This window comes from Oncorhynchus mykiss, chromosome 4 (assembly GCF_013265735.2).
Source record: "Oncorhynchus mykiss isolate Arlee chromosome 4, USDA_OmykA_1.1, whole genome shotgun sequence".
Taxonomy (NCBI): domain Eukaryota; kingdom Metazoa; phylum Chordata; class Actinopteri; order Salmoniformes; family Salmonidae; genus Oncorhynchus; species Oncorhynchus mykiss.
Window position 1 is genome coordinate 45,851,474 of NC_048568.1, and position 72,089 is coordinate 45,923,562.

The 72,089-nt window shown below is 39.2% G+C and overlaps 1 protein-coding gene across 2 annotated transcripts; it reads right to left on the reverse strand.

Moving 5' to 3' along the window:
* Positions 1 to 9,235: 9,235 nt before the first annotated feature.
* On the reverse strand, positions 9,236 to 50,370 carry tfap2d (transcription factor AP-2 delta (activating enhancer binding protein 2 delta)). Of its 2 annotated transcripts, none has more exons than XM_036976453.1 (8): positions 50,235 to 50,370; positions 49,095 to 49,604; positions 46,447 to 46,507; positions 38,390 to 38,552; positions 36,843 to 36,961; positions 29,535 to 29,676; positions 28,003 to 28,116; positions 9,236 to 10,588 (listed from the first exon to the last, which is right to left on the reverse strand). In XM_036976453.1, the coding sequence occupies exons 1-8, from the start codon at positions 50,271 to 50,273 to the stop codon at positions 10,378 to 10,380; spliced, it is 1,359 nt and encodes a 452-aa protein (XP_036832348.1). In that variant the 5' UTR covers positions 50,274 to 50,370; the 3' UTR covers positions 9,236 to 10,377. The 2 variants fall into 2 exon arrangements, with proteins under 2 accessions (XP_036832348.1, XP_021456831.1); XM_021601156.2 differs by having other exon boundaries at positions 38,390 to 38,555.
* Positions 50,371 to 72,089: the final 21,719 nt, after the last annotated feature.

Below are 72,089 nucleotides of genomic sequence, written 5' to 3' on the forward strand. Positions count from 1 at the left end.
GCCTGTATTAGAAAATGGGTTTTAACAGACAGGAAAATGGATGGAGAAGAACATGGTTTTATTCATAATTTATTTTTACTCTATATATTTATGGTTTGTTTGGTTTTAGTTTGGCACTTCCTCTTTTAGGTTTTTCCTTTCCTTTAACAAAACAATAAAACCATTCAAATGCACAATATGGCGTGTATGTTCATATTTAACAACACATGGTTGAATGAATCTCTCACCACATCGACTTCTGCACTGCCACCCAGAAAAAGAGGCAACTTGGAGCTTACCTCAGTTTAATTTATGATCCTAGGAGGACATCTACGGGCCTTTTTAAGTACTACACCTATTATATTAGATCATCAGAAATGGGAGGGAAAACAGGAGATAGGCCTGTGCACCGTAAAACTAACTAGTTGAAACGAAACACAATTATATTCAAAACCTAACCCTAACCCTAACCCCTAACCCCTAACCCTAACCCTGACCCTGACCCTAACCCTAAATCTAAACCTAAACATGGCCAGACGCCTAGGTGTTGGGCATCGGGGGGCCTGGATACAGCCATCCCAGGCACCTTATCTACATCTACAAGAGAGAGCTCCACTACAAAAGACCCGACACAGCACACTTCAACCACAGCAGAAAATTAGAAAAACACCTCCCAGGAAGGAAACAATGGGTGTACTACAACCCCACAAGGGTAAACTTCATCCTATTATAGCCTCAGAGTTTTGTCCCACACAGACAAGGTGCAAAGACCAACAGAACAACAGTATAGCCCAGAACAACAGTATAACCCACCGCTCTCCTCCACCACAATGGAAGCCTATGGAGAATCGATAACACAGACACCCAACTTCAAAGGTAAGTATGGACCACTTTAACACCGCCAAACAGGTCCCCTTACAGGAGCACCTCCCTAGGAAGGTGGACATCTGCCCTAAACACCATTTGGACGATGGGAAGGCCCACACTCAATATAGAAATGAACCCACTACAACCAGAGCTAATTGCTCCCAACACCTCATACCAGGCAATGGGAGAGAGAGAAAAGACAGCTAACTACTCATCTTTATTCGCTTGCCATGACCACAAAACACCTCAGAAAGATCTCTACAGGGGCTGGCTCCAACCCCCCAAGTGTTCACCCTTGCTTCTGACACCTCCTGTACCTGCCACCATCAGAAAAGTATTATGGCACTTTTACCTTTTGTGACTAGGGCAGTATTTTCATTTTTGGAAAAATAACGTTCCCGTAGTAAACGGGATATTTTGTCAGGACAAGATGCTAGAATATGCATATAATTGACAGCTTAGGATAGAAAACACTCTAAAGTTTCCAAAACTGTAAAAATATTGTCTGTGAGTATAACAGAACTGATATTGCAGGCAAAAGCCTTAGAAAAATCCAAGCCGGAAGTGACTCATATTTTGAAAATCTGAGATGACAGTGTTGTTAACAAAAGGCTAAGCTTGTGTTTGAATATATTTATTTCATTTCATTTGCGATTTTCATGAATAGGAAAAGTTTCTAGGGGAATTTATGTCCGCTGCGTTATGCTAATGCGTTTGAGGCTATGATTACGCTCCCGGATACGGGATTGCTCGTTGCAAGAGGTTAATTTGATTAGTTTTCTGATTTCCGTGACCAAGTTACCTGCTGCTAGCTGGACAAAATGCTATGCTAGGCTATCGATAAACTTACACAAATGCTTGTCTAGCTTTGGCTGTAAAGCATATTTTGAAAATCTGAGATGACAGGGTGATTAACAAAAGGCTAAGCTGTGTCTCAATATATTTCACTTGTGATTTTCATGAATAGGAATATTTTCTAGGAATATTTATGTCCGTTGCGTTATGCTAATTAGTGTCAGTCAATGATTACGCTCCCGTAAGCGGTATGGGGAGTCACTAGAGGTTAAAACCAGAGAGGATGAGCCTACCGCCCCTTGATGCTAACACACAGGTCTATGGCAGAACAAAGGTGAAGACTACCATCTTTGGAGGACCAGTTGAGGGACTTCTACACCACCTAGGAACCTCATCAATGACTGTTTCTAATCCCACAGACTTTGTCTCTTACCTCCAACTCATCCTGGACCCAAAAAGAGAAAGGTAACCGGGCCCAATGCAATTGGAAACAAGGTTACAGGTCATCACCATCGTAATCCATGGAGCTAGCTCTCTATCCCAGACCACTTTACCTCCAGATAACATGGACATCCCATGCAGGCCACTACAGGTACTGCAATCTGATTGGACAACACGGCCATACCACTCACATGCACAAAGCATGCCATCATCATGCTCCAATGAGCATCATTGACACCTGCTGGACCACACCCCTTTCTTTATAAAAGAAGGACATCATCTCAGGCTCAGCACCATTTGGGTGAAGCACTTCAAGCAGAGAACTTCATCCAGATGCCAGCAATGAGCAAGAGACCCACTGTAGAAGACTCACCACACTACGGCTAGATCTACCAGACCTCCACTCCCAACGATCTGAGCTATTAGACCCTCGCCTTCACCAACTAGATCTCCCAGACCTCCACCCCAACAAACACTACACCTGCACCACACACACGTTTTTCCAGTCTGGAACGGGTAGCTCCCTAGTACCGTCTAGGTGCTCCTTTTGGCACACTTTTTACTTCCTTTATCTCCCTGCCAACTGAAGGAGACCCCCTCCGTTCAACACACCTGTCCACCAGAACATCACCGCTCTCCACGAGACCAACCCAGCCCAGACACTACTCTACTACTCTAGAGCTCAGAGGAACTCTACTACTCTAGAGCTCAGAGGAACTCTACTACTCTAGAGCTCAGAGGTACTCTACTACTCTAGAGCTCAGAGGTACTCTACTACTCTAGAGCTCAGAGGTACTCTACTACTCTAGAGCTCAGAGGTACTCTACAGCTCAGAATCTTGGTGCTACCTGGTGCTAACATGCATCCTTTGTCATGAATTTGTCCACATTCTGATTGTGTCCACATTTTTAGACAGTTGTAAAAAATTAAAAACCACATTGTGATCAGATCTTACTGATCACCTCCGGAGGTAGTCAGGGACCTATCTAGATATAAATCAAGTGTAAACATATCCAGATGGTCAAACCATTTAAATAATCGTTATACCAGCCTCTAACATATTTGATAGTAAGAACCATTGAGTCATGGAATCAATAATTGTCTTAAAATAACTAAATGCGGCCTCCCGGGTGGCACAGTGGTCTAAGGCACTGCATCGCAGTGCTAGCTGTGCCACCAGAGACTCTGGGTTTGAGCCCAGGCTCTCTCGCAGCCGGACGCGACCTGGAGGTCCATGGGGCGACGCACAATTGGCCTAGTGTCGTCCGGGTTATGGAGAGTTTGGCCGGTAGGGATATCCTTGTCTCATTATGCACTAACGACTCCTGTGGCGGGCTGGGTGCATTGTACGCTGACCAGGTCGCTAGGTGCACAGTGTTTCCTCCAACACATTGGTGCGGCTGGTTTCCGGGTTGGATGCACGCTGTGTTAAGAAGCAGTGCGGCTTGGTTGGGTTGTGTTTCGGAGGACGCATGGCTCTCAACCTTCGTCTCTCCCAAGCCCGTACTGGAGTTGTAGCGATGAGACAAGATAGTAACTACTAACAGTTGGATACCACGAAATTGGGGGTAAAATTTAAAAAACAAATTTTTAAACTAAATGCATATTATTTTTGAAAGAAAATCTGTCAATATGGTCACAATGCGGACACAGTGGACGGAGAAGAGACACATTTTAATACCATGTGCAGATCCGGAAAAACCATGACCAGATAATGTCAGAAGTGTCCTGAAAGAATAATCTCAGCTGAAGCTAAACACATACAAATAAATGATAAAGACCAACACATAGACACACAAACAAATAAAACAATAACACAGATATATACAGTACCAGTCAAAAGTTATGGACGCACCTACTAATTTCAGGGTTTTTCGTAATTGTTACTATTTTCTACATTGTAGCTTAATAGTGAAGACATTAAAACTATGAAATAACACATGGAATCATGTAATAACCAAAAAATGTTAAACAAATCAAAATATATTTTATATTTGAGATAATTAAAAGTAGCCACCCTTTACCTTGATGACAGCTTTGCACACTTTTGGCATGTTCTCAACCAGCTTCAAGAGTTGGTCACCTGGAATGCATTTCAAATAACAGGTGTGCCTTGTTAAAAGTGAATTTGTGGAGTTTCTTTCCTTCTTAATTAATGCTTTTGAACCAATCAGTTGTGTAGTGACAAGGTAGGGGTGTTATACAGAAGATAGCCCTATTTGGCAAAATACCAAGTCCATATTATGGCAAGAACAGCTCAAATAAGCAAAGAGAAAAGACAGTCAATCATTACTTTAAGACATGAATGTCAGTCAATGCGGAACATTGCAAAAACTCGCAAAAACCATCAAGCGCTATGATGAAACTGACTCTCATGAGGCCACAGGAAAGGAAGACCGAGAGTTGCCTCTGCTGCAGAGTATACATTCATTAGAGTTAACTACACTTCAGATTGCAGCACAAATAAATGCTTCACAGAGTTCAAGTAACAGACACATCTCAACATCAACTGTTCAGACGAGACTTTGTGAATCAGGCCTTCATGGTTGAATTGCTACAAAGAAACCACTACTAAAGGATACCTATAAAAAGAAGAGATTTGCTTGGTCAAAGAAACACGAGCAATGGACATTAGACAGGTGGAAATCTGCCCTTTGGTCTGATGAGTCCAAGTTTAAGATTTCTGGTTCCAACCACTATGTCTTTGTGAGATGCAGAGTAGGTGAACGGATGATCTCCACATGTTTGGTTCTCACCGTGAAGCATGGAGGAGGTGGTGTGATGGTGCTTTAATGATGACACTGTCTGTGATGTATTTAGAATTCACTGACACTGACACTTAGTCAGCATGGCTAACACAGCATTCTGCCGTGATACGCCATCCCATCTGGTTTTGCGCTTAGTGGGACAATCATTTGTTTTTCAACAGGACAATGACCCAACACACCTCCAGGCTGTGTAAGGGATATTTGACCAAGAAGGAGATTGATTGAGTGTTGCATCAGATGACCTAGCCTCCACAATCACCCAATCTCAACCCAATTGAGATGGTTTGGGATGAGTTGGACCGCAGGGAGGAAAAGCAGCCAACAAGTGCTCAGCATAAGTGGGAACTCCTTCAAAGCATTCCAGGTGAAGCTGGTGTAGAGAATGGCAAGAGTGTGCAAAGCTGTCATCATAGCAAACGGTGGCTATATTGAATAATGTAAAATATTTAGGACATTTCTGTTCTGTTTAATTCTGTCTTTTTATGGTCTCCACTCTTGTTCCCTGCAACTAATCTGGGCGTATGGTCACCAGAGATGGCTTGAGCTGACAAATTAGTTAAAGCCTGCATTACATAGACACAAATGTGTTTTACTAGGGATAGCTTCGCAGTAGAACAATCCCTCATTGTCTCAAAATCAACTGGGCAACTAATCCAGGGTGTGGTTAAAACAACATCTCTATACAGATAATGACAGCATGAACCCAGAGTTGCTCATGATGCTCCTTGGTCTGCATGATGTAAAAACAGCCAACAAGTGCTCAGTATATGTGGGAAATCCTTCAAGACTGTTGGAAAAGCATTCCTCATAAAGCTGGTTGAGAGAACACCAAGAGTGTGCAAAGTTGTCAAGGCAAAGGGTGGCTACTTTGAAGAATATCAAATATAAAATATATTTTGATTTGTTGAACACTTTTTTGGTTACTACATGATTACATATGTGTTATTTCATAGTTTTGATGTCTTCTACAATGTAGAAAATAGAAAAACCCTGGAATGAGTGGGTACTGTAAATACACTGAGTGTACAAAACATTAAGAACACCTGCTGTTTCCATGACATAGACTGTCCAAGTGAATACAGGTGAATACAGGTGAAAGCTATGATCTCTCATGACTGCACGGTCAGGCATGACTCCAACACCATCGTTAAGTTTGCAGATGACACAACAGTGGTAGGCCTGATCACCGACAATGACGAGACAGCCTATAGGGAGGAGGTGCAAGGACAACAACCTGTCCCTCAACGTAAACAATATTACAAGGAATATATGTGATGATACAGAATTGGGCTGTTTAATTCCAGTCCTGGAGGGGCAAACCACTTCTGGTTTTTGTCTGGTAATTGCACTCACCTGATGTCCCAGGTCTGAGTCAGTTCCTGATTAGAAGGAAAGGATGAAAACCAGAACTGTTTTGCCATAAATGGAATATACACTGTACAAACCATTAGGAACACCTGCTCTTTCCATTACATAGACTGACTAGGTGAATCCAGGTGAAAGCTATGATCCCTTATTGATGTCACTTGTTAAATCCACTTCAATCAGTATAGATGAAGGGGAGGAAACAGGTTAAAGAAGGATTTTTAAGCCTTGAGACAACTGAGACATTGATTGTGCATGTGTGCCATTCAGAGGGTGAATGGACAAGACAAAATATTTAAGTGCATTTGAATACGGTATGGTAGTAGGTGCCAGGCGCACGAGTTTGAGTGTATGAAGAACTGCAACACTGCTGGGTTTTTCAAGCTCAACAGTTTCCTGTGTGTATCAAGAATGGTCCACCACCAAAAGGACATCCAGCCAACTTGACACAACTGTGGGAAGCAATGGAGTCAACATGGGCCAGCATCTCTGTGGAATGCTTTAGAAACCTTGTAGAGTCCATACCTCGACGAATTGAGGCTGTTCTTAGGGAAAAGGGGTGTGGGGGAGATGCAACTCAATATTAGGAAGGTGTTCTTCATGTTTTGTACACTCAGTGTATATGATAATAGGGTTAAGGACATTCAAAGGTCATTTCTAATTGAGCCAACATCTACTGCGTTTACCTTGAATGCAACCTCCTCGAATGCTGTAACATTGCCTTCATAAACTGCATTGTCTACAAGTGTTGAATCCCGGCCTAGGTAATTCAATCATGTCAGCGTGGGGCTAATGCTAACCTTCTGTCTCACCATTAAGCTGGGGCTCTATTAACTAATTATAGGTACTGGGTTAGAGTTTGGGTTCAAATGGTTAAAATATGACTCTATTAACTCATTATAGATACTAGGTTAGGGTTAAAACACGAGTTGTACCTTTCTGACTTTATGGCATAACCAAACACAGAGGTTTCCAACATAAAACAAGGACTAAATACTGTATCTATTAGGTAGAATGCTGTCTATCTATCTATCTATCTATCTATCTATCTATCTATCTATCTATCTATCTATCTATCTATCTATCTATCTATCTATATATCTATCTATCTATCTATATATCTATCTATCTATCTATCTTGCCTTCAGAAAGTATTCAGACCCCTTGACTTTATCCAAATTTTGTTTCGTTACAGCCTTCTTCTAATATGGACTAAATAAATAAAAAATCCTCCACAATATACTCACAATACCCCATACTGGCAAAGTGAAAACAGTTTCTGAGAAATGTTGCTGATTTAAAAAAATAAATAAACAGAAATACCTTATTTACATAAGTATTCAGACCCTTTGCTATGAGACTTGAAATTGAGCTCAGGTATAGCCTGTTTCCATTGATTATCCTTGGGATATTTCTACAACTTGACTGGAGTTGACCTGTGGTAAATTCAATTGATTCAACATGATTTGGAAAAGCACACACCTGTAAATATAAGGTACCACAGTTGACAGTGCATGTCAGAGCAAAAACCAAGCCATGAGTTTGAAGGAATTGTCCGTAGAGATCTGAGACAGGATTGTGTCGAGGCACAGATCTGGGGAAGGGTACCAAAAACGTTCTGTAGCATTGAAGGTTCCCAAGAATATAGTGGCCTCCATCATTCTTAAATGGAAGAAGTTCGGAACCACTAAGACTGTTTCTAGAGTTGGCCTCCCGGCCAAACTGAGCAATCAGGGAGAAGGGCCTTGGTCAGGGAGGTGACAAAGAACCCGATGGTCACTCTGACAGAGCTCTAGAGTTTCTCTGTGGAGATGGAAGAACCTTCCAGAAGGACTACCATCTCCACAGCACTCCACCTATCAGGCCTTAATGGTAGATTGGCCAGCCACTCCTCAGTAAAAGGCACATGATTCTCTGGTCTGATGAAACCAAGATTGAACTCTTTGGCCTGAATGCCAAGCGTCACGTCTGGAGGAAACCTAGCACCATCCCTACGGTGAAGCATGGTGGTGGCAGCATCATGCTGTGGAGATGTTTTGCAGTGGCATGGACTGGGAGACTAGTCAGGATTGAGGAAAAGATGAACATAGGAAAGTATAGAGCAATCCTTGATGAAAACCTTCTCAAGAGTGCTCAGGACCTCAGACTGGAGCAAAGGTTTACCTTCCAACAGGACAACGACCCTAAGCACACAGCCAAGACAAGGCAAGAGTGGCTTCCGGACAGGTCTCTGAATGTCCTTGATTGGCCCAGCCAGAGCCTGAACTTGAAACCGATCAAACATCTCTGGAGAAACATGAAAATAGCTTTGCAGCAAATCTCTCCATCCAACCTGACAGAGCTTGAGAGGATCTGCAGAGAAGAATGGGAGAAACTTCCCAAATACAGGTGTGTCAAGCTTGTAGCGTCATACCCAAGAAGACTCAAGGCTGTAATTGCTGCCAAAGGTGAATCAACAAAGAACTGACTAAAGGGTCTGAATACTTTAAGTAAATGTCATTTCATTTTATTTATTTATTTTAATTAGCAAAAATCTTGCTATCTATCTTTCTCCTGGGGAACTGCTGTCAGGTCTTCATTCTTCATGTTTGTCCTTTTCAGAAGTTCTTCCGATGAGTATTCAATCAACTGTTTATATTCTAACAAAGGGATTCACATCCAGGATCTGTTATTATACGTGTCCAATCAACTGTTTATATTCTAACAAAGGGATTCACATCCAGGATCTGTTATTATACGTGTCCAATCAACTGTTTATATTCTAACAAAGGGATTCACATCCAGGATCTGTTATTATACGTGTCCAATCAACTGTTTATATTCTAACAAAGGGATTCACATCCAGGATCTGTTATTATACGTGTCCAATCAACTGTTTATATTCTAACAAAGGGATTCACATCCAGGATCTGTTATTATACGATACCACATGTTCTTGTATATTTTGTTGTATGCAATTATGTGCGTGTATGTATTGATTGGTTGATTGATTGACCCACACACTACACAGGAACTAGTAGGAAGGAACATGTATCAATAGTTTTTATTGAACACAGGTATTTTAGAAGGTATGGTTTTAACATACAGTATATGTAATTCAAAGCCTACAAGAAAAGTTATTTAAATATTTATATATATATCTATACAAATGTTTATGAAGGGTCAAAGAGCTTGTATCATAATTGTAGTTCTGGGGAGTGTACAAAGATAGACATGCACAACAAAATGTTTCCATGGCAACTGAATAGTCACCTTTACAAAATGGCAGAGTCTCAGAAATCTGGACTCACACACACGCACGCACACACAGGCACACACACAAGCACAGGCACATGAACACACACACACACTCTCACCAACATAGTGAACCCAGTCTCACACTCTCACCAACATAGTGAACCCAGTCTCACACTCTCCCCAACATAGTGAACCCAGTCTCACACTCTCCCCAACATAGTAAACCCAGTCTCACACTCTCACCAACATAGTGAACCCAGTCTCACACTCTCACCAACATAGTGAACCCAGTCTCACACTCTCCCCAACATAGTGAACCCAGTCTCACACTCTCACCAACATAGTGAACCCAGTCTCACACTCTCACCAACATAGTGAACCCAGTCTCACACTCTCACCAACATAGTGAACCCAGTCTCACACTCTCACCAACATAGTGAACCCAGTCTCACACTCTCCCCAACATAGTGAACCCAGTCTCACACTCTCACCAACATAGTGAACCCAGTCTCACACTCTCACCAACATAGTGAACCCAGTCTCACACTCTCACCAACATAGTGAACCCAGTCTCACACTCTCACCAACATAGTGAACCCAGTCTCACACTCTCACCAACATAGTGAACCCAGACCCCAGTCTCTTGGTTCTAAAACGGTAAACGTAATAATGGCATTAATTGCACTGTTCAGGTGGAGACTGGAGGGAGAACGTATTGTGTGTATGTGTGCATATGTGTGTACATGTGTACCCCGCTCCTCTCCCGTTGACTCCCAGATGGCGCTGACCAGAAGTCCCTGTCTCTACTTCCTGTTGTTCAGAATGAATAAATGTCTCTGTCAGTCTCCACAGAGATTAGCTCCTCCTCCCAGGGATAAAACCCTGACAAACACAGGCACATACACTGCACAGCACAGGGAAAGGGCTACTCTGTCTTTTCAGCTTTGCCGTCTTTATTGAGCAGCTCGCTGGTTTTCCGGACAGTTCCGGTCTTTTCAGTCTCCTGACCAGAGGTTTTCCCAGGGTTCCCGGCGGCAGAATGTTTATCCAGGAAGTTGAGCATCTCACTAAGAACGGTCTGGAAGGTGCTGAGAGCCGCGCACACTGCCGGAGTCCCGAATCCATGGGTGATCAGACTGGAGAACACAAACACATGAAGACATAAATATACACTACATATATAGATATAAATTATTTACATTATATATACACTATATACACATTATATATACACTATACAGTGTATTTTGAAAGTATTCAGACCACTTCCCATTTTCCACATTTTGTTACGTTACAACCTTATTCTGAAATTGATTAAATCATCTACACACAATAGCCCACAATGACAGAGCAAAAACACCTTCTTTTTTTTTTTTTTGGCAAATGTATTAAAAATCTAAAAAGTATCCAGACCCTTTGCTATGAGACTCAAAATTGAGCTCAGGTGCATCCTGTTTCCATTTATCATCCTTGAGATGTTTCTACAACTTGATTGGAGTTGACCTGTGGTAAATTCAATTGATTGGACACGTATAATAACAGATCCTGGATGTGAATCCCTTTGTTAGAATATAAACAGTTGATTGGACACGTATAATAACAGATCCTGGATGTGAATCCCTTTGTTAGAATATAAACAGTTGATTGGACACGTATAATAACAGATCCTGGATGTGAATCCCTTTGTTAGAATATAAACAGTTGATTGGACACGTATAATAACAGATCCTGGATGTGAATCCCTTTGTTAGAATATAAACAGTTGATTGAATACTCATCGGAAGAACTTCTGAAAAGGACAAACATGAAGAATGAAGACCTGACAGCAGTTCCCCAGGAGAAAGATAGATAGCAAGATTTTTGCTAATTAAAATAAATAAATAAAATGAAATGACATTTACTTAAAGTATTCAGACCCTTTAGTCAGTTCTTTGTTGATTCACCTTTGGCAGCAATTACAGCCTTGAGTCTTCTTGGGTATGACGCTACAAGCTTGACACACCTGTATTTGGGAAGTTTCTCCCATTCTTCTCTGCAGATCCTCTCAAGCTCTGTCAGGTTGGATGGAGAGAGTTGCTGCAAAGCTATTTTCATGTTTCTCCAGAGATGTTTGATCGGTTTCAAGTTCAGGCTCTAGCTGGGCCAATCAAGGACATTCAGAGACCTGTCCGGAAGCCACTCTTGCCTTGTCTTGGCTGTTTGCTTAGGGTCGTTGTCCTGTTGGAAGGTAAACCTTTGCTCCAGTCTGAGGTCCTGAGCACTCTTGAGAAGGTTTTCATTAAGGATTGCTCTATACTTTCCTATGTTCATCTTTTCCTCAATCCTGACTAGTCTCCCAGTCCATGCCACTGCAAAACATCTCCACAGCATGATGCTGCCACCACGATGCTTCACCGTAGGGATGGTGCTAGGTTTCCTCCAGACGTGACGCTTGGCATTCAGGCCAAAGAGTTCAATCTTGGTTTCATCAGACCAGAGAATCATGTGCCTTTTACTGAGGAGTGGCTGGCCAATCTACCATTAAGGCCTGATTGGTGGAGTGCTGTGGAGATGGTAGTCCTTCTGGAAGGTTCTTCCATCTCCACAGAGAAACTCTAGAGCTCTGTCAGAGTGACCATCGGGTTCTTTGTCACCTCCCTGACCAAGGCCCTTCTCCCTGATTGCTCAGTTTGGCCGGGAGGCCAACTCTAGAAACAGTCTTAGTGGTTCCGAACTTCTTCCATTTAAGAATGATGGAGGCCACTATATTCTTGGGAACCTTCAATGCTACAGAACGTTTTTGGTACCCTTCCCCAGATCTGTGCCTCGACACAATCCTGTCTCAGATCTCTACGGACAATTCCTTCAAACTCATGGCTTGGTTTTTGCTCTGACATGCACTGTCAACTGTGGTACCTTATATAGACAGTTGTGTGCCTTTCCAGATCATGTCTAATCAATTGAATTTTCCACACGTGGACTCCAATCAAGTTGTAGAGTTGTTAGGATCTGAATACTGATGTAATAAAGGTAATTGTGTTTTTTACTTTCAACACATTTGCAAAAATTTATTCTATCCTGTTTTCACTTTGCCATTATGGGGTACTGTGTGTAGATTGATGAGGATGTTTTTTTATTTAATCTATTTTAGAATAAGGCCTGAATAATTTCCGAATGCACTGTACACTATGTAGACACAATATACACTATATATACAATATAAATACACTATAGACACTATGTAGACACAACACACACTATACAAACACTATAGATATACAGTACCAGTCAAAAGTTTGGACACACCTACTGATTCAAGGGTTTTTCTTTATTTTTACAATTTTCTACATTGCAGAATAATAGTGAAGACAAACTATGAAATGACACATATGGAATCATGTATTAACCGAAAAAGTGTTGATGAAATCAAAATATATTTTACATTATTCAATGTAGCCACCGTTTGCTATGATGACAGCTTTGCACACTCTTGCCATTCTCTAAACCAGCTTCACCTGGAATGCTTTTCCACCAGTCTTGAAGGAGTTCCCACATATGCTGAGCACTTGTTGGCTACTTTTCCTCCATGCGGTCCAACTCATCCCAAACCATCTCAACTGGGTTGAGGTTGGGTCATTGTGGAGGCCAGGTCATCTGATGCAGCACTCAATCAATCTCCTTCTTGGTCAAATATCCCTTTCCCAGCCTGGAGGTGTGTTGGGTCATTGTCCTGTTGAAAAACAAATTATAGTACCACTAAGAGCAAACCAGATGGGATGGCGTATCACGGCAGAATGCTGTGTTAGCCATGCTGGCTAAGTGTGCCTTGAATTCTAAATACATCACAGACAGTGTCATCATTAAAGCACCATCACACCACCTCCTCCGTGCTTCACGGTGGGAACCAAACGTGTGGAGATCATCCGTTCACCTACTCTGCATCTCACAATTACAGTTGGAACCAGAAATCTTAAGTTTGGACTCATCAGACCAAAGGACAGACTTCCACAGGTCTAATGTCCATTGCTCATGTTTCTTGTCCCAACCAAGTCTCTTCTTATTATTGGTGTCTTTTAAAAGTGGTTTCTTTGTAGCAATTCGGCCATGAAGGCCTGATTCACACATTCTCCTCTGAACAGTTGATGTTGAGATGTGTCTGTTACTTGAATTATGTGAAGTATTTATTTGGACTGCGTTCTGAAGTGCAGTTAACTCTAATAAACTTATCCATTGCAGCAGAGTTAACTCTGGGTCTTACTTCCCTGTGGCGGTCCTCATGAAAGCCAGTTTCATCATACCGCTTGATAGTTTTGCGACTGCACTTGAAGAAACTCTCAAATTCCTTAATGTTCCATATTGACTGATCTTCATGTCTTAAAGTAATTATTCACTGTCATTTCTCTTTGCTTATTTGAGCTGTTCTTGCAATAATATGGACTTGGTCTTTTACCAAATAGGGTTATATTCTGTATACCACCCCTACCTTGTCACAACACAACCGATTGGCTCAAACACATCAAGAAGGAAATAAATTGTTAACCTTTATCAGGCACACCTTTTAATTGAAATGCATTCCAGGTGACTACCTCATGAAAAGTTGCCACTCTTTGCCTTGATGACAGCTTTGCACACTCTTGGCATTCTCTCAACCAGCTTCATGAGATAGTCACCAATGCATTTCAATTAACAGGTGTGTCTTGTTAAAAAAATACATTCTTAATGCATTTGAGCCAATCTGTTGTGTTGTGACAAGGTAGGGGTGATATACAGAAGATAGCTCTATTTGGCAAATGACCAAGTCCATATTACGGCAAGAACAGCTCAAATAAGCAAAGAGAAATGACAGTCCATCATTACTTTAAGACAAGAAGGCCAGTCAATGTGGAAAATGTCAAGAACATTGAACGTTTCTTCAAGTGCAGTAGCAAAAAACATCAAGCGCAATGATGAAACTGGCTCTAATGATGACCGCCACAGGAAAGGAAGACCCAGAGTTACCCCTGCTGTTGAGGATAAGTTCATTAGAGTTACCCCTGCTGTTGAGGATAAGTTCATTAGAGTTATCAGCCTCAGAAATTGCAGCCCAAATAACAGTAACGGACACATCTCAACATCACCTATTCAGAGGAGACTGTGTGAATCAGGCCTTCGTGGCCGAATTGCTGCAAAGAAACCACTGCTAAAGGACACCAATAAGAAGAAGATACTTGCTTGGGCCAAGAAACACGAGCAATGGACATTAGACAGATGGAAATCTGTCCTTTGGTCTGATGAGTCCAAGTTTGAGATTTCTGGTTCCAACTGCCGTGTCTTTATGAGACGCAGAGTAGGTGAACGGATCATCTCTGCATGTGTGGTTCCCACCATGATGCATGGAGAAGGTGTGATGGTGTGGGGGTGCTTTGATGGTGACACTGCCTGTGATTTATTTTGAATTCAAGGCACAATTAACGTGCATGGCAACCACAGCATACTGCAGCAATACGCCATCCCATCCAGTTTGCTCTTAGTGGGACGATAATTTGGTTTTTAACAGGACAATGACCCAACACACCTCCAGACTGTGTAAGGGCTATTTGACCAAGAAGGATAGTGATGAGTGCTGCATCAGATGACCTGGCCTCTACAATCACCCGTTCTCAACCCAATTGAGATGGTTTGGAATGAGTTGGACCACAGAGTTTCTTTATTTTTAATTCACCTTTATTTAACCAGGTAGGCTAGTTGAGAACAAGTTCTCATTTACAACTTGGACCTGGCCAAGATAAAGCAAAGCAGTTCGACACATACAACAAAACAGAGTTACACATGGAAAAAACAAATTTACAGTCAATAATACAGTAGAAAAAGTATATATACAGTGTGTGCAAAAGAGGTAAGATAAGGGAGGTAAGGCAATAAATAGGCCACGGTGGCGAAGTAATTACAATATACCTTTTAAACACTGGAGTGATAGATGAGCAAATTATGATGTGCAAGTAGAAATACTGGAGTGCAAATGAGCAAGATAAAGAAATAAATACAGTATCTGGATGAGGTAGTTGGATGGGCTATTTACAGATGGGCTATGTACAGGTGGAGTGATCTGTGAGCTGCTCTGACAGCTGGTGCTTAAAGCTAGTGAGGGAGATATGAGTCTCCAGCTTCAGTGATTTTTGCAGTTTGTTCCAGTCATTGGCAGCAGAGAACTGGAAGGAAAGGTGACCAAACGGGGAATTGGCTTTGGGGGTGACAAGTGAGATGTACTTACTGGAGCGCGTGCTACGATTGGGTGCAGATATGGTGACCAGTGAGCTGAGATAAGGCGGGGATATACCTAGCAAAGACTTGTAGATGACCTGGAGCCAGTGGGTTTGGCGATGAGTTTGAAGCGAGGGCCAGTCAACGAGAGTGTACAGGTCGCAGTGGTGGGTAGTATATGCGGCTTTGGTGACAAAACGGATGGCACTGTGATAGACTCCATCCAATTGGTTGAGTAGAGTGTTGGAGGCTATTTTGTGAATGACATCGCCAAAGTCGAGGATCAGTAGGATGGTCAGTTTTAAAAGGGTATGTTTGGCAGCATGAGTGAAGGATGCTTCGTTACGAAATAAGAAGCCGATTCTAGATTTAATTTTGGATTGGAGATAATAATGTGAGTCTGGAAGGAGAGTTGACAGTCTAGCCAGACACCTAGGTATTTGTAGTTGTCCGCATATTCTAAGTCAGAACTGTCCAGAGTAGTGATGCTGGACAGGCGGGCAGGTGCGGGCAGCGATCGGTTGAAGAGCATGCATTTAGTTTTACTTGCATTTAAGAGCAGTTGGAGGCCACAGAAGGAGAGCTGTATGGCATTGAAGCTCGTCTGGAGGTTAGTTAACACAGTGTCCAAAGAAGGGCTAGAAGTATACAGAATGGTTTCGTCTGCGTAGAGGTGGATCAGAGAATCACCAGCAGCAAGAGCGACATCATTGATGTACACAGAGAAGAGAGTCGGCACGAGAATTGAACCGTGTGGCACCCCCATAGAGACTGCCAGGCCCTCCGATTTGACACACTGAACTCTATCAGAGAAGTAGTTGGTGAACCAGGCGAGGCAGTCATTTGAGAAACCAATGCTGTTGAGTCTGCCGATAAGAATGTGGTGATTGACAGAGTCTCAAACCTCGGCCAGGTCGATGATTACAGCTGCACAGTAATGTCTTATCGATGGTGGTTTTGATATCGTTTAGGACCTTGAGCGTGGCGGAGGTGCACCCATGACCAGCATTGAAACCAGATTGCATAGCGGAGAAGGTACGGTGGGATTCAAAATGGTCGTTAACTTGGCTTTCGAAGACCTTGGAAAGGCAGGGTAGGATAGATATAGGTATGTAGCAGTTTGGGTCAAGAGTGTCTACCCCTTTGAAGAGGGGAATGATCACGTCAGCTTTCAAATCTTTTGGAATCTTAGACGATACGAAAAAGAGGTTGAACAGGCTAGTAAAATGGTTTGCAACCATTTCAGCAGATAATTTTAGAAAGAGAGGGTCCAGATTGTCTAGCCAGGCTAATTTGTAGGGGTCCAGATTTTGCAGCTCTTTCAGAACATCAGCTATCTGGATTTGGGTGAAGGTGAAATGGGGAGGCTTGGGCGAGTTGCTGTGAGGGCTGCAGGGCAGTTGACCGGGGTAGGGGTAGCCAGGTGGAAAGCATGGCCAGCTGTAGAAAAATGCTTCTTGAAATTCTCAAATATTGTGGATTTATCAGTGGTGACAGTGTTTCCTAGCCTCAGTGCAGTGGGCAGCTGCGAGGAGGTGCTCTTTTTCTCCATGGACTTTACAGTATCCCAGAACGTTCTTGAGTTTGTGCTACAGGATGCAAGAGTGAAGGAAAAGCAGCCAACAAGTACTCAGCATATGTAGGAACTCCTTCAAGACTGTTGGAAAAGCATTCCACGTAAAGGTGGTTGAGAGAATGCCAAGAGTGTGCAAAGCTGTCATCAAGGCAAAGGGTGATTTGTTTAACACGTTTTGGGTTACTACATGGTTCCATATGTGTTATTTCATAGTTTTGATGTCTTCACTATTATTCTACAATGTAGAAAAAAGTACAAATAAAGAAAAACCTTTGATGTGTCCAAACTTTTGACTGGTACTGTATATCTGTATATACACCCTGTCGACACTACATAAACAATATAGACATTATATATATACTAAATAGACACTATGTACAATATATATATTCTCTATATAGATATTATCTACAGTATATAGACACTATATGTACAAAAAGACACTATGTTTACACTAAATATAGATTATTTAGCTACTATATAAAGACTATATGTACATTATATAGCCACGATATAGACACTATATAAATACTATATGACCATTATCTGACACTTTATATACACTATGTTTACAGTATATGTACATTATATAGACACTATATAAATACTACATGTACTTTATATAGACACTACATATACACTATGTTTACACTACATATACATTATATAGCCACTGTATAGCGAATATATATATACACTATATATGCACTTAATATACTACATACACAAAATAAATATGATATCAGCTATATAGTCAATATACAGTATACTCTACATATACACTATATAGATACTATATAAACTACTATATAAACTATATAGACAATATATACTCCACATATACACTATATAGATACTATATAAACTACTATATAAACTATATAGTCAATATATACTCTACATATACACTATATATGCAACATATACTTAATACCGTATAGACACAATATAAACACTATATTTGTCACGACTTCCGCCGAAGTTGGCTACCCTGCCTGTTGGGGCGGTGCTCGGCGGTCGTCGTCACCGTCCTACTAGCCGCCACCGATCCCTTTTTCGTTTGTCTGTTTGTTTAGTCTTATTAGTTTCACCTGTGTTTCTGTTGTTTGGTTTAATTAGCTTCCCTATATTTAGTAGGTAGGCCTGCCCTTGTTTTGTGCGGGATTGTCTTTATGTTACGCGTGCGCATTTTAGGTAGTGGTGGATTTTCTTTTCTTTAACTGAGCACCCTGTGGTTTTTGGGTTGTCTCGTTGTATGTCCCGCGCCCTGTATTTGTTGGGCTTATTATTCTGTTGTGCCTGAGTAAAGCACTTAACCTCAGTAGAACTCTCTCTGCATCTGATTCCTGCACCCAACTAGTCCCTTTCCTGCACCCACCTGACAATATTCACTATATGCACAATATGTAGACACTATTCATACCATATATACACACTATATAGACATTATACAGACGTTATATAGACACTATATAGACACAATATGTATATATATTATTTAGACACAATATTGGCACTGTTCAAAAGTTTTGGGTCACTTAGAAATGTCCTTGTTTTCCATGAAAACTAACATGAATTGTGTTGCAAAATGAATAGAACATCTAGTCAAGATGTTGACAAGGTTATAAATAATGATTTTTAATTTAAATAATAATTCTGTCCTTTAAACTTTGCTTTCTTCGAAGAATCCTCAATTTTCAGCAATTACAGCCTTGCAGACCTTTGGCATTCTAGTTGTCAATTTGTTGAGGTAATCTGAAGAGATTTCACCCCATGCTTCCTGAAGCACCTCCCACAAGTGGGATTGACTTGATGGGCACTTCATACATACCATACGGTGAAGCTGCTCCCACGACAGCTCAATAGGGTTGAGATCCGGTGATTGTGCTGGCCACTCCATTATAGACAGAAAACCAGCTGACTGCTTCTTCACTAAATAGTTATTGCATAGTTTGGAGCTGTGCTTTGGGTCATGTCCTATTGTAGGAGGAAATTGGCTCCAATTAAGTGCCATCCACAGGGTATGGCATGGTGTTGCAAAATGGAGTGATAGCCTTCCTTCTTCAAGATCCCTTTTATCCTGTACAAATCTTCCACTTTACCACCACCAAAGCACCCTCAGACCATCACATTGCCTCCACCATGATTGACAGATGGCGTCAAGCACTCCTCCAGCATCTATTCATTTTTTTTGCATCTCACGAATGTTCTTCTTTGTGATCTGAACACCTCAAACTTTGTCTGTCCATAATACTTTTTTCCACTCTTTCTCTGTCCAGTGCCTGTGTTCTTTTGCCCATCTTAATCTTTTCTTTTTATTGGCCAGTCTGAGATATGGCTTTTTTTCTGCAACTCTGCCTAGAAGGCCAGCATTCTGGAGTCGCATCTTCACTGTTGACGTTGAGACTGGTGTTTTGTGGGTACTATTTAATGAAGCTGCCAGTTGATAACTTGTGAGGCTTTCAAACTAGACACTCTAATGTACTTGTCCTCTTGCTCAGATTTGCACCTTGGCCTCCAATTCCTCTTTCTATTCTGGTTAGAGACCGTTTGCGATGTTCTGTGAAGGGAGTAGTATATGGCGTTGTACAAGATCTTCAGTCAGGAGTGATGGTTGCTGATAATGGGTCTCTGTACGCCTATTTATTTTATTTAATTTTTTATTTCACCTTTATTTAACCAGGTAGGCTAGTTGAGAACAAGTTCTCATTTGCAACTGCGACCTGGCCAAGATAAAGAATAGCAGTGTGAACAGACAACACAGAGTTACACATGGAGTAAACAATTAACAAGTCAATAACACAGTAGAAAAAAGGAGAGTCTATATACAGTGCCTTGCGAAAGTATTCGGCCCCCTTGAACTTTGCGACCTTTTGCCACATTTCAGGCTTCAAACATAAAGATATAAAACTGTATTTTTTTGTGAAGAATCAACAACAAGTGGGACACAATCATGAAGTGGAACGACATTTATTGGATATTTCAAACTTTTTTAACAAATCAAAAACTGAACAATTGGGCGTGCAAAATTATTCAGCCCCCTTAAGTTAATACTTTGTAGCGCCACCTTTTGCTGCGATTACAGCTGTAAGTCGCTTGGGGTATGTCTCTATCAGTTTTGCACATCGAGAGACTGAAATTTTTTCCCATTCCTCCTTGCAAAACAGCTCGAGCTCAGTGAGGTTGGATGGAGAGCATTTGTGAACAGCACTTTTCAGTTCTTTCCACAGATTCTCGATTGGATTCAGGTCTGGACTTTGACTTGGCCATTCTAACACCTGGATATGTTTATTTTTGAACCATTCCATTGTAGATTTTGCCTTATGTTTTGGATCATTGTCTTGTTGGAAGACAAATCTCCGTCCCAGTCTCAGGTCTTTTGCAGACTCCATCAGGTTTTCTTCCAGAATGGTCCTGTATTTGGCTCCATCCATCTTCCCATCAATTTTAACCATCTTCCCTGTCCCTGCTGAAGAAAAGCAGGCCCAAACCATGATGCTGCCACCACCATGTTTGACAGTGGGGATGGTGTGTTCAGCTGTGTTGCTTTTACGCCAAACATAACGTTTTGCATTGTTGCCAAAAAGTTCAATTTTGGTTTCATCTGACCAGAGCACCTTCTTCCACATGTTTGGTGTGTCTCCCAGGTGGCTTGTGCCAAACTTTAACCAACACTTTTTATGGATATCTTTAAGAAATGGCTTTCTTGCCACTCTTCCATAAAGGCCAGATTTGTGCAATATACGACTGATTGTTGTCCTATGGACAGAGTCTCCCACCTCAGCTGTAGATCTCTGCAGTTCATCCAGAGTGATCATGGGCCTCTTGGCTGCATCTCTGATCGGTCTTCTCCTTGTATGAGCAGAAAGTTTAGATGGACAGCCAGGTCTTGGTAGATTTGCAGTGGTCTGATACTCCTTCCATTTCAATATTATCACTTGCACAGTGCTCCTTGGGATGTTTAAAGCTTGGGAAATCTTTTTGTATCCAAATCCGGCTTTAAACTTCTTCACAACAGTATCTCGGACCTGCCTGGTGTGTTCCTTGTTTTTCATGATGCTCTCTGCGCTTTTAACGGACCTCTGAGACTATCACAGTGCAGGTGCATTTATACGGAGACTTGATTACACACAGGTGGATTGTATTTATCATCATTAGTCATTTAGGTCAACATTGGATCATTCAGAGATCCTCATTGAACTTCTGGAGAGAGTTTGCTGCACTGAAAGTAAAGGGGCTGAATAATTTTGCACGCCCAATTTTTCATTTTTTGATTTGTTAAAAAAGTTTGAAATATCCAATAAATGTCGTTCCACTTCATGATTGTGTCCCACTTGTTGTTGATTCTTCACAAAAAAATACAGTTTTATATCTTTATGTTTGAAGCCTGAAATGTGGCAAAAGGTCGCAAAGTTCAAGGGGGCCGAATACTTTCGCAAGGCACTGTACATTGTGTGCAAAAGGCATGAGGAGGTAGGCGAATAATTACAATTTTGCAGATTAACACTGGAGTGATAAATGATCAGATGGTCATGTACAGGTAGAGATATTGGTGTGCAAAAGAGCAGAAAAGTAAATAAATAAAAACAGTATGGGGATGAGGTAGGTAAAAATGGGTGGGCTATTTACCGATAGACTATGTACAGCTGCAGCGATCGGTTAGCTGCTCAGATAGCAGATGTTTGAAGTTGGTGAGGGAGATAAAAGTCTCCAACTTCAGCGATTTTTGCAATTTGTTCCAGTCACAGGCAGCAGAGAACTGGAACGAAAGGCGGCAAAATGAGGTGTTGGCTTTAGGGATGATCAGTGAGATACACCTGCTGGAGCGCGTGTTGCCATCGTGACTAGTGAACTGAGATAAGGCGGAGCTTTACCTAGCATGGACTTGTAGATGACCTGGAGCCAGTGGGTCTGGCGACGAATATGTAGCGAGGGCCAGCCGACAAGAGCATACAGGTCGCAGTGGTGGGTGGCATAAGGTGCTTTAGTGACAAAACGGATGGCACTGTGATAAACTGCATCCAGTTTGCTGAGTAGAGTGTTGGAAGCAATTTTGTAGATGACATTGCCGAAGTCGAGGATCGGTAGGATAGTCAGTTTTACTAGGGTAAGTTTGGCGGCGTGAGTGAAGGAGGCTTTGTTGCGGAATGGAAAGCCAACTCTAGATTTGATTTTCGATTGGAGATGTTTGATATGAGTCTGGAAGGAGAGTTTACAGTCTAGCCAGACACCTAGGTACTTATAGATGTCCACATATTCAAGGTCGGAACCATCCAGGGTGGTGATGCTAGTCAGGCGTGCGGGTGCAGGCAGCAAACGGTTGAAAAGCATGCATTTGGTTTTACTAGCGTTTAAGAGCAGTTGGAGGCCACGGAAGGAGTGTTGTATGGCATTGAAGCTCATTTGGAGGTTAGATAGCACAGTGTCCAAGGACGGGCCGGAAGTATATAGAATGGTGTCGTCTGCGTAGAGGTGGATCAGGGAATCGCCCGCAGCAAGAGCAACATCATTGATATATACAGAGAAAAGAGTCGGCCCGAGAATTGAACCCTGTGGCACCCCCATAGAGACTGCCAGAGGACCGGACAGCATGCCCTCCGATTTGACACACTGAACTCTGTCTGCAAAGTAGTTGGTGAACCAGGCAAGGCAGTCATCAGAAAAACCGAGGCTACTGAGTCTGCCGATAAGAATATGGTGATTGACAGAGTCGAAAGCCTTGGCAAGGTCGATGAAGACGGCTGCACAGTACTGTCTTTTATTGATGGCGGTTATGATATCGTTTAGTACCTTGAGCGTGGCTGAGGTGCACCCGCGACCGGCTCGGAAACCAGATTGCACAGCGGAGAAGGTACGGTGGGATTCGAGATGGTCAGTGACCTGTTTGTTGACTTGGCTTTCGAATACCTTAGATAGGCAGGGCAGGATTGATATAGGTCTGTAACAGTTTGGGTCCAGGGTGTCTCCCCCTTTGAAGAGGGGGATGACTGCGGCAGCTTTCCAATCCTTGGGGATCTCAGACGATATGAAAGAGAGGTTGAACAGGCTGGTAATAGGGGTTGCGACAATGGCGGCGGATAGTTTCAGAAATAGAGGGTCCAGATTGTCAAGCCCAGCTGATTTGTACGGGTCCAGGTTTTGCAGCTCTTTCAGAACATCTGCTATCTGGATTTGGGTAAAGGAGAACCTGGAGAGGCTTGGGCGAGTAGCTGCGGGGGGGGGGGGGGGGGGGGAGCTGTTGGCCAAGGTTGGAGTAGCCAGGCGGAAGGCATGGCCAGCCGTTGAGAAATGCTTGTTGAAGTTTTCGATAATCATGGATGTATCGGTGGTGACCGTGTTACCTAGCCTCAGTGCAGTGGGCAGCTGAGAGGAGGTGCTCTTGTTCTTCATGGATGGACTTCACAGTGTCCCAGAACGTTTTGGAGTTGGAGCTACAGGATGCAAATTTCTGCCTGAAGAAGCTGGCCTTAGCTTTCCTGACTGACTGTGTGTATTGGTTCCTGAGTTCCCTGAACAGTTGCATATCGCGGGGACTATTCGATGCTATTGCAGTCCGCCACAGGATGTTTTTGTGCTGGTCGAGGGCAGTCAGGTCTGGAGTGAACCAAGGGCTACATCTGTTCTTAGTTCTGCATTTTTTTAACGGAGCATGCTTATCTAAAATGGTGAGGAAGTTACTTTTAAAGAATGACCAGGCATCCTCAACTGATGGGATGAGGTCAATGTCCTTCCAGGATACCCGGGCCAGGTCGATTAGAAAGGCCTGCTCACAGAAGTGATTTAGGGAGCGTTTGACAGTGATGAGGGGTGGTCGTTTGACTGTGGCTCCGTAGCGGATACAGGCAATGAGGCAATGATCGCTGAGATCCTGGTTGAAGACAGCGGAGGTGTATTTGGAGGGCCAGTTGGTCAGGATGACGTCTCTGAGGGTGCCCTTGTTTACAGATTTAGGGTTGTACCTGGTGGGTTCCTTGATGATTTGTGTGAGATTGAGGGCATCTAGCTTAGATTGTAGGACTGCCGGGGTGTTAAGCATATCCCAGTTTAGGTCACCTAACAGAACAAACTCTGAAGCTAGATGGGGGGCGATCAATTCACAAATGGTGTCCAGGGCACAGCTGGGAGCTGAGGGGGGTCGGTAGCAGGCGACAACAGTGAGAGACTTTTTTCTGGAGAGAGTCATTTTTAAAATTAGTAGTTCGAACTGTTTGGGTATTGACCTGGAAAGTATGACATGACTTTGCAGGCTATCTCTGCATTAGACTGCAACTCCTCCCCCTTTGGCAGTTCAATCTTGACGGAAAATGTTATAGTTGGGTATGGAAATCTCAGGGTTAGCAGAGTGTGCTAAAGCAGTGCGTAAAACAAACTTAGGGAGGAGGCTTCTGATGTTGACATGCATGAAACCAAGGCTTTTTCGATCACAGAAGTCAACAAATGAGGGTGCCTGGGGACATGCAGGGCCTGGGTTTACCTCCACATCACCCGCGGAACAGAGGAGGAGTAGTATGAGGGTGCGGCTAAAGGCTATCAAAACTGGTCGCCTACAGCGTTGGGGATATGTAGATATGACATAAAAAAACAGCCGTTTCCAGCTACAATAGTCATTTACAACATTAACAATGTCAACACTGTATTTCTGATAAATTTTATGTTGTTTTAATGGACAAAAAAAAATAGCTTTTCTTTCAAAAACAAGGACATTTCTAAGTTACGCCAAACTTTTGAAGGGTAGTGTGTGTATATATATATATATATATATATACACTATATGGCAGGGTAGCCTAGTGGTTAGAGCGTTGGACTAGTAACCGGAAGGTTGTGAGTTCAAACCCCCGAGCTGACAAGGTACAAATCTGTCGTTCTGCCCCTGAACAGGCAGTTAACCCACTGTTCCCAGGCCGTCATTGAAAATAAGAATTTGTTCTTAACTGACTTGCCTGGTTAAATAAAGGTTAAAAAAAATATAAAAATAAAAAAAATATATATATACTATATACTATAGAGACATAATATAGACATTATAGAGACACCATAAATAAACGACACTATATACTCTATATACACTATATAGTCTATATTAACACTATTTACACTCTATACACACTATATACTCTATATATACACTATATTACCAACTATATACACTCTATACACACTATATACTCTATTAACACTATATACACGATATGGACACAATATAGATGCTATAAATAACATTTATAGACACCATATGCACACTATATAGACATTATAAATATACTATATAGACACTATATAGACACTATATATACACTATGTTTGCACTATGTTTACGCTATATACAGTTGAAGTCTGAAGTTTACATACACCTTAGCCAAATACATTTAAACTCAGTTTTTCACAATTCCTGACATTTAATCCTAGTAAAAATCCCCTGTTTTAGGTCAGTTAGGATTACCAGTTTACTTCAATAATGTGAAATATCAGAAAAATAGTAGAGAGAATTATTTCTTTCAGCTTTTATTTCTTTCATCGCATTCCCAGTGGGTCAGAAGTTTACATACACTGAATTAGTATTTGGTAGCATTGCCTTTAAATCATTTAAGTTGGGTCAAATGTTTTGGGTAGCCTTCCACAAGCTTCCCACAATAAGTTGGGTGAATTTTGGCCCATTCCTCCTGACAGAGCTGGTGTAACTGAGTCAGGTTTGCAGGCTCGCACACGCTTTTTCAGTTCTGCCCACAAATGTTCTATAGGATTGAGGTCAGGGCTTTGTGATGGCCACTCCAATACCTTGACTTTGTTGTCCTTAAGCCATTTTGCACAACTTTGGAAGTATGCTTGGGATCCTTAGAACCATTTGCGACCAAGATTTAACTTCCTGACTGATGTCTTGAGATGTTGCTTCAGTATATACACATAATTTTCCTTCCTCATGACACCATCTGTTTTGTGAAGTGCACCACTCCCTCCTGCAGCAAAGCACCTCCACGACTACAGACACTAGGGACACCCCGAATCAGCTCTGAGAGGCTACACCGAACATTAACACACAGCCGGGCCGGTGCATAGCAAGGAACAGCCGGCCACTGACAGCTGACCCAGACATCACCCGCCCCCCTGCACTTCTCTCTCGCTCTTCACATTCAACGCTCTTCGCATTCAACCAAAGACAAACAACACTGTTGTGCAGGTGTCCGCGGTGGAGCCGGAAAATGTTTGTTCCCTTGGACTGTTGGCGTGCAGCTGTTAAAACTCATTTGAATCTGCTGGGGTGTCGCGTGCTATTAAATGTATAATCTGCCACATATTCGTTGTTGTCACGATCCGATGGAACTTGATGCAGCTAAAGAAAGAATTATTATGACCTGAATAAGGATTCTATGAGACTATCAAAACATCCAAGAGGATCCTAATAGGACCTTCCAGGACTATGATCAGTTTCCCCCACTGCACCCCTCTACTAGCTAGAACCAGGAAATGGCTGCTCCTTGTTGGACTCCAGGTGAGTGTAAATGGCTGCTCCTTGTTGGACTCCAGGTGAGTGTAAATGGCTGCTCCTTGTTGGACTCCAGGTGAGTGTAAATGGCTGCTCCTTGTTGGACTCCAGGTGAGTGTAAATGGCTGCTCCTTGTTGGACTCCAGGTGAGTGTAAATGGATGCTCCTTGTTGGACTCCAGGTGAGTGTAAATGGATGCTTCTTGTTGGACTCCAGGTGAGTGTAAATGGCTGCTCCTTGTTTGGACTCCAGGTGAGTGTAAATGGCTGCTCTTTGTTGGACTCCAGGTGAGTGTAAATGGCTGCTCCTTGTTGGACTCCAGATGAGTGTAAATGGCTGCTCCTTGTTGGACTCCAGGTGAGTGTAAATGGATGCTCCTTGTTGGACTCCAGGTGACTTGGGTGTTCCATCCATGGCAGTGGATGCCCCTCCAGCTGCCTATCCCTGTCCTAGTCAATCAACTGCCTGGACCACTGTTGCCCCCCTCCGCTGGGCCGTGCTGTCTGGATCAGAACTCTGTCCCTTTGGCTGTTGTGTCCTGCACACAGCCTGAACTACCACTATCTGGATCAAAGCTCTGTCCCTTTGGCTGTTGTGTCCTGCACACAGCCTGAACCACCACTCTCTGGATCAGAGCTCTGTCCCTTTGGCTGTTGTGTCCTGCACACAGCCTGAACCACCACTATCTGGTTCGGAGCTTTGTCCTTTTGGCTGTTGTGTCCTGCACACAGCCGGCGTCTCAGCAGCCCTCTTCTCAGGTTAGTTCTGGCTCTTGCCTCACAATCTGCTTCAAGACACGACAGATGACGGATCATTCTGGCTATTGTGATAGGGAGTTCAATAGTGAGGCATATATCTATACCTGGGGCAAAGACTTTGTGTTTTCTTCGGGCAAAAGTCACCAGGTTTCTTCCCGAGGCTGTGAGTCAGTCACCGGGGCTGATACTGTCATGGTTCATGTGGGGTCAAAGTTCAGGATATCTTCAGGTTGCTTCCCAAGGCTGTGAGTCAGTCACGGTTCATGTGGGGTCAAAGTTCAGGATATCACCAGGTTGCTTCCCGAGGCTGTGAGTCAGTCACTGGGGGCTGATACTGTCATGGTTCACGTGGGGTCAAATTACATTGTGAAGGGCAGCTCAGAACAGCTGAAGATTGTGTGTGTGTGCGTGCGTGCGTGCGTGTGTGTGTGTGTGTGTGTGTGTGTGTGTGTGTGTGTGTGTGTGTGTGTGTGTGTGTGTGTGTGTGTGTGTGTGTGTGTGTGTGTGTGCATGTACCTGAAGTGTGTGAGGTGTCTCTGTATATCCAGGTCCAGTATAGGTGTGGGTCTGGAGGAGCCAAGAGGAGAACGGTCCTGACTCAACAGGTCCTGGAACTCTTTACAGATCTGCCTAAATGTCACAGGGAAAAAGTAAGCGGTTAGGGGTTAGAGGTTAAGAGATCAATATGTCAAATCAAATCAAATCAAATTTATTTGTCACATACACATGGTTAGCAGATGTTAATGCGAGTGTAGCGAAATGCTTGTGCTTCTAGTTCCGACAATGCAGTAATAACCAACGAGTAATCTAACTAACAATTCCAAAACGACTACCTTATACACACAAGTGTAAAGGGATAAAGAATATGTACATAAAGATATATGAATGAGTGATGGTACAGAGCGGCATAGGCAAGATGCAGTAGATGGTATCGAGTACAGTATATACATATGAGATGAGTATGTAAACAAAGTGGCATAGTTTAAAGTGGCTAGTGATACATGTATTACATAAAGATGCAGTAGATGATATAGAGTACAGTATATACGTATACATATGAGATGAATAATGTAGGGTATGTAAACATTATATTAGGTAGCATTGTTTAAAGTGGCTAGTGATATATTTTACATCAATTCCCATCAATTCCCATTATTAAAGTGGCTGGAGTTGAGTCAGTGTGTTGGCAGCAGCCACTCAATGTTAGTGGTGGCTCTTTAACAGTCTGATGGCCTTGAGATAGAAGCTGTTTTTCAGTCTCTCGGTCCCAGCTTTGATGCACCTGTACTGACCTCGCCTTCTGGATGATAGCGGGGTGAACAGGCAGTGGCTCGGGTGGTTGTTGTTCTTGATGATCTTTATGGCCTTCCTGTGACATTGGGTGGTGTAGGTGTCCTGGAGGGCAGGTAGTTTGCCCCCGGTGATGCGTTGTGCAGACCTCACTACCCTCTGGAGAGCCTTACGGTTGTGGGTGGAGCAGTTGCTGTACCAGGTGGTGATACAGCCCGACAGGATGCTCTCGATTGTGCATCTGTACAAGCCAAATTTCTTCAGCCTCCTGAGGTTGAAGAGGCGCTGCTGCGCCTTCTTCACAATGCTGTCTGTGTGGGTGGACCAATTCAGTTTGTCTGTGATGTGTACGCCGAGGAACTTAAAACTTACTACCCTCTCCACTACTGTTCCATCGATGTGGATAGGGGGGTGTTCCCTCTGCTGTTTCCTGAAGTCCACAATCATCTCCTTAGTTTTGTTGACGTTGAGTGTGAGGTTATTTTCCTGACACCACACTCCGAAGGCCCTCACCTCCTCCCTGTAGGCCGTCTCGTCGTTGTTGGTAATCAAGCCTACAACTGTTGTGTCGTCCGCAAACTTGATGATTGAGTTGGAGGCATGCGTGGCCACGCAGTCGTGGGTGAACAGGGAGTACAGGAGAGGGCTCAGAACGCACCCTTGTGGGGCCCCAGTGTTGAGGATCAGGATCAAACATATGTGTGTGTGTGTGTGTGTGTGTGTGTGTGTGTGTGTGTGTGTGTGTGTGTTTGTCTTACTTGGTGGCCAGCACCATCTTCTTGCGCCCACTGGTCTCCTTGGGTTCATTGTGTTGTCTGGCTAGGTGTTCTCCTGCTGCCTTGGTAGGAAACTCTGTCTCACATGTATAACCAAAGTCTCTAGCCAGGTGGAGCGCCTCACCTACACAAACACAAACACACACATACACGTACACGTACACACAAAAAACATATTTTATTAGGAGGAGAATATTGATATAGGGATGAGTAAAATCAGAAGGTGTAGATTGATAGAGGGGTGAGTAAAATCAGAAGGTGTAGATTGATAGAGGGGTGAGTATAATTAGAAGGTGTAGATTGATAGAGGGGTGAGTATAATTAGAAGGTGTAGATTGATAGAGGGGTGAGTATAATTAGAAGGTGTAGATTGATATAGGGATGAGTATAATTAGAAGGTGTAGATTGATATGGGGATAAGTATAATTAGAAGGTGTAGATTGATAGAGGGATGAGTATAATTAGAAGGTGTAGATTGATAGAGGGATAAGTATAATTAGAAGGTGTAGATTGATATAGGGATGAGTATAATTAGAAGGTGTAGATTGATATAGGGATGAGTACAATTAGAAGGTGTAGATTGATATGGGGATAAGTATAATTAGAAGGTGTAGATTGATAGAGGGATGAGTATAATTAGAAGGTGTAGATTGATAGAGGGATGAGTATAATTAGAAGGTGTAGATTGATAGAGTGATGAGTATAATTAGAAGGTGTAGATTGATATAGGGATGAGTACAATTAGAAGGTATAGATTGATAGAGGGGTGAGTATAATTAGAAGGTGTAGATTGATAGAGGGGTGAGTATAATTAGAAGGTGTAGATTGATATGGGGATAAGTATAATTAGAAGGTGTAGATTGATATGGAGATAAGTATAATTAGAAGGTGTAGATTGATAGAGGGGTGAGTATAATTAGAAGGTGTAGATTGATAGAGGGGTGAGTATAATTAGAAGGTGTAGATTGATTTGGGGATAAGTATAATTAGAAGGTGTAGATTGATAGAGGGGTGAGTATAATTAGAAGGTGTAGATTGATATGGGGATAAGTATAATTAGAAGGTGTAGATTGATAGAGGGGTGAGTATAATTAGAAGGTGTAGATTGATAGAGGGGTGAGTATAATTAGAAGGTGTAGATTGATATGGGGATAAGTATAATTAGAAGGTGTAGATTGATAGAGGGGTGAGTATAATTAGAAGGTGTAGATTGATATGGGGATAAGTATAATTAGAAGGTGTAGATTGATAGAGGGATGAGTTTTATTAGGAGGTCCAGATTGATAGAGGGATTAGTTTTATTAGGTGTAGACTGATAGAGGGATGAGTTGTATCAGAATGAGTAGATTGATAGAGGCATGAGTTTTATGAGAAGGTTGAGGATTGATAGAGGGATTAGTTTTTTGAGAAGGTGTGGATTGACAGAGGGATGAGTTTTATGAGAACGTTGAGATTGATAGAGGGATGGGTTTATGAGAAGGTGTGGATTGATAGAGGGATGAGTTTTATTAGGAGTTGTAGATTGATAGAGGGATGGTTGTAGATTGATAGAGGATGGTACATAGAAGGATGATTTTTATACAGAGGTGTAGATTGACAGAGGGATGAGTTGTATTAGGTGTACATTGATGGAGGGATTCGTTTTAAAAGAAGGTGTAGAGTGATAAGAAGATTACTTTTATTAGGAGGTATAGATTGAAAAGGGATCACGTATTAGGAGGTGTAAATTGATAGAGGAATGAGTTTGGTTTGAAGGTGTAGATTTACAGTATTAAGTATAGATTGCTATAGGGATGAGATTTATCAGAATGAGTAGATTGATAGAGTGATTGGTTTTAAAGGTGCATATTGACAGAAGGATGAGTTGTATTAGAAGGTGTAGATTTATAGAGGGATGAGTTTTATTAGGAGGTGTAGATTGATAGAGGGATGAGTTTTATTAGGAGGTGTAGATTGATAGAGGGAATACGTTTTATTAGAATGTCCAGATGGATAGAGGGATGAATTGTATTAGGTGTAGATTGATAGAGGGAAGAATTGTAATAGAATATGTAGATTGATAGAGGGATAAGTTGTATTAGGTGGAGATTGATAGAGGGATGAATTTTATTAGGAGGTCCAAATTGATTGAAGGGTGAGTTTTATTAGGAGGTGTAGATTGATAGTGGGAATAGCTGTATTATGAGGTGTAGATTGAAATAGGGTTGAGTTTTATTGGGTGTGTACTGATAGAGGGATGAGTTTTATAAGAAGATGAAGATTGATAAGGATATTCGATTTATTAGGTGTAGATTGAAAAGGGATGAGTTATTTAAGAAGGTGTCGATTGATAGAGGGATGAGTTTTATTAGAATATCCAGATTGATAGAGGGATGAATTGTATTAGGTGGAGATTGATAGTGTGAAGAATTTTAATAGAAGATGTAGACTGATAGAGGGATGAGTTGTATTTGTTGGAGATTGATAGAGGGATGAGTTTTATTAGAATGTGTAGACTGATAGAGGGATGCGTTTTTATTAGGAGGTGCAGATTGATGGAGGGGTGAGTTTTATTAGGTGTGTACTGATAGAGGGATGAGTTTTATAAGAAGGTGAAGATTGATAAGGAGATTAGTTTTATTAGGAGGTGTAGATTGAAAAGGGATGAGTTATATAAGAAGCTGTCGATTGATAGAGGGATGAGTTTAATTAGGAGGTGTACATTGAAAGAGGGATGAGTTTGGTTTGAAGGTGTAGATTGATAGATGGATGAGTTTTATTAGGAGATCCAGATTGATAGAGGGCTGAGTTGTATTAGGTGTAGATTGATAGAGGGGTGAGTTTTATTGGGATATGTAGATAGAGGGATAAGTTATATTTTGAGTATTTTGATAGATGGATGAGTTTCATCTCCTTCATTGATGGAGGGATGAGTTTTATTAGATGTTGTAGATTGACAGAAGGAGGAGTTTTATTATGTGTAGATTAATAGAGGGATGAGTTTTTAAGAAGGTGTAGATTGATGGAGGGATGAGTTTTATTAGGAGTTCCAGATTGATCGAGGGATGAGTTATATTAGGTGTAGATTGATAGAGGGATGAGTTGTATTATGGGGTGTGTATTGATAGAAGGATGAGTTTTATAAGAAGGTGTAGATTGATGGAGAAATTAGATTTATTAGGAGGTTCAGATTGATAGAGGGATGAGTTGTTAAGGTGCAGATTAATAGAGTGAAGAGATTTATCAGATTGAGTAGACTGATAGAGTGATGGGTTTTAAAGGTGCATATAGAGAGAAGGATGATTTGTATTAGAAGGTGTAGATTGATAGAGGGTTGAGTTTTACTAGGAGGTGTAGATTGATAGAGGGATGATTTTTAGAGGAGGTGTAGCTGTATAGAGGGACAAGTTTTATGTGAAGGTATAGTGGGATGTTTTATCTGATTTCGAATGATATACGGATGAGTTGTATTAGAAGGTGTAGATTGATAGAGGTTTGAGTTTTATTAGGAGGTGTAGATTGATAGGTGGATGAGTTTAATTAAGAGGTCCAGATTGATAGAGGGATGAGTTGTATTAGAGGGTGTAGACTGAGAGTGATGACTTTTAATAGAAGATGTAGAGTGATAGATGGATGAATGTGTATTAGTATGTCCTAATTGATAGAAGGATGAGTTGTATTAGAAGGTGTAGATTGATAGAGGGATTAGTCTAATTAGGAGGTCTAGATTGACTGAGGGATGAATTTTATTTGGAGGTGTAGTTTGACTGAGGGGTGAGTTTTATCAGGTGTAGATTGATAGAGGGTTGTGTTTTGTTATGAGGTGTAGATTGATAGTTAGGATGTCTAGATTGATTGAGGGATGAGATGTATTAGGAGGTGCAGATAGATTGAGGGATGAAATGTATTAGGAGGTGTAGATTGATAGGGGGATGAGTTTAATTAGAATGTTTAGATTGATAGAATGATGACTTTATTAGGAGGTGTAATTTGATAGAATAATGAGTTTATTAGGAGGTCCAGATTGACAGAGGGATGAGATGTATTAGGAGGTGTAGATTGATTGAGGGATGCATTTTATTAGGAGGTCCAGAATGATGGAGGGGTGAGTTTTATTAGAAGGTGTAGATTGGTAGAGGGATGAGATGTATTAGGAGGTTCAGATTGATAGAGGGATTAGTTGTATTAGGAGGTGTAGATTGATAGAGGGATGAGTTTTATTAGAAGGCACAGATTGATAGAGGGGTGAGTTTTATTAGAAGGTGTAGATTGGTAGAGGGATGTGTTTTATTAGGTGTAGATGAGTTTTATTAGGAGGTCTAGATTGATTGAGGGATTAGTTTTATTAGGAGCTGGGTATCGAGGGGCGAGTTTTATTAGGTGTGTACTGACAGAGGGATGAGTTTTATTCAAAGGTGTAGATTGATATGGGGATGAGATGTATTAGGAGGTTCAGATTGATAGAGGGATTAGTTGTATTAGGAGGTGTAGATTGATAGAGGGATGAGTTTTATTAGAAGGCACAGATTGATAGAGGGGTGAGTTTTATTAGGTACAGCTTTATAGAGGGATGAGTTTAATTAGATAGTTTAGATTGACAGAGGGATGAGTTTTATTAGGTGTCGAATGAAGGAGGATTGGATGTATTTTGAGGTGTAGATTTATAGAGTGGTGAGTTGTATTAGGAGGTGTAGATTTCAATGTGTAGATTGAGGGATGAGTTTTATTAGGAGGTGTCGATTGATAGAGGGATGAGTTTTATTAGGAGGTGTAGATCGATAGAGGGATGAGTTTTATTAGGGGGTATAGATTGATAGAGGGATGTGTTTTATTAGGTGTAGATTGACAGAGTGATGAGAATTATTAGGTGTAGATTTATAGAGGGATGAGTTTTATTAGGAGGTCCAGATTGATAGAGGGATGAGTTTTATTAGGAGGTATAGATTGATAGAGGGGTGAGTTTTATTAGGAGGTATAGATTGATAGAGGGATGAGTTATATTAAGTGCAGATTTATAGAGGGATGAGATTTCTCAGAATGAGTATATTGATAGAGGGATGAGTTTTATTAGGAGGTGTAGATTGGTAGAGGGATGTGTTTTATTAGAAGGTGTAGATTGGTAGAGGGATGTGTTTTATTAGAAGGTGTAGATTGGTAGAGGGATGAGTTTTATTAGGAGGTATAGATTGATAGAGGGATGAGTTGAATTAAGTGCAGATTGATAGAGGGATGAGATTTATTAGGTGTAGATTGATAGAAGGCTGAGTTTTATTAGAAGGTCCAGAATGATGGAATGTGTTCTATTAGAAGGTGTAGATTGGTAGAGGGAAGGGTTTTATTAGAAGGTGTAGATTGGTAGAGGGATGTGTTTTATTAGAAGGTGTAGATTGGTAGAGGGATGTGTTTTATTAGAAGGTGTAGATTGGTAGAGGGATGAGTTTTATTAGGAGGTATAGATTGATAGAGGGATGAGTTGAATTAAGTGCAGATTGATAGAGGGATGAGTTTTATTAGGTGTAGATTGATAGAAGGCTGAGTTTTATTAGGAGGTCCAGAATGATGGAATGTGTTTTATTAGAAGGTGTAGATTGGTAGAGGGAAGTGTTCTATTAGAAGGTGTAGATTGGTAGAGGGATGTGTTTTATTAGAAGGTGTAGATTGGTAGAGGGATGAGTTTTATTAGGAGGTATAGATTGATAGAGGGATGAGTTGAATTAAGTGCAGATTGATAGAGGGATGAGATTTATTAGGTGTAGATTGATAGAAGGCTGAGTTTTATTAGGAGGTCCAGAATGATGGAATGTGTTTTATTAGAAGGTGTAGATTGGTAGAGGGAAGGGTTTTATTAGAAGGTGTAGATTGGTAGAGGGATGTGTTTTATTAGAAGGTGTAGATTGGTAGAGGGATGTGTTTTATTAGAAGGTGTAGATTGGTAGAGGGATGTGTTTTATTAGAAGGTGTAGATTTGTAGAGGGATGAGTTTTATTAGGAGGTATAGATTGATAGAGGGATGAGTTGAATTAAGTGCAGATTGATAGAGGGATGAGATTTATTAGGTGTAGATTGATAGAAGGCTGAGTTTTATTAGGAGGTCCAGAATGATGGAATGTGTTTTATTAGAAGGTGTAGATTGGTAGAGGGAAGTGTTCTATTAGAAGGTGTAGATTGGTAGAGGGATGTGTTTTATTAGAAGGTGTAGATTGGTAGAGGGATGTGTTTTATTAGGAGGTATAGATTGATTGAGGGATGAGTTGCATTGGGGGTGTAGATTGATAGTGGGATGACCTCATCCTTTCATAGTCATATTAGAATGAGTAGATTGAAAGAGGGATGAGTTTTATTAAGAGGGGTAGATGGTTAAATGGATGAGTTTTATTAGTAGGTCCATATTTATAGAGGGATGAGTTTGATTATGTGTAGATTGACATATTGACTAGTTTTATTAGAATGAGTAGATTGATAACGGTTTGAGTTTAATTAAGAGGTTGTGTCACGTTCTGACCTTTATTTCCTTTGTTTTGTTTTTAGTTAGTATGGTCAGGGCGTGAGTTGGGTGGGTAGTCTATATTTGTTTTTCCATGTTTTGGGGCATTTCTATGTTTCGGCCTAGTATGGTTCTCAATCAGAGGCAGGTGTCATTAGTTGTCTCTGATTGAGAATCATACTTAGGTAGCCTGGGTTGCACTGTTAGTTTGTGGGTGATTGTCTATGTTGATGGCTTGTTTCAGCACAGGTCTCATTTTGTAGCTTCACGGTCGAATTTGGTTTATTGTTTTTGTTACTCGTTTGTATAGTGTTCAGTCTTTCTTTATTAAAGATTTACCATGGACACTTACCATGCCGCATATTGGTCCTCTGATCCTTTTCGCCTCTCCTCTTCAGAAGAAGAGGAGGATGACCGTGACAGGTCGATAGTGATAGATGGTTAAGTTTTATTAGGTTTCTATTGACAGAGCGATGAGTTTTATTAGAAGGTGTAAATTGGTAGAGGGATGAGTTTTATTAGGTTTAGATTGATAGAGGGATGAGTCTTATTAGAAGATGTAGATTGATAGAGGGGTGAGTTTTATTAGGTGTAGATTGATAGAGGGGTGAATTTTCCTAGAAGATGTAGATCGACAGAGGAATACATTTTATTAGGTGTAGATTGATAGAGGGTTGAGGTTTTTTGGAAGGTGTAGATTAATAGAGGGATGAGTTGTATTAGGTGTAGGTTAATAGAGGCATGAGTTTTTTTTAGAAGGTCTAGGTTGATAGAGGGATGAATTATATTAGGTGGTCCAGATTGATTGAGGGATGAGTTATTCTTACCTTCCACCAGAGAGGTGAGGAGTGTAACGTTGGCAGCTTTTCTCCGTCCAGCTGGCAGGTTGAGTCCCAGTCGATCTAACTTTTCCCTCAGACAACGACCACCATTCTTAGACTTAGCTCTGCATTAAAATACATTATCACAGCAATAAAATAAAATATACTATAATTTCATTAAAATAATTAACATATTAATATCAATTAACCCGCTGAAGTCGATGTCCTCTCACCCGCGGTAATATAATTAGCATTAGGGTTAGGGTTCAAATCTGGCAGATATCTGTATTTGTTTTGCATTGGATGCATCTCAATCCACCTATTTCGCACTGCCCCATCTGCGGTGAAAGGTAACAGAGCTAGAGAGGTGTTTAGACCATGAGACAGCCCATCTGCGGTGAAAGGTAACAGAGCTAGAGAGGTGTTTATCAGACCATGAGACAGCCCATCTGCGGTGAAAGGTAACAGAGCTAGAGAGGTGTTTAGACCATGAGACAGCCCATCTGCGGTGAAAGGTAACAGAGCTAGAGAGGTGTTTAGACCATGAGACAGCCCATCTGCGGTGAAAGGTAACAGAGCTAGAGAGGTGTTTATCAGACCATGAGACAGCCCATCTGCGGTGAAAGGTAACAGAGCTAGAGTGGTGTTTATCACACCATGAGACAGCCCATCTGCGGTGAAAGGTGACAGAGCTAGAGCGGTGTTTATCTGACAATGAGACCGAAAATCGGTCTTCTCATGAAATCGTCTGTAGCGTCCAAACGGTTTGCTCTACGTCCCCAAGGAGCGTCTTGGGACTCGTCTTAAGTCGATACAGCTGTTCTGCCAACTTCTGTATGGAGCGTCTGAACAGTTTACGCTAACAGAGCTAGAAAGGTGTTTATCAGACCAGACACTAATATGACCCCTTTAGAAAGGTGAGATTTTGTTTTGCTCTAGGATCCCCCAGGCTTCACTCGTCTGAAGGTCCCCCGGTATCAGTTGAAAAAATGAATGGAAGTATAAATGGAGACTGTTTATTGTCAAAAATAAAGGGTTAAATATATGTACATCTATCAGATATAGGAGATACACTTAAAAAATATTGGGGGACTGTTGTTCTGACTATCTGTTGTTCCGACTATCTGTTATTCAATGTGTTTCTATGGGCTAATAACAGTAAGGACTATCTGTTATTCAATGTGTTTCTATGGGCTAATAGCAGTAAGGACTATATGTTATTCAATGTGTTTCTATGGGCTAACAGCAGTAAGGACTATCTGTTATTCAATGTGTTTCTAATAGCAGTAAGGACTATCTGTTATTCAATGTGTTTCTATGGGCTAATAGGAGTAAGGACTATCTGTTATTCATTGTGTTTCTATGGGCTAATAGCAGTACGCCATTATTCATGTTTTTGATATCATTTGAGTCTTCGAAAATTATGTAAATGTTTAGCTTCAAAATGTTTAGTACTATTGAGTGTGTGAGCGTGTGAGTGTGTGTGTGTGCGCGTGTTTGTTTGTGTTTGTGTGAGTGTGCATGTCTGTGTGCCAGTGTGTGTGTGTCTGTACCTGCGCAATATTCCTCCCAGAAGTGAGGCGTTGAGACACTCTGGAGGCGAGAGGCGTCTTTTCACCTCAGCGATGGTGACTTTATATTTAGAGGTTGAGCTCAGGAGGGACAGACGGCCGGGGACAGAGCAGAACAGATCTGTAGGGTTCACCACACAGGTTCCTCCTAGGTAGAACACATATACACATGTTAAACAAACACGAGTAACATATAGTGTTCAGGGACCTTACCCCCCTCCAATAACCCTATGTGCTAACCTCCCCTAACCCCACTAACTACCCCTTAACCTCCTAACCCTCCCCTAACCTCCTAACCCCCGTGACCCTCCCCTAACCTCCTAACTCCCCTAAACCTCCCCTAACCACCTAACCCTCCTCTAACCCGCTTAACTCTACCCTAACCCCCCTAACCCCCTAACCTCCCATAACCCCCAACCCCATAACCCCCCTAAATTCCTCTAAACCCCCATAACCCCCTAACCCCCATAACCTCCCATAACCCCCAACCCCATAACCCTCCTAAATTCCTCTAACCCCCATAACCCCCTAACCCCCATAACCCCCCATAACCCCCAACCCCATAACCCCCCTAAATTCCTCTAACCCCCATAACCCCCTAACCCTCCCTAACCCCCCTATCTTCCTCTAACTCCCCATAACCCCCATAACCCCCAATCCCATTACCCCCTAACTTCCTCTAACCCCCCATAACCCCCTACCCCAACCCCCTAACCCTCCCCTGAACCTTCCCTTAACCCCCTTAACCCTCCTTTAACCGCCCTAATCCTCCCCTAACCCTCCTAACCCCCCAAAACCCCCAACCCCATAACACCCTTAACTTCCTTTAAACCCCCTACCTCATCCCCCTAACCATCCCCTAACCCCCAACCTACTCTTAACCCCCTTAACCCTCCTTTAACCCCCCTAACTCTCCCCTAACCCTCCCTTAACCCCCCTAAATTGTATGGTTGAGAGAGATGAGGTAAAAAGAATGACAAATAAGTCTGGCTGCACAACCAATTGGCAAACGTACTGCAAATTGAATAAACTGAATAAAAAAATATGAGAAAACATATTATAAAACAAAGATAAATGATTTTAAGAATGATAGTAAAAAGCTTTAGAGCACCTTAAATTACATTTTGGGCAAAAAACATACAAACTCATTCATTGAATCAGATGGCTCGTTCATCACAAAGCCCATCTGCAAGATTAGTAAACTTAGGCATGACATGCCAGCAACATACGTCGACACTACACGTCCAAGTACAACTGAACAAATTATGAAAGACAATCATTGTAATTTTGAATTCCGTAAAGTGAGTGTGGTGGAAGAGATTAAATAATTGTTGTTGTTAATCAGCAATGACAAGCCACCGGGGTCAGACAACTTGAAATGAACATTATTGAGGATAATAGTTGACGATATTGCCAGTCCTATTTGCCATAACTTCAATCTAAGTCTACTAAATGTCTGTGCCCTCAGGCCTGGAGGGAAGAAAAAGCTACGCAAGAATAGTAAAGCCCCCTTTACTGGCTTAAATAGCCCACCAATCAGCCTGTTACCAACCCTTAGTAAACTGTAAACAAATTGACCACAGACTTTCAACACGTGTTTCGGGAAAAACATTCAACAAGCACAGCACATACACAAATGACTGATGAATGGCTGAGAGAAATTGATGGTACAAAGATAGTGGGGGCTGTTTTGTAAGACTTTAGCTCTGTTTTTGACATTTTCAATCATAGTCTGCTGCTGGAAAAGCTTATTTGTTATGGATTTACACCCCCTACTATATTGTGGATAAATAGTTACCTGTCTAACAGAGGGTGTTCTTTAAAACTTGTTAGGGATAGGGGGCAGTATTCGTAATTTTGGATGACTGAGGTGTCCAAAGTAAACTGCCTGTTACTCAGGTCCAGAAGCTAGGATATGCATATGCATGGTGGTATTAGATGGGAAGCACTTTAAAGTTTCTAAAACTGTTAAAATACTGTCTGTGAGTATAACAGAACTGATTTGGCAGGCAAAAACCCAAGGACCAATTTTCTTTCTTTTGACCTGCCAGCCAATTCCAAGCTTAAGCTATTGAAACCAAAGACTTCCGCCTCCCAAAAGGCAGTTCCTATTGCTTCCACTAGATGTCAACAATCTTTACATACATGGTTTCAGGCTTGTATTCTGAAAAACCAACGAGGAATAGTTGTTTCTCCTCAGCGCATCCCATGGCACAACTAGTCTCATTGCTCATGTGACCGAGGGAGCACGTTGCGTTCTTTTCCTTTCCTATTGAAAATAGTTTGCTCCGTATGAAATATTATCATTTATTTAGATATTAGAGTACCTAATAATGAATTAGAAACGTTGTTTGTTTTGTTTGGATAAACTTTACTGGTAACTTTTGGAACTCCTATGTCTGCATTCTGAACGGGTGGATTACTTAACTCAATGACGCCTACTAAACGGACTATTTGGGATATAAAGATCGAACAAAATGACCATTCATTGTGTTCCTGGGACTCTTGTGAATGCGATCAGAGGAAGATCTTCAAAGGTAAGTGACTTATTTTATTGCTATTTGGGATTTTGTGACGTCTGTGCTTGTTTGGATAATATGCTGGTGTGGGGCGCTGACCTGAGATAATCGAATGCTGTGCTTTCGCCGTAAAACCTTTTTGAAATCTGGCGATGCGGTTAGATTGCCAAGACTCTAAGCTAAAGAATCACGTATGACACTTGTATTATCATGAAGTTTAATATTAAGTTTTCTGTATTTTCAATTTGGCGCTGTGCAATTTCACCGGATGTTGTCGAGGTGGGACCCCTGCGCCAGAAAGATTAATGGAAGCCTCTCCCACATAATCCAGGTAGAATCAGGAATTCCCCAGGGCAGCTGTCTAGGCTCCTTACTTTTTTCAATCTTTACTAACAACATGCCTCTGGCTTTGAGTAAAGCCAGTGTGTCTATGTACTGTATGTGTTGTGAATCCAGCCAACATGTCAGATTTCAAAAAGGCTTTTCAGCGAAAGCAAACGATGCTAATATCTGAGGATAGCACCTCCGTAAACAAAAGAGAGAAAACATATTTCAACCCTGCAGGCGCGACACAAAATGCAGAAATAAAAATATAAATCATGCCTTAACTTTGACGATCTTCTTCTGTTGGCACTCCAGTTATGTCCCATAAACATCACAAATGGTCCTTTTGTTCGATTAATTCCATCCATATATATCCAAAATGTCCATTTATTTGGCGCATTTGATCCAGAAAAACACCGGTTACAACTTGCGCAACGTGACTACAAAATTTCTCAAAAGTTACCTGTAAACTTTGCCAAAACATTTCAAACTACTTTTGTAATACAACTAGGTATTTTTTAAAGTAAATAATCGACAAAATTGAAGACGGGATGATTTGTGTTCAATACAGGAAGAAAACAAACTGACGCTAGCTTTCTGGTCACGTGCCTCTATCAAACAGTACACATGAAGGGACCCTCGTTTTGAAGAGGGCTACTTCTTCAATACACAAAGGAAAAACCTTAATCAATTTCTAAAGACTGGTGACATCAAGTGGAAGCGGTAGGAACTGCAAGCAAGTTCAAACAGTTTTAGAAACTTCAGAGTGTTTTCTATCCAAATCTACTCATAATATGCATATCTTATCTTCTGGTGATGAGTAGCAGGCAGTTGAATTTGGGCATGCCAAAATTCCAAATACCCGCCCCCTATCCTAGAGAAGTTAACAAAGAGCTACAGTTAGTTTTAGAATGGGTGGTAAGGTATAAGTTAGTCCTAAATATTTCAAAAACTAAAAGCATTGTATTTGGGACAAATCATTCACTTGACCCTAAACCTCAACCAAATCTTTTAATGCAAAATGTGGAAATTGAGCAATTTGAGGTGACTAAACTGCTTTGAGTAACCCTGGATTGTAAACTGTCATGGTCAAAACATGTTGATACAACAGTAGCTAAGATGGGGAGAAGTCTGTCCATAATAAAGTGCTGCTCTACCTTCCTTCTTAACAACACTATCAACAAGGCAGGTCCTACAGGCACTAGTTTGTCGCACCTGGACTACTGTTCAGTCATGTGGTCAGGTGCCACAAAGAGGGATTTGGAAAATTACAATCGTCTCCGAACAGGGCAACACGGCTGGCCGTTAAATGTATACGGGGAGCTAACATTAATAATATGCATGTCAATCTCTCATGGAATAAAGTGGAGGAGAGATTGACTTCATCACTACTTGTATTTATGAGAGGTATTGACATGTTGAATGCACCTAGCTGTCTGTTTAAACTACTTGCACACTGCTCAGACACCCATGCATACTCCACAAGACATGCCACCAGAGGTCTCTTCACAGTCCCCAAGTCCAGAACAGACTATGGGAGGTGCACAGTACTACATAGAGCCATGACTACATGGAACTCTATTCCACATCAGGGAACTGATGCAGCAGTAGAATCAGATTGTCAAAACAGATGAAAATACACCTTATGGAACAGCAGGGACTGTGTAGAGACACACTAACAGCTACATACACACACTAGCACACACACTCTACACACACGTACATTGTAATATTGTTGTTTGGTGGTATTATACATTTATATTGCATATATGTAGTGGTGTAATAATTTTATATGATGTACATTTGTATATTTTGTTTTATATGTAATGTAAGTAACCCAAACACATTGGACCCCAGGAAGAGAAGCTGCTACCTTGGCAGCAGCTAATGGGGATCCCTGATAAACCCCAGGAAGAATAGCTGCTACCTTGGCTGCAGCTAATGGGGATCCCTGATAAACCCCAGGAAGAATAGCTGCTACCTTGGCTGCAGCTAATGGGGATCCCTGATAAATATAATTGGAAAAGAAAAGGCTCAACGCTTGCTCACCATTAAAAATGTGTAGTTTTATTAGACAAGGTTAAAAGATTGATGTTCCCTAATAAATACAAATACAAAACAACCCTAGCAGCTGCTAACAGGCATCAGGGTAACAGGGAGGTTGGACTGACAACACTTTATCAATGAGAACACAGACATTGATTAACTCTAATTTAAATAAGGCTTGCAAATCCAGCCATAGTCTTTCACTATTTGATACGGGATTACATGTGGTCATAGGCTAACGTGTACGTGCGTGTGCGTGTGTGTGCGTTTGTGTGTGTGAATTTCGGCTGTGTGACAGTTTCCGGCCTGGCATGTCAGTCAAGCTCACATCTCTGAAAGCTGTGAGTTCACATCATAGTAATTCCTCCAAAAATGTTTTGAATCAAAGTAGTTTGTATTTTATGTTGCCACGGGCAATGGAAAAGGAGCTATTGCCGATAGTACGGTGGAGCGCGTGGGCCCAGAGGCGATAGCTCTATTTAAGCAGCGGAGAGTAGCCTCGGGCAGCGGCGGAGCAGCGGCGGGATCACACTCGGAATCAAGCGCCTTTTACAAGTTTACCATGAAAATTAAAGAAAATGAGACATGGGCCAAATGTCATTCTCCTCCTATTTTAACCACAATGTTTATAGCACCTGTCACAAGACAGCACAGCCCACACATATCCAGCAGCCGTCTGAGAGAGGGTGCGTGCACGTGGAGGGTGATAAGCTTGATCAGATGCTGAAGGCTTGGTGGGATACTGGTGATTAAAACACAGACACTGCTCTAAGTAGGAGCCGCGTTTCTGGAGACATTTCTTTTGAAAAAGGTTGTGTGAATATTCATGGCGCCAAAGCCGGCGTCAGAAAGAACAACATTAATATGATCTCAGCTGAATTCGGGCCGCGCCACATTAGCATATCAAAGCGGCCGCCCGAGGCGAGAGAAGCTATCGATACGGGAGCGCGAGGTAAAGCAAAGATTATTGGTTGTGATGGTTGGAGCAGTGGAGCTCGCGGCTAAATCCTACACACCATTAACCAAAAGTGATAGCGGAGAGATTCCCGCATCAAGCTTCCAGAACCCTGCCACCCCCCCCCCCCCCCCCCCCCCCCTCAAAAAAACACCTAGACAGAGTAGCACACACACACCTAGACAGTTTATGCTACTGTTATAGACTCGCTACTTTATATAGCCTCGCTACTGTTATTTTTCACTGTATTTTTACTGTTGTTTTTATTTCTTTACTTACCTATTGTTCACCTAATACCTTTTTTGCACTATTGGTTAGTGCCTGTAAGTAAGCATTTCAATGTAAGGTCTATCTACACCTGTTGTATTCGGCGCACGTGACAAATACACTTTGATTTGATTTGATTTATGAAACATTAACAACTAGACACAGGCTGCTCGGTGGAAAATTACACGTGTTTATAGCTCGAGAATAACGGAATAATAACGCATTCTTTGCTTCTTTCACATCAACAGAAAGTGATGCGGTAAAAATACCAGAAAGACGTTTGATTTGTGTTGTCCTTTTAGCTCTAGCTAAAAGTTTTTATTTAAATGTTCTAATTTTTGTTTTTAATTTACATTTTTATTTACTTTACCACACAAACAAATGGAAAAGTCAACAGCCTAGTGGATTCAAATCAGCAGGAATAACATTTCAGAGTTCTAATGATCTTCTACACCCTTAGGCTATATTTCATTATACAATTCATTTCCAATTTGTCAAAGGTAACAAGTAATAAAAAACAGCCATAAGTTTTCACTAATGACATTAAAACATCATCCTGTTATTACTGTGAAGCTCAACATAATGAAATAACATCAAAACATCCTGCAGTTACAACTGTGAAGGCCAACACAATAAAATTACCAAAACATCCTTCCATTATTACTGTGAAGGCCAACACAATGAAATAACATAAAAAATAAATGCTGTTATTACTGTGAAGGCCAAACAATGAAATTACCAAACGACAATCATTATAACTGTTAGAATTACTATTGTTATTATTACTGTAATTATTATTACTCTTATTACAACTGTTATTATTACTTTTACTATTACTGTAATTATTATTACTCTTATTTCAACTGTTATTATTACTGTTATTATAACTATTATTATTACGGTTACTATAACTGTTATTATTACTGTTATTGTTAGTAGAATTACTGTTATTATAACTATTATTGTTACGATTACTAGAACTGTTATTAGAACTGTCTGGGTGACTGTTATTATTACTGTTATTACAGCTGTTAATATTACTGTTATTGTTGCTACTGTTATTATTGTTACTATTGTTACTGTTTTTATTATTACTATTATTACTGTTATTAATATTACTAATTGCCATTATTATTAATATTATTAATGTTATTATTATTGCTGTTATTATTGTTACTATTTTGACAGTTATTATTGTTACTATTATTACTGTTATTATTATCACGACTACTGCTGTTATTACAACTGTAATTATAATTGTTATCATTATTACTATTACAACTGTTATTATTATTATTATTACTGTTGTTATTATTATTGTGACCATTGTTACTGTTATCATTGTAACTATTATTACTGTTATTATTGTTACTATTATTGCTGTTATTACAACCGTAATTATAACTTATTATTTATGTTATTATAACTCATACTATAACTTATTGTTATATGTATTATTATTATTCCTGTTATTATTATTATTATTGTTGCTGTCATTTTTATCATTGTTAGGCAATATTAATTTGGGTTTCTTCTTTTCATTGTTGATTTTGATAATAGAGTTGGTTAAGAGAATGACAGATCTGCGAGAAAGAATTACGCACTCTATTCTACAATGGAAGGTGCACTGATAGCGTCAATTAAACCCGACATTACAGCTTGAGGCGTAGTGGTAGAATTCTCTGGATTGACGTGACATCCTAATTTAACCATTTTAAACACAAACTGAGAGAAAAATGAAAAATAGTACAGTGGTGTGTCATAAAATTGTCTAGTTCAACAAAAATATATTTTCCCTTGATTTAGATAATGCTTCCATCTTGTCTTTTCGATTATTCATTTTTACCAGACAGGGAAGGAGATGGGTATTCATGTTAATGTGTGTTAAAGGTGTGGGGTTTAAGGTGTGTGTGTAAGGTGTGTCTTACCTCTTCGGATGATGCCGCCTTGGCCATTGAGCACAAGCCCGCACTGCGCCTCCACGGAGCCCTGAAACAGCGTCATATTATTATTAATAATAATAGTACAAGGTCCGTGATAAACAATCAAGAATCGTAATCAAGAAACACACGCACGAGCTTGGCGCAGTGCGTCAACCTCAGTGTTGACGAGAACGCTCAGCCCAGCCCACAGTGGGGTGTGTGTGTGTGTGTGTGTGTATGTGTGTGTGTGTGTGTGTGTGTGTGTGTGTGTGTGTGTGTGTGTGTGTGTGTTTTGACACCTGCGCCTACCTGTTGTTACCGCTTATAACCGATCCTAACCACAGATGTGGAACCTGTTACACATGGTGATATCAGTGATGTCATCCGAACGACTGAGGAACATGAGCTATTATTGAGAAGAACCCCGTTAATCCCCGGTGTGAGCAGCGAGCGGACGGGGTGCAGACACAACCCTGATTAAAATAAACACTCGGCTGTCTTTCTCGAAGAGGCTGTGTAAGTCTTTATAACAAACAAGGCTGTATAGAACATTTTTACTCCGAAGCTAAAGTGATTATAAAATCAATATACAAAACGCAGAGGTCTCGCATACATTAAGTGTCTAACAGGAGAAAGAGTTAGGGAGCCGGGGGAAAGGTGTGGCAGCTCTTTTGTTGAGCATGGAAATCTCTTTAGGCGCTCAAAAATGCGATGTGCTGCAAAAGACAGACTGCATCTGTTCTACTCAGGTTCACGTGCCTTTATTTTCTAAAGAAGGTCGAAGATCTTTTCTAGTGGCTTGTGTGTGAGAGACCCCTTGCTCGCTCGTGTTTGTGCATTTCTGTGTGTTAGTGTGTGTGTGGTTACCCTTCTTACCAACACGCCACTCAAAGGTCTGATAATCTACATAATGAAAGTGGTAATGATGGTGACATATTGAAATATATTAACATCTAAATAAAAATAAAGATTCTTAGTATCTATAATAATAATCAGAATTAGAATGATCAGAATAATTATAACTGTTATCCTCATCACCATCATAATAGCCTAAATAAGAGAACATTCACAACAGAAAGAAAGATATGGTAGGCTCTTGGATCTAGAACAGCTCCATTATTATAATTATTATTGTTGTTCTTATTATGGTTATTATTATAGTTGTTGTTGTCATTATTGTTATTATGGTTTTGTTATTATTGTTAGTTATTGTTATTATTGTGATTATTATTACCATTATTATTATTACAGGTCTTATCAGCAGACTATTTTACTATGCTACGCTATTAAAATTATTATTCAACAAGTTATCATATAGCCCTTTATAAATATTATTAATTAACTAGTTATTATCATATATTAATACCACAAACAAGTAGTTAGCAGATATCCCTATATTAGTACTATTAGTCAAGCAAATATATATCTAGGTCTAGCAGATACATTTCTTCAGGTGTTCTACCTATTGAATTACTTGAATTACTTCTGGTATGCTAGTAGTTTAATTACTTCTGGTATGCTAGTAGTTTAATTACTTCTGGTATGCTAGTAGTTTAATTACTTCTGGTATGCTAGTAGTTTAATTACTTCTGGTATGCTAGTAGTTTAATTACTTCTGGTATGCTGGTAATTGAATTACTTATGGTATGCTAGTAGTTTAATTACTTATGCTATGCTAGTAGTTTAATTACTTCTGGTATGCTAGTAGTTTAATTACTTATGCTATGCTAGTAGTTTAATTACCTCTGGTATGCTAGTAGTTGAATGTCAAATATCTTACCAGTTTGGTTGTACAATTGAGAAATGAACGACGCGATAAAGGAATGATGCAACGTGTTTAAAACGAGATATTTTTGTCTCGTGCACAGTGTTTAACTGGAGGTTGTTCTGTCTTGTGCAGCAGTGTGTTTAACCAGAGCCGCGGCTCAGATGTCGCTGCATAAAGAACACGTTGATTGACATTAAAACGGTAATTGGATAAACTACGGTGCTTTACCGTGCCCGAGCAGCCCATTGTGCCCTGAACCCCAATCCCTTAATCCGCTTTCAGAAGAGAAGAGAGAACCAGCGTCTTTTCACCGCCTCACCAGCCGGACACACACACACACCATTTCTTTACATCGAAAATAATATGTAAAATATAGGTCACGTGCATTTAGAGTAAAATAGAGGGTGGACTGCATAATGGGAGTGAATTTCTCACATTAACTGTTTTAATGCAGAGTATATTCTATTCAGTTGTATTCTAGATTACTTCATATTTTAATTCCTCTCCATCTAATGTAATATCAGCCTAATGTCATATTCAGTCATGGAATATTCTGTTTTTATTTTGACTGAACCCTCCTCGTCCTACTCAGAATAACTGGAGTTCTGCAGAGCGTAAGAGAGCAGAGATACCCTCGTGTCTCTGTGTTTGGAACGGGACAGACAGACGGACTCTGAGAGTGACAAGAGTTAGGGTTTAGGAGTTAGGAAATAGGGTTTAGGAGATAGTGGCTAGGCTTTAGGAAATAGGTGCTAGGGTTTAGTATTTAGGGTCTGAAATTAAACTTTGTTGTGCACTATAGCCAGTATGGCTGTTGTGTGAATTGTTGGTGTTTGATCAGAATGACAACAGTGGAGGAGAGGAGAGAGAAGAGGAGAGGGGGTACCTGCAGGTCGTCCGCCCCGGGGGGAGGGAGCCCCAGACCGGCTGCAGGCAGCAGCCTCTGGTCGTGGTGCATGCCGTACTGCCCACCGTGTGATGTCATCAAAGACAGGTCATGGCGCCGGTAGGCGTCCAGGCAGCCCAGCTCGCGCCGCTGCTGCTCGTCCAGGCACGAGGACTTAAGTGCACGGGCGCTGTGCAGGTTGATGAAGTCTGTGTCTCCGTGGGTCGCGTGGTGAATCTGCTGGTAGTACTGCCCGGAGTGGAGAGAGTTGAGGCCGTACGCCTCTGGGCCCACGGCTGGGTGGGAGTGCTGGAAGTCATAGTGGAAGGACTGGTGGTGCAGGGGGGTGTACTGGTGGTTGGTGGAGAAGTAGGGCGAGGCAAACTCTGTAGCCGCCGCGGGGTAGGCTGTGAGCGGCGAAGACGAGCTGTAAGCCACCGAGGAGTTGGCGACGCTCTCAAGGCAACCTAGCTGCATCAGACGGTAACTGTTGGACCCGTCATGACGTATCTGAGAGGAATAAAGGAAAATATCAGCGGTGTCATTTCATTTACCATCTCTCTCTCTTTACCACTCTCTCTCTTTTAATACCTCAAACTCAAACACTCAAAGCTCTTAGAAAAAACACGAAGAAAATGTGATTCCATGAGCCTGGGAGGGGTACGCACAGCAGCACAAGCCCTCAGTGTGTGTGTGCGTTGTACACGGTATCTGTCATTTTCAGTGCAGCGTTTTAGAGCGCGTGCTGTTCTATTATTATTTGGGTCTCAGCTCTGAACGCGCGCTGGGTGGCAGGTAAGTAGAGTGAGCCACCAGTGTTCCGCCCTAAATGTTATAATCACACCCGTTACCGGTTTACACACACAAGCCTCATCTGTCTCCCTCATTTTATTCCCTCACTCTTCACACAAATAAAAAACATTACTCCAGTTTTCCGTAGCCAGTCCTCTGCCATTACCCAGGGAAGCTTTGCTTTCTGGAGACGCATCACAACGATTTTACTTTAAATCTGCATGTATCAAAACAGGTGTGATTACTATAACTTTAAATCTGCATGTATCAAACAGGTGTGATTACTATAACAGGTAGATGATAATTCCTAAATATTATTGATAATGAAGAGTGCTAATAAATAAATACCTCGGCATCATGGACCAAACCGGGGAACGTGGCTGACATGGTGTTGCTCCGCTAACCAGCTTTCCCTCCTGATCGAACAAATGCTTTCCGTTAAAATCCCCAAACCGAGAGAAGTGGAAAAAGTCCCTGCACGGAGCCGCGGATAGCTGGTGGAACACGAGCGTTTTCCCTCTGTACCATCACACCGGCTGGCGCACAGATTTTGTACTTGCAGGGTATTTCTGTTGTGATGTCGTCGGTGGTCCCCTGATAATATAGTTAGAAAAATAAGCATCAGCACTGAGGAATGGATGGAGGACAATAGAAGAGCTAGCTGTTTCCATCCCAGGAGACAAGGAATAAATATTGTATCTTCCCTAATAAGGAACAGACACTTTCAAAATGTTTTACCATTTTTGTGGACATTTTCTTTTTTCTCGTTTGTATTTTCAGACGGTTTGCTTTCTTCGTTTTACCCACATGGCTTAAACCTAGGCTATTACAAAACTAGTCGGATTTTCAACAAAAATGTAAGTTGATTTCAAAACATCCCCACGTTTATATAGGCTATCATTATTAAATAAACATGTATTTTCTCATCTATTGAACTTAATGTAATTTGATGTAGGCTATTTTGTTTTTTCAAACAGAGCCGTGCCCCGTCAACAAGTCTCTATTAATTAATAAGCAAATTATTATTACTACTACTACCATTATAAATATTATTATTGTTTTATTTTAATTATTATCGTTATTGTTGTGTAATTAATATCATTATTATATATTATTATAGACTTATGTATTGCCTTTATTATTATTATTATTACTAATATTATATTATCTTTGTTTTTAAATCAAATACACCCCATATTAAACAGTAACGTCTGCTCCAGATGTATTTGGAATTAAGCGACAATATTTTGTTTCGATCGAAATTAAAATTAGGCTATGCAATGAGTGTATACCAGGGAGGAAGATAATTTCGTGGAGAGAAATAATGAGAATAATCAGGGAATAATTTCTGCTAACAGCACTGGATTTTCTTTGAGAAATAAACCTCATTGCTTTGTATTTTATGTCGTGAATGGATCGTGGACATTTATAACGTACATTTATAGGCAAAACAAATGTCGTTTCACAGTCAATTGTAGAGGCTTTGTGATATTTCCAGGAGAAGTTTGTGTGTGTGTTTTTGCTCTGCGCTCATGCAGAAGGGCGATAGGGTTGCAGCTCGTGAGGGAAACGGCGACACAAACTCAGTCTCTTTTGTCGGTTTGGATCGAGCCGCTTCAACCCGTGCTCACGCGCTGAGAGGAAGTGTCCTCTGCCTCTGCCATGTTGCCCCTGAGCAGACCGCTACAAGACGCTGACTCCATTGTGTGACAGGCGGGGCGTGCACGGAGGTCAGCTGGCGGAGACACGGCGGTCAGTATGATGATCCGAACCACCCGCACTCACCTGGGCGCGTGCCCACAGGGTGGTCCTGAGCTGGTTAGGCGGGTAGAGAGAGAGAGGGATTGAGAGCAAGGGCCTGCCGGCTCGGGAGGGAAGAGAGGAAAATAGAAATGTGAAACGACAGAAGAAGGCTGTGCTTCCGGTCAGGCCCTGCAGCTCTCTCTGTCTGCCTCAGTACTGAACTACTCTAGCAGTCTGTCAGATATAACACATTCAGACACACCAACACGCACAAACACACACACACACACACACACAGAGGGAGGGAGGGATGGAGGGAGGGAGGGAGAACAGAACGTGAGTCAACGTGAGGGCAGGACGGTGCTTTTAAAGTGTTTTAAAGCCCAAAGCCTAATTATTTAACCCAAATGATCGCAATTACTCCGGGAGCGTCTAGACCCCTAAACTCATCCGCCCACTCCACTATCGAAACCGGCTGCCCAACAGGAACTTGGACATGTTAATCAATGTTTAACTGAAACAACCGGTTATTGTTTAAACTGTAACGATGTGATATTAATGTGCAGAGTGCAGACTGTGTCATTATAATATCCAGTCACCACAGACGCTGCTACAGACAGACCGACAGATAGGCAGGCCAGTTAGACGCCGCTATTGACTCTTAGTCTTGAATTAGCAAACTATTTATCCATCTGTTCCTGCAGGTCTCAGGCCTATCGCTGAATAACCACCACAACACTCTCTCATCTCAACAATATTATTCTACATCTCTTCTAAAATATATCGTAATCAAATGAGAATTTACAACCACAAAACAAGATAATGAAACGCACACATCATGCAAGGTTTAATAAAAAAATATATATATAAAGTTCTCAAGGCCCTCATGTCCATGAGCAAATTAAGTAATTCGATTGTTTTGCCTCGAGGCTTGATGAAACCTCCGCGCGATTGAAGGCCAGTTGTCGCATGTGAGGATTAAGTTTTCCGCCCGGCAGAGCGCACTGTGTGTGCGCGAGGCACCAGTTGCGTAGTAGACAGTGCTAATAGGGCTTAGCTCCTGGAGCAGCCTCACGGACAGGGCGGGAAGCGCAGCGCCAGATGCGCAGTGAGATCGAGCATGGACCGGCTCCATCTGCTGCTTCGCAAGGCTCGGAGAGACATGAGCTCCAACTCTCAGAATCTCAGCGGCAGAGAAATGAACAGTCACACATACAGGCTCAACTCATAACATATCTCCTACTGTAATAATAAACTACTATAACAGTATACTAGGTTATACTATAACAACTATTACAGTGTATTATATATCGGCGAATACAGTTAACCATGCCTATCAACGTCACATTGAGGTTGAACCGTAAATCATCTCATAAACGATCAATTCCGTCTGACCCTAATACATTTACAACCATTGAATGATACACATACTAACCTACAGGCCTACCATATGATAAATATACTAGTCTCTACTCTTCGTGATAAATATACTAGGCTATACTATTCATGATAAATATACTAGGCTATACTATTCATGATAAATATACTAGGCTATACTATTCATGATAAATATACTAGCCGATACTATTTTTGATAAATATACTAAATACCCTTACTTTAGGCATTAAAGTTACATTTTAAGAACTTTCATTTTAAGGGTCAACATTACTTGAAAGAAAATATCACCAATTTTATTGGAGAGTGATAAAGACCCTGTGAAACTGAGATGAGATACTATTATGAACTCGTCTTTCAATTCTTGAGTTGTTTTGTCGCTAAAACCTCTACGCTTCCTTCTATTGGGACTGGAATTTAATCGAAATCCTCACGTGAACGAAACATTTACAGACCACTAATCAAATAGATTGGTTTAGTGGAAAACACTTGGTAAAAGCCTATAGGTCGAGCTGTTTATGTTTCTAAATACAGTTGAACCATATTTTTGCAGGCTTTGGAGCAGGCTTAGTTTTGTCAATATGTCAACTTGCTTGTATCTGTCCCATTTCAAATATATATAAAAAATAGAAATGCCACATGGTTTCATCTCGACATCCTTTCTCCTCTCTTCTTCCCATTTTATATCTAAATAGGAGGGGCCTACTGCCGTTTCAGACTGGAACGGTGTTGTTTCAGTTTCCAGCAGGGAAGTTAAGTTATTAAGGAAGCCTGGAAATGCTTCACATGATTAGGGTAAGTGTTATTACTTTTTACGTTTTTTTATGTAACTAGGCAAGGTTATTTAACTATGCTGAATTTATTTATTCATTTATTTAGGCATATTTTGTTTTCAGGTGTCTGAGACAGTAGCCTACATATTAATCCACCTTTAAACATACATTTTTTATGGTTAAATTAGGATAAAATGATATCAGCAATAGGTTAAAAATTTGGTCAATCAACAATATCAACACTAGCGGGAACTACACATTACCATACAATAAGCCTACCATACAAGTAGAATTACTATGCTAGAAATACGTAAAAACAGACAGCAATACAATCCAATAAACAAAATACAGATTTAAGAATAGATTTTAAACGAATCATTTGTAGGGTAGGCTATATTTAACGATGTATAAACGCCTTTGTAGGCCTATATATTGTATATTAATGTGTTGTATTGAACGGTGTGTTGAGGACTGTGTTGTGCTGTGGACTGTTATGCCCATGTGGCGAAGTTGTAAACTAAGTCAGACACCGGGTTCATATGGCCACAAGAGTCCATTAGGCTACCTTTGCACCGCATGCAGCGCCAGCCCAAGTAAGAGTCTTGGTCAGAGTGTAAGTTATTATTAGGAAACATAACAACCCGCCATGACAACAGCCTGGCTTTAATTAAGGATACATAACAACCATCCATGAAAAAAAGCCTGGCTATAACGCAACATAACAACCCGCCATGACAACATCCTAGCCTGTCCTGCAAAGCCCAGTGATGGGATATTAGGGGAGGGGGGGTCATTTAGAGGCAATGTTTGGTTAATTTACACATTTCACTAAATTAATTTCACATGGTGCTAGGAGTGGAGCAGGAAACAGGTGTTCAGTATTTAAATGAAGCCTGTTGCTGCAAGGCCAGAGCCGTTCAGCCAGAGTTTCTTATATTAGGCTGTAGGCCTAGTGTAACGATATAAGCCATTCATTATTTACACATACCACCAGACCAAATATAAACATACATAGAAACATGTCTCATTAGTAGTGAAGATTCTTCTTTTTATTTGTAGTTGGGATGTTTTATTATTTGAATTAAGAAATCAAATCAAAGGCTACACAGTTTAGAGCAGGTTTAACAGGTGCAGCGAAATGAGTATGTGCTCGCTCCCTCAACAATGCAGTAGACCTAGATGACTCGTTAGTTATCAAAGTGCCTTAGATTTAGTCCAAACCATGGAAATATGTCTTGGTTCCTGACCCTCATCCAGGCTAGCTAGGCCTATTGAAACTCCAAACCCTACTAGCAGCATACCCTCACACTTCACCAGCACCCTCACCCATACCCCTCACCCATAGGCTACCCCTCAGTTATCGTCTCATGACCTTAATGCCATCATGTAGTCGTTATAAGGAGCTGCCAGTAAGCCTGGGCTGCCAGCCGGTCACGGCCTTGTCACAGTACTGTATCTGAGGGCTCTGAAGTCATCCCGGAGACCAGGGATCTCCCTTTAATCAAACAAATACAAGAAAATAAAATTCTATTGCATTTGTCACATGCACCGAATACCTTACAGTGATGCTCACTTACAAGCCCTTAACCAACAATGCAGTTCAAGAAATATATTTAAGAAAATATTTACTAAGTAAACTAAAGTAAAAAATTAAAAGTAACACAATACAATTACAAACAATAACGACGCTACATACGGGGGAACAACTCCAGACATCAGAAACAAGATAACAAGCTACTGGTATCATGAATATTTGTCTACTTCATTAACAACAAACTACTGGTATCACTAACCGTTTGTCTACATCATTAACAGAGTTATTGTTGTTCATTGTTAATTTAATTACTGCCCCATTCAGTTCTTTCAGACCAGACACGTGCCAGCTGCTATAATTAACAAAAGAGTGCAGAAAAAGGCCGATCTGCTTGCTCCCACTCAGACGCCAACAGACACGCAACAGCCGGTCCAAGTTGAATTGATTTGTTGGTTGCAGATTTAAAACTTTTTACGCATTTTCATAAATGATAATGCTAAAATGAAATTAATTTGATCAAATTGAATTGATCAGACATCATCCATTAGACAAGTCATGACAAGCCTGGATCTATAGCCTGTTGATGGAATATTAAAGGGCTTCATGGGAAATTGGGAATGTCCTGGTTAAATCGGCCCAAATAACACATTGATATAAAACCACACTGGGCACAGACGTCAGTTCAACATATAGTTTTTATTTACACTTGGTTAAGTTGTCAACTAATGGGAATTCAAACGTGAAATCCACCAAATATTTCACAATGTCATTGTACTAGGTTATTAACAGTTGCGTGAAAAAAGACGAAATTACCTTGCATTGATTACTTTTTGCAAATCCAATCAGCTTTAAATCATGTTGATTCAACATGTTTATACAAACATCCTCTGTTGTTTTTTTTGTCAGTAAAATGGGCTCTACAAAAATCAGTTATTCAGAAAGGACCAAACAAAATGTACCGAGGTCCATTAAAAGGTTAGCATGTCAGCCCAGGTAAATAAAGATGAGCTGTAAGGCTGCTGGTGGCAGATTCTAGGTACCACCTTCTGCCGTTGTGCCCCTAAGCCAGACATTTATTCCTCCATAGTTTGTGGTTGTGTCTACCTTGGGGTTTGGTAGAAGGATACTAACTACAGAATTACATACCAACTGTTAAACCAATTGGTATACCAACTACATAGCTACATACCAACTGTTATACCAACTACACAACTACATACCAACTATTATACCAATTACATAACCACAGACCAACTGTTATACAAACTACATAACTACATACCAACTGTTATACCAACTAGCTACATAACTACATACCAACTGTTATACCAACTAGCTATATAACTACATACTAACTATTATACCAACTACAAAACTGCATAGCAACTGTTGTACCAGTTGTTTAAAAAAAAGTATTACAAGTGAAAAACCTAAATACCTTATTTACATAACATTTCAGACCCTTTGCTATGAGACTCAAAATTAAGCTATGGTTCCATTGATCATCCTTGAGATGTTTTTACAACTTGATTGGAGTCCACATATGGTCAATTCAATTGATTGGACATGATTTGGAAAGGCACACACCTGTCTATGTAAGGTCCCACAGTTGACAGTGCATGTCAGAGCAAAAACCAAGCCATGAAGTTGAAGGAATTGTCCATAGAGCTCAGAGACAGGATTGTATCGAGGCACAGATCTGAGGAAGGGTACCAAAACATTTCTGCAGCAAGAACACAGTGGCCTCCATCATTATTAAATGGAAGAAGTTTGTAAGCAGGAAGGCTCTTCCTAGAGCTGTCCGACCGGCCAAACTGAGCAATCGGGGGAGAAGGGCCATGGTCAGAGAAGTGGCCAAGAACCCGATGGTCACTCTGACAGAGCTCCAGAGTTCCTCTGTGGTGATGGGAGACCCTTACAGAAGGACAACCATCCCTGCAGCACTCCACCAATCGGGTCTTTATGGTAGAGTGGCCAGACAGAAGCCACTTCTCAGTAAAAGGCACATGACATCGCACTTGGACTTTGCCAAAAGGCACCTAAAGGACTCTCAGACCATGAGAAACAAGATTCTCTGGTCTGACGAAATCAAGATTGAACTCTTTGGCTTGAATGCGAAAAATCACTTCTGGAGGAAACCTGGCACAATCCCTACGGTGAAGCATGGTGGTGGCAGAATCATGGTGTGGGGATGTTTTTCAATGGCAGGGACTGGGAGACTAATCAGGATCGAGGGAAAGATGAACGGAGCAAAGTACAGAGAGATCCTTGATGAAAACCTACTCCAGAGCGATTAGAAACTCAGAATGGTGCGACGGTTCACCTTCCACCAGGACAACGACCCTAAGCACATAGCAAAGACAATGTGTGAGTGGCTTTTGGGACAAGTTTCTGAATGTCCTTGAGTAACCGAGCCATAGCTCGGACATGAACCTGATAGAACGTCTCTGGAGAGACCTGAAAATAGCTTTGCAACGACGCTCCTCATCCAACCTGACAGAGCTTGAGAGGATCTGCAGAGAAGAATAGGAGAACCTCAGTACAAGTGTGCCAAGCAGCGTCATACCCAAGAAGACACTAGGCTGTAATTGCTGCAAAAGGTGCTTGAACAAAGAATTGAGTAAGGAATCTGAATACTTATGTAAATGTGATATATATATATATATATATATATATATATATATATATATATATATATATATATATATATATATATATATATATATATATATATATGTAGACATAACTAGATAGCAACTGTTAAACAAACTATATACCAAGTTTTATACCAGATATTAACCAATTACATAACTATATACCAACTACATAACTACATAACTACATACCAACAGATAAAACAACTACATAACTACATACCAACTGTAATACAAACTGATATACCAACTGTTATACCAACTACATACCAACTACATAACTACATACCAACTGTTATACCACCTACATACCTACTGTTATACCAACTGATATACCAACTGTTATACAACTTACATAACTACATACCACCTATTATCCCAACTAAATAACTACATACCAACTATTATACCACCTACATACCAACTATTATACCAACTACATAACTACATACCAACTGTTATATCAACTGATATACCAACTGTTATACCAACTACATACCAACTATTATACCAACTACATAACTACATACCAACTGTTATACCAACTGTTATACCAACTACATACCAACTATTATACCAACAACATAAATACATACCAACTATTATACCAACTAAATAACTACATACCAACTACATACCAACTGTTATACCAACCATATAACTACATACCAACTATTATACCAACTATTATACCAACTACATAACTACATACCAACTATTCTACCAACTACATAACTACATACCAACTATTATACCAACTACATAACTACATACCAACTATTCTTCCAACTACATAACTACATACCAATTGTGATACCAACTACATAACTACATACCAACTATTCTACCAACTACATACCAACTATTATACCAACTATTATACCAACCATATAACTACATTCCAACTATTATACCAACTACATAAATACAAACCAACTATTATACCAACTAAATAACTACATACCAACTATTATACCACCTGCATACCAACTATTATACCAACTACATAACTACATACCCACTATTATACCAACTACATAACTACATACCAACCACATATCAACTGTTATACCAACTGATATACCAACTGTTATACCAACTACATACCAGCTGTATACCAACTAAATAACTACACACCTACATACCAACTGTTATACCAACTACATAACTACATACCAACTATTATATCAACTACATAACTACATACCAACTGGTATACCAACTACATAACTACATACCAACTACATACCTACATACCAACTGGTACTCCAACTACATAACTACGTACCAACTATTATACTACCTACATAACTACGTACCAACTATTATAGCAACTACTTAAAAACTGTTATACCAACTGATATACCAACTGTTATACCAACTATTATACCAACTACATAACTACATGCCAACTGTTATACCAACTGTTATACCAACTACATACCAACTATTATACCAACTACATCACTATTTACCAACTATTATACCAACTACATAACTACATACCAACTACATACCAACTGTTATACCAACTGATATACCAACTGTTATACCAACTACATACCAGGTGTATACTACCTACATAACTATACACCTACATAACAACTGTTATACCAACTGCATAACTACATACCAACTATTATATCAACTACATAACTACATACCAACTGGTATACCAACTACATAACTACATACCAACTACATACCTACATTCCAACTGGTATTCCAACTACATAACTACATACCAACTGTTTTACCAACTACATACCAACTATTATATCAACTACATAACTACATACCAACTGTTATACCAACTACATAACTACATACCTACATACCAACTGTTATACCAACTACATAACTACATACCAACTGTTATACCAACTACATAACTACGTACCAACTGTTATACCAACTACATAACTACAAACCAACTGCTATACCAACTACATAACTACATTCCAACTGATATACCAACTACATAACAACATACCAACTATAATACCAACTACACACCAACTGCTATACCAAGTACATACCAAGTTTTGCACCAACACTTATTCTAACTACATAACTTCACACCAACTATTAAACCAAATGTTACACACACTGCATAACTACATACCAATTGTTATGCCAACTAGATTCCTATCGACATATCAACTTCTATACCTGCTACACATCTACATACAAACTGTTATAGAAATTGTTATCCCAACTACACAAAAACTGGTCTACCAACTATATAACAACTTACCAACAATTCTACAAACTACATAACTACATACCAATTGTGATACCAACTATATAACTACAAACCAACTACTCTACCAACTACACAACCACATACCAACTGTGACACCAACTATATAACTACATACCAACTGTTCTAAGAACATACATAACTACATACCAACTATTCTTCCAACTACATAACTACATACCAACTATTATACCAACTATTATACTAACTATTATACCTACATAACTACAAACCAACTATTATACCAACTAAATAACTACATACCAACTATTATACCACCTACATACCAACTATTATACCAACTACAAAACTACATACAAACTGTTATACCAACTGATATACCAACTGTTATACCAACTACATACCAACTATTATACCAACTACATAACTACATACCAACTGTTATACCAACTACATACCAACTATTATACCAACTACATAACTACATACCAACTGTTATACCAACTACATACCAAAAATTATATCAACTACATTACTACATACCAACTATTATACCAACTACATAACTACATACCAACCATATACCTTCTGTTATACCAACTGATATACCAACTTTTATACCAACTACATACCAGCTGTATACCAACTAAATAACTACACACTTACATACTAACTGTTATACCATCTACATAACTACAAACCAGCTATTATACCAACTACATACCAACTGTTATACCAACTACATACCTACATACCAACTGTTATACCAACTACATAACTACATACCAACTGTTATACCAACTACATAACTACATACCAACTGTTATACCAACTACATAACTACATACCAACTGTTATACTAACTACATACATACATACCAACTATTATACCAACTACATAAATGCATACCAACTACATAACTACATACAAACTATTATATCAACTACATAACTACATACCAACTGTTATACCAACTACATACTAACTGATATACCAACTACATAACTACATACCAACTATTATACCAACTACATAAATACATACCAACTATTATACCAACTACATAAATACACACCAACTACATAACTACACACAAACTATTATATCAACTACATAACTACATACCAACTGGTATACCAACTGATATACCAACTACATAACTACATACCAACTATTAGACCAACTACATACCAACTGATATACCAACTACATACCAACTGGTATACCAACTACATAACTACATATCAAATTATGTACCAACTATTATACCAACTACATAACTACATACCAACTGATTTACCAACTACATACCAACTGATATACCAACTATTACAGCAACTACATAACTACACACCAACTATAATACCAACTACTTAACTACATACCAACTATTATACAAACTACATAACTACATACCAATATTATACCAACTACATAACTACATACCAACTATAATACCAACTACATACCAACAGGTATAGCAACTACATAACTACATACCAACTGTTATACCAACTACATACCAACTGGTATACCAACTGCATAACTACATACCAACTGGTATACCAACTACATAACTACATACCAACTACATACCTACATACCAACTGGTACTCCAACTACATAACTACGTACCAACTATTATACCAACTACATAACTACGTACCAACTATTATACCAACTACATACCAACTGTTATACCAACTGATATACCAACTGTTATACCAACTATTATACCAACTATATAACTACATACCAACTGTTATACCAAATACATACCAACTATTATACCAACTATATAACTACATACCAACTGTTATACCAACTACATACCAACTGATATACCAACTATTACGGCAACTACATAACTACACACCAACTGTAATACCATCTACATAACTACATACCAACTATTATACAAACTACATAACTACATACCAATATTATACCAACTACATAACTACATACCAACTACATACCAACTGGTATAGCAACTACATAACTACATACTGACTATTATACCAACTACATACCAACTGGTATACCAACTACATAACTACATACCAACTGGTATACCAACTACATAACTACATACATACTATTATACCAACTACATAACTACATACCAACTATTATACCAACTACATACCAACTGGTATACAAACTACATAACTACATACCAGCCATTATACCAACTACATACCAACTGGTATACCAATTACATAACTACATACCAACTGTTATACAAACTACATAACTACATACCAACTGATATACCAACTACATAACTACATACCAAATTATGTACCAACTATTATACCAACTACATAACTACATACCAACTGATTTACCAACTACATACCAACTGGTATACCAACTACACACCAACTGGTATACCAACTACATAACAACTTGTATACCAACTACATACCAACTGGTATACAGACTACATAATTACATAACAACTGATATACCAACTATTATACAAACTACATAACTACAGACCAACTGATATATCAACTACAATACTACATACCAACTGTTATACCAACTACATACCAACTGTTATACCAACTACATTACTACAAACCAACTGATATACCAACTGTTATACCAACTACATAACTACATACCAACTCTTATACCAACTACATACATACATACCAACTATTATACCAACTACATAAATACATACCAACTACATAACTACATACAAACTATTATATCAACTACATAACTACATACCAACTGGTATACCAACTGTTATACCAACTACATAACTACATACCAACTGTTATACCAACTACATACTAACTGATAAACCAACTACATAACTACATACCAGCTATTATACCAACTACATAAATACACACCAACTACATAACTACATACAAACTATTATATCAACTACATAACTACATACCAACTGGTATACCAACTGATATACCAACTACATAACTACATACCAACTATTAGACCAACTACATACCAACTGATACAACAACTACATACCAACTAGTATACCAACTACATACCAACTGGTATACCAACTACATAACTACATACCAAATTATGTACCAACTATTATACCAACTACATAACTACACACCAACTGATTTACCAACTACATACCAACTGATGTACCAACTATTACAGCAACTACATAACTACACACCAACTATAATACCAACTACTTCACTACATACCAACTATTATACAAACTACTTAACTACATACCAATATTATACCAACTACATAACTACATACCAACTATAATACCAACTACATACCAATAGGTATAGCAACTACATAACTACATACCAACTATTATACCAACTACATGCCAACTGGTATATCAACTACATAATTACATACCAACTGATATACCAACTATTATATCAACTACATAACTACGCACCAACTATAATACAAACTACATAACTACATACCAAGTATTGTACAAACTACATAACTACATAACAATATTATACCAACTACATAACTACATACCAACTATATTACCAACTACATACCAACTGGTATACCAACTACATAACTACATACCAGCCATTATACCAGCTACATACCAACTGGTATACCAACTACATAACTACATACCAACTGTTATACCAACTACATAACTACATACCAACTGATATACCAACTACATAACTACTTACCAAATTATGTACCAACTATTATACCAACTATATAACTACATACCAACTGATTTACCAACTACATACCAACTGTTATACCAACTACATACTAACCTATATACCAACTACATAACTACATACCGTCTATTATACCAACTACATAAATACATACCAACTACATAACTACATACCAACTATTATATCAACTACATAACTGCATACCAACTGATATACCAACTACATAACTACATACCAACTATTATACCAACTACATAACTACATACCAACTATTATACTAACTACATAACTACATACCAACTATTAGACCAACTACATAACAACTGATATACCAACTACATACCAACTAGTATACCAACTACATACCAACTGGTATACCAACTACATAACTACATACCAGCTATTATACCAACTACATTCCAACTGGTATACCAACTACATAACCACATACCAACTGTTATTCCAACTACATAACTACATACCAACTGATATACCAACTACATCACTACATACCAATTATGTACCAACTGTTATACAAACTACATAACTACATACCAACTGATTTACCAACTACACACCAACTGGTATACCAACTACATACCAACTGGTATACCAACTACATACCAACTTGTATACCAACTACATAACTACATACCAACTGATATACCAACTATTACAGCAACTACATAACTACACACCAACTATAATACCAACTACATGACTACATACCAACTATTATACAAACTACATAACTACATACCAATATTATACCAACTACATAACTACATACCAACTGTAATACCAACTACATACCAACAGGTATAGCAACTACATAACTACATACAAACTATTATACCAACTACATACCAACTGGTATACCAACTACATAACTACATACAAACTATTATATCAACTACATAACTACATACCAAATGGTATACCAACTGATATACCAACTATATAACTACATACCAACTATTATACCAACTACATAACTACATACCAACTATTAGACCAACTACATAACTACATACCAACTATTAGACCAACTACATACCAACTGATATACCAACTACATACCAACTAGTATACCAACTACATACCAACTGGTATACCAACTACATAACTACATACCAGCTATTATACCAACTACATTCCAACTGGTATACCAACTACATAACCACATACCAACTGTTATACCAACTACATAACTACATACCAAATTATGTACCAACTATTATACCAACTACATAACTACATACCAACTGATTTACCAACTACATACCAACTGGTATACCAACTACACACCAACTGGTATACTAACTACATAACTACATGCCAACTGGTATACCAACTACATAACTACATACCAAGTATTATACCATCTACATAACTACATACCAACTATTATACCAACTACATACCAACTGATATACCAACTACATTACTACATACCAACTATTATACAAACTACATAACTACATACCAACTATAATACCAACTACATACCAAATGGGAAATAGCAACTACATAAATACATACCAACTATTATACCAACTACATACCAACTGGTATACCAACTACATAACTACATACCAACTGGTATACCAACTACATAACTACATACCAACTATTATACCAACTACATAACTACATACCAGCTATTATACCAACTACATACCAACTGATATACCAACTAGATAACTACATACCAACTATTATACCAACTACATAACTACATACCAACTATTAGACCAACTACATACCAACTATTATACCAACTACATAAATACATACCAACTACATAACTACATACAAACTATTATATCAGCTACATAACTTCATACCAACTGGTATACCAACTGATATACCAACTACATAACTACATACCAACTATTATACCAACTACATAACTACATACCAACTATAATACCAACTACATATCAGCAGGTATAGCAAATACATAACTACATACATACTATTATACCAACTACATACCAACTGGTATACCAACTACATAACTACATGCCAACTGGTATACCAACTACATAACTACATACCAACTATTATACCAACTACATAACTACATACCAACTATAATACCAACTACATACCAAATGGGAAATAGCATCTAAATAAATACATACCAACTATTATACCAACTACATACCAACTGGTATACCAACTACATAACTACATACCAACTGGTATACCAACTACATAACTACATACCAACTATTATACCAACTACATACCAACTGATATACCAACTACATAACTACATACCAACTATTATACCAACTACATAACTACATACCAACTATTAGACCAACTCCATACCAACTATTATACCAACTAGATAAATACATACCAACTACATAACTACATACAAACAATTATATCAGCTACATAACTACATACCAACTGGTATACCAACTACATAACTACATACCACCTATTATACCAACTACATAACTACATACCAACTATTAGACCAACTACATACCAACTGATATACCAATTACATACCAACTAGTATACCAACTACATACCAACTGGTATACCAACTACATAACTACATACCAGTTATTATACCAACTACATTCCAACTGGTATACTACCTACATAACCACATACCAACTGATATACCTACTACATAACTACATACCAAATTATGTACCAACTATTATACCAACTACATAACTACATACCAACTGATTTACCAACTACATACCAACTGGTATACCAACTACACACCAACTGGTATACCAACTACATACCAACTGGTATACCAACTACATACCAACTGGTATACCAACTACATAACTACATACCAACTGATATACCAACTATTACAGCAACTACATAACTACACACCAACTATAATACCAACTACATAACTACATAACAACTATTATACAAACTACATAACTACATACCAATATTATACCAACTACATAACTACATACCAATTATAATTCCAACTACATACCAACAGGTATAGCAACTACATAACTACATACCAACTATTATACCAACTACATACCATGTGGTATACCAACTAAATAACTACATACCAACTATTATACCAACTACACACAAACATATCAACTAATATACCAACTACATACCAACTGATTTACCAACTACATAACTACATACCAACTATTATACCAACTACATAACTACATACCTACTATTAGACCAACTACATACCAACTGGTAAACCAACTACATAACTACATACCAACTGTTATACCAACTACATAAATACATACCAACTACATAACTACATACCAACTGATTTACCAACTACACACCAACTGGTATACTAACTACACACCAACTGGTATACCAACTACATACAAACTCGTATACCAACTACATAACTACATACCAACTGATATACCAACTATTATACCAACTACATAACTACATACCAACTGATATACCAACTATTACACCAACTACATAACTACATACCAACTATTATACAAACTACATAACTACATAACAATATTTTACCAACTACATAACTACATACCAACTATAATACCAGCTACATACCAACTGGTATACCAACTACATAACTACATACCAACTATTATACCAACTACATACCAACTGGTATACCAACTAAATAACTACATACCAACTATTATACCAACTACATACCAACTGGTATACCAGCTACATAACTACATACCAACTATTATACCAACTATTATACCAACTACATACCAACTATTATCCTAACTATTATATCAACTACATAACTACATACCAACTATTATACCAACTAATATACCAACTACATAACTGTATACCAACTATTACACCAACTACATAACTACACACCAACTATAATACCAACTACATAACTACATACCAACTATTATACAAACTACATAACTACATACCAATATTATACCAACTAAATAACTACATACCAACTATTATACCAACTACATACCAACTGGTATACCAGCTACATAACTACATACCAACTATTATACCAACTATTATACCAACTACATACCAAATATTATCCCAACTATTATATCAACTACATAACTACATACCAACTATTATACCAACTAATATACCAACTACATAACTGTATACCAACTATTACACCAACTACATAACTACACACAAACTATAATACCAACTACATAACTACATACAAACTATTATACAAACTACATAACTACATACCAATATTATACCAACTACATAACTACATACCAACTGTTACACCAACTACATAACTACATACCAACTATTATACCAACTACACAACGACATGCCAACCGGTAAACAAACTCTTATACCAACTACATAACTACATACCAACTCTTATACCAACTACATAACTACATACCAACTATTATACCAACTACATAAATACATACCAACTACATAACTACATACAAACTATTATGTCAACTACATAACTACATACCAACTATTATACCAACTATTATACCAACTACATACCAACTATTATCCCAACTATTATATCAACTACATAACTAAATACCAACTATTATACCAACTATTATGCCAACTACATACCAACTGGTATACCAACTACATAACTACATACCAACTGGTATACCAGCTACATAACTACATCCCAACTATTATACCAACTATTATACCAACTACATACCAACTATTATCCCAACTATTATATCAACTACATAACTACATATCAACTATTATACCAACTAATATACCAACTACATAACTGTATACCAACTATTACACCAACTACATAACTACACACCAACTATAATACCAACTACATAACTACATACCAACTATTATACAAACTACATAACTACATACCAATATTATACCAACTACATAACTACATACCAACTATTATACCAACTACATACCAACTGGTATGCCAACTACATAACTACATAACAACTGGTATACCAACCTCAAAAGAACATACCTTCTAATATACCAACTACATAACTACATACCAACTATTATACCAACTAATATACCAACTACATAACTGTATACCAACTATTACACCAACTACATAACTACACACCAACTATAATACCAACTACATAACTACATACCAACTATTATACAAACTACATAACTACATACCAATATTATACCAACTACATAACTACATACCAACTGTTACACCAACTACATAACTACATACCAACTATTATACCAACTACACAACGACATGCCAACCGGTAAACAAACTCTTATACCAACTACATAACTACATACCAACTCTTATACCAACTACATAACTACATACCAACTATTATACCAACTACATAACTACATATCAACTATAATACCAACTACATAACTACATATCAACTATTATATCAACTACATAACTACATACCAACTATTATATCAACTACATAACTACATACCAACTGTTACACCAACTACATAACTACATACCAACTATTATATCAACTACGTAACTACATACCAACTGTTACACCAACTACATAACTACATACCAACTATTATACCAAGTACACAACGACATGCCAACCGGTAAACAAACTCTTATACCAACTACATAACTACATACCAACTCTTATACCAACTACATAACTACATACCAACTGTTACACCAACTACATAACTACATACCAACTATTATACCAACTACACAACGACATGCCAACCGGTAAACAAACTCTTATACCAACTACATAACTACATACCAACTCTTATACCAACTACATAACTACATACCAACTATTATACCAACTACATAAATACATACCAACTACATAACTACATACAAACTATTATGTCAACTACATAACTACATACCAACTATTATACCAACTACATACCAACTATTATCCCAACTATTATATCAACTACATAACTAAATACCAACTATTATACCAACTATTATACCAACTACATGCCAACTGGTATACCAACTACATAACTACATACCAACTGGTATACCAGCTACATAACTACATACCAACTATTATACCAACTATTATACCAACTACATACCAACTATTATCCCAACTATTATATCAACTACATAACTACAAACGAACTATTATACCAACTAATATACCAACTACATAACTGTATACCAACTATTACACCAACTACATAACTACACACCAACTATAATACCAACTACATAACTACATACCAACTATTATACAAACTACATAACTACATACCAATATTATACCAACTACATAACTACATACCAACTATTATACCAACTACATACCAACTGGTATGCCAACTACATAACTACATAACAACTGGTATACCAACCTCAAAACGACATACCTTCTAATATACCAACTACGTAACTACATACCAACTGTTACACCAACTACATAACTACATACCAACTATTATACCAAGTACACAACGACATGCCAACCGGTAAACAAACTCTTATACCAACTACATAACTACATACCAACTCTTATACCAACTACATAACTACATACCAACTGTTACACCAACTACATAACTACATACCAACTATTATACCAACTACACAACGACATGCCAACCGGTAAACAAACTCTTATACCAACTACATAACTACATACCAACTCTTATACCAACTACATAACTACATACCAACTATTATACCAACTACATAAATACATACCAACTACATAACTACATACAAACTATTATGTCAACTACATAACTACATACCAACTATTATACCAACTACATACCAACTATTATCCCAACTATTATATCAACTACATAACTAAATACCAACTATTATACCAACTATTATACCAACTACATGCCAACTGGTATACCAACTACATAACTACATACCAACTGGTATACCAGCTACATAACTACATACCAACTATTATACCAACTATTATACCAACTACATACCAACTATTATCCCAACTATTATATCAACTACATAACTACAAACGAACTATTATACCAACTAATATACCAACTACATAACTGTATACCAACTATTACACCAACTACATAACTACACACCAACTATAATACCAACTACATAACTACATACCAACTATTATACAAACTACATAACTACATACCAATATTATACCAACTACATAACTACATACCAACTATTATACCAACTACATACCAACTGGTATGCCAACTACATAACTACATAACAACTGGTATACCAACCTCAAAACGACATACCTTCTAATATACCAACTACATAACTACATACCAACTATTATACCAACTACATAAATACATACAAACTATTATATTAACTACATAACTACATACCAACTGGTATTCCAACTGTTATACCAACTCCATAACTACATACCAACTGTTATACCAACTACACAACTACATATCAACTATTATACCAACTACATAACTACAAATCAACTATTATACCAACTACATAACTACATATCAACTATTATACCAACTACATAACTACATACCAACTATCATATCAACTACATAACTACATACCAACTATAATACCAACTACATACCAACTGGTATACCAACTACATAACTATTATACCAACTACATACCAACTGGTATGCCAACTACATAACTACATACCAACTGGTATACCAACCTCAAAACGACATACCTTCTAATATACCAACTACATAACTACATACCAACTATTATACCAACTACATAACTACATACAAACTATTATATCAACTACATAACTACATACCAACTGGTATACCAACTGTTATACCAACTACATAACAACATACCAACTGTTATACCAACTACACAATTACACATCAACTATTATACCAACTACATAACTACATATCAACTGTAATACCAACTACATAACTACAAATCAACTATTATACCAACTACATAACTACATATCAACTATTATACCAACTACATAACTACATACCAACTATAATATCAACTACATAACTACATACCAACTGTTACACCAACTACATAACTACATACCAACTATTATACCAACTACACAACTACATGCCAACCAGTAAACCAACTGTTATACCAACTAAATAACTACATACCAACTATTATACAAACTACATAAATACATACCAACTACATAACTACATACAAACTATTATGTCAACTACATAACTACATACCAACTGGTATACCAACTGTTATACCAACTACATAACTACATACCAACTGTTATACCAACTACATAC

Bases quoted from the DNA above. Each gene is read 5' to 3' on its own strand.
- tfap2d (XM_021601156.2), bottom strand. From the start codon at position 50,273: ATGTCAGCCACGTTCCCCGGTTTGGTCCATGATGCCGAG. The intron at 29,677-36,842 runs GTAAGAATAACT...GTGTTTGTGTAG, and splicing joins CCTCACCTCTCTGGTGGAAG to GTGAGGCGCTCCACCTGGCT. The intron at 10,589-28,002 runs GTACATGCACAC...TGTGTTCTCCAG, and splicing joins AGACACCTCACACACTTCAG to TCTGATCACCCATGGATTCG.